Source organism: Balaenoptera musculus, chromosome 16 (genome assembly GCF_009873245.2).
Source record: "Balaenoptera musculus isolate JJ_BM4_2016_0621 chromosome 16, mBalMus1.pri.v3, whole genome shotgun sequence".
Lineage (NCBI taxonomy): Eukaryota > Metazoa > Chordata > Mammalia > Artiodactyla > Balaenopteridae > Balaenoptera > Balaenoptera musculus.
In genome coordinates, this window is record NC_045800.1 from 13,781,248 (window position 1) to 13,849,824 (window position 68,577).

At 41.8% G+C, this 68,577-nt stretch overlaps 1 protein-coding gene across 2 annotated transcripts; it reads left to right on the forward strand.

Moving 5' to 3' along the window:
- Positions 1-6,420: 6,420 nt before the first annotated feature.
- On the forward strand, positions 6,421-12,273 carry VAX1 (ventral anterior homeobox 1). 2 transcript variants are annotated; one of them, XM_036829549.1, is made up of 4 exons: positions 6,421-6,661; positions 7,825-8,012; positions 12,029-12,066; positions 12,204-12,273. In XM_036829549.1, the coding sequence occupies exons 1-4, from the start codon at positions 6,421-6,423 to the stop codon at positions 12,271-12,273; spliced, it is 537 nt and encodes a 178-aa protein (XP_036685444.1). The 2 variants fall into 2 exon arrangements, with proteins under 2 accessions (XP_036685444.1, XP_036685443.1); XM_036829548.1 differs by lacking the exons at positions 12,029-12,066; positions 12,204-12,273 and adding an exon at positions 9,894-10,460.
- The last annotated feature ends 56,304 nt before the right edge of the window (positions 12,274-68,577 follow it).

The following is a 68,577-nucleotide window of genomic DNA, read 5'->3' on the forward strand; positions in this document are numbered from 1 at the left end:
AGCCTACACTGTGTAATATCTGAAATAGAGAAATTACAAAAATAAACTTATGAATTATTCCTTAGAATTTGGTTATTCCTTAGGAGGCACAATATAGTTCATTGGTCAAGATCATGAATTTGGGTTTAGGATGGTCCTGGGTTTGAATGCAGGCTGTGGATTCCTAGCTGTGACGCCAAGGACTAGTTGCTTAACCTCTCTGAGCCTCAGTCTCTCATCCAAAATATGGGTGTTTCAGTTACCTATTGCTGCATAACAAACCCACCCAAAGCATAGTAGTTTAAAACAACAGCAACCATATATTTTTTCAAGATTCTGCTACTTGGACAGGGCTCTGCATGGATGGCTCATCCCTGCCTCACATGAAATTGTTGGGATCCCTTATAAGGTTACATTCAGCTGGAAGTTCAGCTGGGCTGCAGCATCCAAGATGGCCTCACACACATGACTGGAAGTTGGTGCTATCAGCTGGGGTAACTCAATTTTCCATATGGCCTCTCTTCCTCTAGTAGTCTAGATTGGCTTCTTTATTGCACAACAGCTGGGTTCCAAGAGAGCCAGAACATAATCTGTTAGGGCTGTTTATGACCTAGCCCCAGAACTGGCACAGTGTCACTTTCACCTCATTTGATTGATCAAAGCATGTCATGGGCCACATTTACTGAAGGGGAAATAGACTCTGTCTCTTGATGGGAGGAATGGCAAAGAATTTATGACCATTTTTAATCCAATACAATGGGTATACACAATTGTCCTTTTCTCAAAGGGTTGTTATGAGAATTAAATGAGATTATAGCAGTCAGTAAGTCCTTACTAAATACTAGTTTTCATTACTGTTTTATAGTATTGAATCAGTATGAAGCCAATTATCTTTGCCATTTACTATCTGGACCTTTCAGTTACTCTGTCTGGCTCTTGGTTCTTTTTGCTATCTCTGGTTCTATCTAACAAGTGCTAGGCCCATGGGGAATGTGCAAATAAAAACAGTAAGAGTAAATATTTATTCACAGTGTTGGCTATGGGACAAGCAATATTCTAAGCACTTTGCTTATGTTACAAACAACCTGGTAAGTACTAGGGCTAACCTTATTGTGCAGATAGGCTACTGAGTCACAGAGTAGCAAAGTAACCAGCCTAAAGCCACACACCTAGTAAGTAGTGAAGCTGAGATAGGAACATATGAATCAGACAGCCTGGCTGACCGCAGAGCCCTGTTTGTTTATTATACCACTCTAAGGCCCCTTCCAACTCAAAAATTGTATGTTGCTTCTACCTACAAAATGTATAAAGTAGTTGAAAGAACTTAGTTTCTTGTTACAAAATACAAAATTGAGAAATGGAGTCCAGTGGGATTATTTGCTGGCAATGTGGTCAGAATAATTCAGAATTTAGCTCTCTGCCCTTTGGCTAATACTCTAGCTAAAATGGGAAAGAAATATCTGGATGTAAGGCTGTATTTTTCACTTTGGATATTCAGCACCAGTTCTTAAGTCAATTGCTTCTCCAATGCCCTGACTACTTTCTGTGAAATGGGGATAATAACAATTGGATGATATTGAATTCATCACCACATGCAACTTTGATTGGGATGAAAGTCTCTGTATAAATACTAGGTGTTCTTGTTTTTAATTAGTCATTATTATCAGGTACTCTGATTCATTGTTACAGAAACTTAATTTCTGGTTTTATTATCTCCTCTGGTGCAGTTCTTTTAAAATGATGTCTCAGACATTAAGTTATGCTGTCCCCAAGCCACTCATAGTCTAAGAGGATCTCAGATTTTTCTGCCAGCTTGTTTTCCCTTCCTACATCTTTCTGAAATAAAAAATGAAGATGGAAAAAGGAAGCAATGTGTAGTACCTCTGATCCTACTTTCTGTTGCAGTGACAAGGTGGAGGCATGAAATATGAAAAGCACCCCCAAGGCTCAGATTATGATTTAGTTAATTTATATGGCATGGTTTCATCAGTTCCAGAGAGAACATTCATTTTGTTCAGGTTCTGGGAAAACTGGGTGGTGGTGGGAGTACAATTTTAAGTCAGGAGACCAGGATTGTAGCACAGATGCCCTCACTAACTAGTTGTCTAATCCTTAACAAGTCACTTGGTCTTTCCAGGCTCATTTTTCTCATCTGTCAAGTCAGATGAAGGTTATGGAATAGATGATCTCTAAAAATTCTTCCATCTCTACAGTTCTATTCTGGGTCTGTCTGCACCTGCAGACAGTGATGTGGGATCAGGAAGGGTACCAGGGAGGGAGGCACATTTAGTCAAGAGCATAAAACACTTTTACCTGGAGCAGCCCTGTGTCCTCATGTGTTGTGTAGACAGGCTTGTCTCAGATTATCCAAATAAATGACTGGATTCTCTCCTTTCGTTGCCAATGGACACACAGCTTTAGTTTTTTCCGGGAGCAGCAGCTGCTTTTCTGAAATTTCCATCCCAGGGCTTCCGTCTCCACTCTGTCCTCTCAGAAACCTGTCATGGTTTTTCTGGATGGATGCCCATAGAATTTTAATCCAGTCACAAAAAAGTGCTATGCATAACAAAAAGCAAAACCAGGTTATGGGTTGTCTGTTTCTTTACTGAATTTGTTTACTTCAAGGGCTTGGAACATAGAAGGGCATCATTCAACAGCACCATTTGTGCTGCCAGCCCAGAGCCATGGCCAGGACCAATGAGTTCCCTTAGTTAAGGATTTGTCCTTGAAGCCGTGGAGAGAAGGCCTATATGATTTAGTGGCCACCCTGGGTCCTGCCCCAGGTCCTGACACTTCCTGACTCTTGGTAACTGGCTGCTTAATTAAACTGGTTGTTTCTCCATAATGTCCCATTTTCTTCCCTTCCCCACTAAGTATTTGCATTTCCAGTAAGGGGCAGTGGGGGGGGGGAGGTGGAACTCCCTGTCCTCAGGAAGCTTAGCAACCTAAGCTCTCCCAACTTAAGCTAACTTTAAAAGGTGTAGTTCTCCAACTTTAATTTGTGGAAAATTCCCCTGGGGAGGCAGCCAGAAACGCACATTCCAGGACCCTGCTCGCAGACGTTCATTCAGTAGGTTTGGAGCCAATAAAACTGCATTTTATTCAGTCCAGGGCAGCTTGATGTAGGAGGGTGATAGACTACTAAGAAAGGCTCATGGCTAGAAATAAACAGCATTATCAGAAACAAGAATTTCATGTTTGCATTTGTATTTCTTGCTGTCTGGATAAAATTCATGAAAGTTGATATCTAATACTCAGGATTCCTGGCGTTAACATTAAGGTCCTTGCTCTGTATCTCTTTGACACACATCACCAACACTGGCAGATTCTGAAAACTTAAAACAGGCATATTAGTGCCTCCCTGACCGAGAGGTTAAAAAAACGAGTTTATGCACCCGGTAACTGACTGCTCAGTAAATAGTTGCCACTTATAACAAAATATGCCACTATTATCCCCTACAAGACGGGGGAGGGGCAAGAGTGTCCGAGGCCCAACTTCAAATCGGTATGTGGGATTTGGCCACAGTTGGGCGTATCCTCTGGTGCGGGGAAAACGTGGCCATGGATCTCCCGGGCCACCACCCCGGGACAGCCACCGGGGCGTCCTTACTACAGGCAGCAGTTCGTTGCTTGGCTGGTTCACCCTCCTAGGCCTAAAATAAGAGGCGGTGGGTTGGGCGTTTTTATTTTTAAAGACTTCCCTCTGGGCCTTTGACCCGGCACCGCAGGTATAAGCATGGATTTTGCGGGCCGTGGAGCTGGGTGCGGCCAGGGAGGATCCCTGCGATCTTGGACTCTCCGCGGCTGGGAGGTCTCCGGAGGGAATAAAGAGGCCCCCCCAATCCTCCTGGGGACCCGGAGCGGTTGGGGTGGCTGTCGGAGGGTTCGAGGGCCCACCCTCCAGGTGGCGGGGAAGGGTCGGTGGTCAGGGATTTGGGGCCTCACATCTCCCCGCCCGCGGAGGCCCCAGTAATTGACTCTGGTTGAGCGCTGCAGGTAAACAAGGGCCCCAACCACCGCCCAAATCCTCAACAGGAGGACCCGAATCCCAGGGACCAGCACTGGCAACGCGGTAACGGGAGACCCCGCGGCGGCGCCCCGCGTTGGCTCGGCCAGCGAGGAAGTGAAGCCCTCGGGGCCTCGGAGCGCCAACCTGGGCGTTTTTGAGCTTTGCGGCAAGTCTCTGGAGAGTTGGCTGGATTTTGTCCCAAGCCCACTCCACATCTTCAGGACAGGACGGCCGCAAGGACCCCTCCCCCTCTCCGCTCCCACCCATCCCTACCGGCCGGCCCCGGGAGAGCCTGGACTCAAAGGCACTTTCCACCCCAGGCCCAGTTGGCGTCGGATTTGGAGGGCCGCCGCCCGTGCGGAGGAGGACTGACGGACCACCGGTCCGCTGGGGACCCGGGAAGCCCGCCGCCCTGCGGAGAGTAGCTCGGGACAATCGCGTGCTCACTCACACACACACACACACACACATACACACACACGTACACACAACCCCCAACCAATGAAATAAAGTAAAAGCCCAAGGTCTGCCTCCGTGGACAGAGACGCCCCCCGGAACCGGACCGAGCGTGGGTTCTCCCCGGGGGCCAGAGGGGCTGGGGGAGGAAGGCGGAGGGGGAGAGAGAGAAGGAGCCGGCTGAGGGCCCCTCATCATCTCCGCCCCCGATGTTTGCTGGAGTCCGGCTGGGCGGCGGCGGCGGGAGGGAGCGGCGGGCAGAGCCCCTCGGATCCCACCGCACACACTCGCGCCCCTTCCCTTCCCCTCCCCTCCCCCCCTCCCACCGGCTCGCCGCGACCCCCGCCCCAGCCCCCTCCCCTTCCCCTTCCCCGCCCGCCTTCGCCCCCATTCTTGGAATTGTGTGGAAAAATTCTCAGCCAAACCTCCCACCTCTCCTCTCCCCCCACCCCCGCCCCACTCCCCACGCCCTTTAAAAAGCCCCCTTTCCTCCCCGGCCCCTGCACTCTTTGTGAATGAGGGCAGGGAACACGGCCCTTCCCCCGCCCAGGAGCCACGCCAGACCGCCGCACTCAGAGGACTGTTTGTTAATAGTCCAATTAGATAATTGCCATCTTTCACTCCTTTTGCTCCGCATTTCCCATAAAGGAATGAATGGGGAGAGCGGCGTGGAGAGGGCTTCTGCCCCGGCAAGGTGACGAGAAGGGCTGGAGCATGCTCCTTGCACAAGGCCATGCGCTTGAATTGAATCATTGTGGCCTAATCAATGCTCTTATTGGATTACTGGCTGTTGCTTTTCTCAAAGATATTGTAGCAGAGACAATGAAATAGCTAGGGGAAAACTTTTTTTTTTTTTTTTAAGCAGATCTCACAGTTGAGATTTTCTCGGCTCTCTCTCCCTCTCCCCCTCTCTCTCCTGCTGGACTCTCTGAGTACAAAGCTGCCCTTTGAATGGGCTGCCTCAGGGCTGCTGGAGGTGCAGGCATGAAAAAATCCAACTGGAACTAAATGAAGAGAGGTGGCAGTTTAAGATGGCTGTCAGCGTCGAGGTGTGTTAAGGAGTTGTTTGGGACGAAAGCTTGGCTTTTTAGAGGGTGGGGGAAGTACTTTTGGGGAAAACTTTTTCTCCCCCCCCCCTTTTTTTCCCCTCCTAGAGGCGACTGCTTTCTTCTGCCGCAGGGTGTGTAAGGGTTTTTGTTTTTTGTTTTTCCTCCCCCCCTCCACCCTCATTCAGCTCTATCTGTCGAGTGTGGAGAAAACCCCTCTAGCCAGTGTGTGAGCAGGAGGGTCAAAGGCAAAGGGAAAGTTAATAATGCCTGCTAACGGTACTAACAATTCAGGATGAATCTTGTCAAAAGTTTTTCTGGAAGTGTGGGTCTTTGATTGTGTGTTTCCTGAAAGCAAGACCAATCATTTCCGTTTATTCACTGGCTAAACCCCTACTTGATTGGGGACAAGGACAGAAACCATCCATTACGGTCTGATATATTATCCAAACAATTTAGTGTATTCATGAGGTAGCCGAAACGTGGAGGCTGCGAAATTACCCGTAATCAATTGCAACAGCGAGTGTGCGTCCCCCCGGGTGTCGGACAACTGCTACTCGCAGTCTCAGTAATAGGCGGGAGCCGCAGCAATTCGGAGTTGCGCTGCTCGCTACCTGATCGCCAGGCTGGGGACACTGGACGTGCTCAGAGGACGCGGGCGCTGACGAGGCGGCTTCGCCGCTGCTCCACCGGGATCCTCGACCAGACCCGCCGCCTCTCCGCGAGCGCGCCACTCGGCGGTCGCCGCTGACCTGCCCGCGGCCGCCGCAGCCGCCCCGCGGGGACATTCATTTTGCCGCTTGCCTCTCTCCGGACCGAGCGTAGGGGCTGCATTGTAGTGGTTTTATCCCCCGTCTGCTTTTTTTTTTTTCTCCTCCTCCCACCCCCCCTTTTTTTTTTCTTTTTTTTTTTGTTGCTCTTGCCTCTCCTATGTTCGGGAAACGAGACAAAATGGACGTTCGGTGCCACTCGGACGCAGAGGCTGCCCGGGTCTCGAAGAACGCGCACAAGGAGAGCCGGGAGAGCAAGGGCGCGGAGGGGAACCTCCCTGCCGCCTTCCTCAAGGAACCGCAGGGCGCCTTCTCTGCGTCGGGCGCCGCGGAAGATTGTAACAAAAGTAAATCCAATTCAACCGCGGATCCGGATTACTGCCGCCGGATCCTGGTCCGAGGTAGGAATGGGTCAGGGCTGCGGGGGGCGTTCTTTAGGGGCGACTCAGGGGCTCGAGCTGCGCGCCGCCACCGACCCCGGCAGGCCGGGTGGGTCTGCCGCCTGGGACTTAGGAGAAAGTTGCTGGCCCTCCCCGTCCCGGGTGCGGCCAGCCGCTGGGGATTCCCACCTGGGACGCGCGCTCTCCAGGAGCTTCGATCCCTTCAAGCCTCGAGAGGCGCCGCCGGCTTGGCTGCTGGGGGAGCCGAGGGACTGTGCGGGAGGGCCCAGGATCCAGGCTGCGGCCTCCGACCCGGGAAAGAAGCCGGAAACTCTGGAGGACCTGTTTGCGTCCTGCGGACCGGAGGACCTGCGGGGAGCCCGCTCGCGGGCTCCCGCACCCTGGCGAGTTGAGCGCATCCGAGGGGGGCGCGGGCGCTGGAGAACAGCCGCGAACCGTCGGCTACGGCCAGGCCAGTTGGCGCGCTGGGCCAAGGGGCTCGGCGCCGCGCTCGGGCCTGGCCGCCGCCGCTGGGAGAAGCAGCCAGGCTGGGTTGCCAGGCCGCGGATGCCGCTTTAGTGCTGGCCTCGACCCCGCTCTGCTGCGCGGCGTGCGGTCGGCTCCGGCGGTGGCGGTGGTGAGGCCCGGCCCCGGAGCGGCGCCGCCCCCGCCAACTGATCGCCAGGCCCTGCCGGCTCCGACTCGGTCCCTCCTCCTTCCGCCGCTGGGTTCGGGAGGGAAGGAGACCCCGGGATGGGGGTGGGAACGGCCGAAGTGTGGTCTGGTCAACACGCTCCAGAGCTGGGGCCGACAGGATCTGGGCTGCTCAGTGCGGGGACCCTCAAGCTACAGGGGACCCAGTCCACGCAGCCGAGGCCCCCAGGCCAAAAGGAACGTCAGCCGATTTGGAATTGATTTTTTTTTCTCCCCTGTCCGGAGGGCTCTACAAAGGCCAAGTCCGATTCTTCTTCCCATCAGCTGTGTGGAGTTAGTCCCCTCAACACCCCCCCCCTCCAAGCACATACAGCGTCCTTGCTCCCCGGCTGTGGCTGCAGGCCCACCAGCCCGACTTCCCACCTCCGGACTGCTGGCTGCTGATGACTGTGTCCCAGAAGCCAGCTCCGGCCAGGGGAGGTGGAGGAAGGCAGGAGGGTTCTTGTGCCTGATTATCTCCCCTTCCCCAGATGCCAAGGGGTCCATCCGAGAGATCATCCTGCCCAAGGGCCTGGACCTGGATCGGCCCAAGAGGACGCGCACTTCCTTCACCGCGGAGCAGCTCTACCGGCTGGAGATGGAATTCCAGCGCTGCCAGTACGTGGTGGGCCGGGAGAGAACCGAGCTTGCTCGGCAGCTCAACCTCTCCGAGACCCAGGTACTCAGCGGCCGGGCTGCACACAGCTCAGCATCAGCCTCCTTCCCCTTCACCCCCAGCCAGCTCTTCCTCACCACCTAGCTTGACTCTGGATAGAGCCTCCCAGGTGAGGCAGAGAAGATAAAGAGAATGGGGAAGAAAGGGCAAAGGCTTTCTCCCTTTCCTAAGCCATCCCTTTCTGCCTCCACCCCAGATCTTCCATGGTCCATGCTCTGCCCACCTTGGCCTAGCCCAGGAGGCCCCAAATCCTATCCTTTTGGATTTCTTTTTGGACCCTAGTCTTGAGAATTCCCTGCTTGTCTCTGCTCTTGGAGGAACCGATGTTTGCCCCTGTTTTGGCCACCCCATTTTGGCCAGATTTCCAGGCACACCCCCTCTGGAGACCCTAGCCTTACACAGCACCCAGGCCCATTCAGCAAGAATGGGGCTAGGGCCAAAGCCCTCTGTTCCAGAGCTGTGGGTGACAAGTAGGGATCAGAAAGGTGCATATTCCGGAGATCTGCCTTTGCAGACCAGGCTGCCCCGATGCTTAAGGCTTTCCCTGGTCTTGAGCTGGACTCAGCCCCATTCCCAGCCCTGAGCACCCACTGTGGGCACCTAGGAGACCCTGTCTTAAGTGCCAGTGATGTGTGAGGTATGGGATGGGAAGCAGATCTGGGGCCTTGGGAGCCAGCACTGACAATTGTGCTTGAGGTCTTCTCCTTTACATGAAATCCATATGATGCTACTGGGGCTGGCCGTGTGAACTCTGGGCTCAGGAGCACTTTAGGGCCTGAGAGCTTTGTGTTGTGGGGATCATTTAGGGCCTCCCCAGGGCATGGTACCAGCTTGACCTACGTAAGGCTTATTTCTTTCTGAGGACCAGTTCCTTGACCTGTGCCCAGCCCTGAAGTGGGTGGGGAGCATTTTAGGTATGGGATCTGGGCAGAAAGCTGAGAACCAAGGACAGAACATACTGGATGTTCAAGTTTGAGTTGGCATGGTAGCTTTTTCCCTACTCTCTCTGCCACCATCCCTCTTAGTTTACAAAATCTAGACAGAATAACCTTTCCCTAGAGCTGCAAAACTCCATTCTGGGCCACCAGCTAGGCCTGAAGAGGGGCAAAGGGAGAACAGGAAGTAAGAGGGGAGGTTGACGAGAGAATTTAGTCCACTCCAGCCTACTGACTTCCTCCCATGATTCCAAAGTTCATGATGGAGAGCAGCTGAGTTATAAATTAAAGTTATCACTCAGACCTTTCGATCCACCTGGTGGTGAGGAGGTGGAGGAAGCTTGGCCTATAAAGTTCATCCTGCACCAATTATTCAGTCTATAGCCATCTTCCCTGCTTTCTGCTAGTTGATAGTCAATCTGACCCTAACAAGCAAGAAATAGCCTCTTGTAGCCTTCAACAGGAGTAGTGCTCTGGGGCTAAATTCGAGCCAGTTGGGCCACACTCCTCCCCATTCACCCTCACTTCCCACTTCCCGAACTGCATCCTTTAGGCCTTGCACCTTCTCCTGGCAATGCGGGCTTTTACGCAGCACTGATCCATAGTCCCGCTACGGGTAGTGCGGCGGCCCAGTGAAATAACTTCTGGTCTTCCTTCCAGTTAGGGTCGTGGACATTTTTACTTCTTTGTTATTTGTAACCCGGGCTGGCCTAGGCCTGCTTCCATGACCCGGAAGCGCAGCGTATGGGAGCTGTGTCCCCCTCTTGGCGGCCCTGACTCCCCGCCCCGCAGCTCCCGGGCCCGACTTCTCCGGGCTGGGGCTGGGACTGGGGCTTTGGCTGGAGTTGGGGGAGGGCCCCCCGGAGCCCTCGCGCTCCGGGAGCCCGCTCCCCTTGACGCCTGTCTCCCTCTGCCCCTCTCTCCCACCCTCCCTGCGCCCGGCGCGCAGGTGAAGGTCTGGTTCCAGAACCGGCGCACGAAGCAGAAGAAGGACCAAGGCAAGGACTCGGAGCTGCGCTCGGTGGTGTCGGAGACGGCGGCCACGTGCAGCGTGCTGCGGCTGCTGGAGCAGGGCCGCCTGCTGTCGCCGCCCGGCCTGCCTGCTCTGCTGCCGCCATGCGCCACAGGCGCGCTCGGCTCGGCGCTACGCGGGCCCAGCCTGCCGGCCCTGGGCGCGGGCTCTGCCGCGGGCTCGGCAGCCGCCGCCGCCCCGGGTCCCGCAGGCGCCGCGTCCCCGCACCCGCCGGCCGTGGGAGGCGCTCAGGGCCCCGGGCCCACCGGGCCAGGGGGACTGCACGCGGGCGCACCGGCCGCCGGCCACGGCCTCTTCAGCCTGCCCGTGCCCTCGCTGCTCGGATCCGTCGCCAGCCGCCTTTCCACCGCCCCGTTGACAATGGCCGGTTCGCTGGCCGGGAATTTGCAAGAACTCTCCGCCCGATACCTGAGCTCCTCGGCCTTCGAGCCTTACTCCCGGACCAACAATAAAGAAGGGGCCGAGAAAAAAGCGCTGGACTGATCTTAAGTGTTTTCCTGTATTTATATTTATAGTATCTATCGTGGTGATATTTATGGACTCAAGCGCATTAGGCGCCCAGGGCTGCTGCGCTGGGCTCCCGGCTCCCAAGAGGCCTCTGACAGCTCTCCTTCCCCACCAGGCAGGCTCTGCTACCAATATTACCCCATTTGGGCTATTTTTTCCCCCCTACCGTTCCTCTGTGTCCTCCCACACCCACCCTTCGCCCCCAACTTCCTTCTGAATCCAGGAGAATCCAAAGAATTGGGGGAAAAGCCCGAGTTAGCCAACCTGATGCCCCAACCAGTGCCTGGCCCTGGAGGGTAAAGTCTGGTTCTAAGTCCAGAGCACAGGACATCTGCTCTAGATCGAGCCACTGCTGCCGTTGATTATTCTTATGGACATCTGAAAAAGGAAGCTGCGAGCAGACCCCAGTTGAAAAGGCTGACAGGTTTCGTTAGACCAAAAAGGAGGACGTTCCTTCCTCTCGCCAGAGAAACCAGGGCTTTCAGAAGCCCCTGGGCCCCACTTTGTGGACTTCTCGGGAGAGCCGGTGCACACGCAGCTTCCTGGCTGGACAAATCCTGCCGAATTTTCTCCCCTTTAAAGAAACTCCAGTCACAACCACCCCCGACCCCAGGAGACAATAAACCAAACATCGTGATGGGCAACGGCGGTAATAAATTTGATCTCATCGGCAATAAAAGGAGAGTAAGAACTACCACACAAAACCAAATGGAGTGGAACCAGTTTTTATATACTCATAACGATGGAGTTTAGAAGGCGTAAGAAAATACAGGATACAAAATGCGTCCCAGGGCAATACGGAATTAAAATTCTGGGTGTTATGACTTAAAACAGGAATTTAAAAAGGAAAAGCAAAAGAAAAGCCTATGCTGCTAACGAAAGAAAATTCAGAATCTTTTCCGAGGCTGCGCCGGGAGGTGGCCGACAGCTTCACGCTCCTCCAGGAGAGAGAGCTGTGCAGCTCGCGGCAGCTCCCGGACGCTGGCGCTTCTCCCCACCGTCTCCCTTGTTCCCGGACCCGTGGCTCCGGGCAGAGTTGCTAGGTTTGGAAACAGATCAGTGCCCATTGCCTCCTCTCGTCCTCTGCCCGGATTCACAAAACCCTCCCAGCACGCAGGAAACGTCCCGATTTCAGAGTTCTTTGCGGACGGGAGGCAGGGACGCAGCCGGGGACATCAGGGCGGCCCGGCCTCCTCTGTCGGTAGTCTCCATAGCCCGATCAGTTCCCTGCGTGGATATGAAAGGCATCCCTCTCCACCGCCTCCCCTAAAACACCCCCAGGGTTTCCACGGTCCCAAGTCAGAAACCCGGACCGCGACGCTGTCGCGGCCTCACGCCCTACCCGCACAGCCACGGCCACCCGCATTTTAACCAAAACCACAGACCCAGACGGCGAGGTGCCGCAGTGTCTAGAATGTATTCCTCCATCCGAAGCGAGCGCAGAGCATTTTAAAAATAGTAATTTTATTGTAAATTATTTACGTCGGAAGCTTTTTTCCCTTTTTTCTTTTCTTTCTCTCTCTCTCTCTTTTTTTTTTCCTTAGGCAAATAGTGAAGAAAATAATGAACGATTCAAACGCGGGTAGGTGTCACTGAATCCTGGCTACTAACTTTGTTCTGAATGTTTTGGATATTTGGATGTTTTGTATTTATGTGGTGAGAGTGAAATATATATATCTATGATGATAAATGAGGTGTATTTTTGTCTTGTATTTGAAGGATTAAAAAAACAAAAAAGAAGAAGAAAGAAGACCCAGCAAGTGATGAGTCTCCGGGTGGGGACTCCTGAGGCAGAGCGTGGCAGCCCCGGCAGTGCCGGGCCCTGCCACTGGTACCGAGAGTGCTTGGGTTGAGGTTTGGGGAGGGTTTCGGTCCGGGAGACAGAGGTGCCTGCCGACGATGTTTGTTCTGCTTCCTTTCACTCTCTGGCTCTCTGTCCCAGCGGTGTCGGACCATCAGGCCCTCCCTCCTAGATCTCCCACTTGGTGTTTCTCGGTTTATTTAGGAATTTGTCTCCGGAAACCCTAGAGCTCCTGCCTAATAACGCCCCCAGCTTCTAGAGTTTTCCAGCCGCAGTCTCCATGCCGGCAGTATTTTGGATTTGTGCAATCACAGGGCCCAGAACAGGGAAGATTTTCCTTTCTTCTGACTTATAATAAGTCTCTTCGCCGTCAAGGAGAAACTTTGAAGGAGCAAGAGAATAAAATAGCTATTAACTCCTGCAGGGACCTCTCCCCCCACCCCACCCCACCCCAGTACATACAACATACACAGTGGTGACGGATGTAGATTTTGCAAACAGAAATCTGGGGAAGCTAGGAGGGCCGGGGACAGTACTCCAGGGCATGCTCTTCTAAAGCTGAGCGGCGGGCGCGGCAGCTCCAGCCCCCTCTTCGTGGCGCCTGAGCCCCTGGGGGGCATGGAGGCTCACAGTTCTCTTGGGGACACCCGCACAGGCCAGGGCCCTCGGCCTCCCACGCGTGCACTGGGCCTAAGCCGCGAGCTTGAGGCATCCGAAATGAGGCGGCGGCACAGTGTGGGTGGCGGAGTTCCTGAGCTGAGTGAGTGTGCATTGGGCTCTACCGAGTTTAGGACCTTCGCCGTGGGCTCAGAGTTCTGAGAGATCAGAGCAGCCGCAAAGCCCAGACAGTTCACTTTTGTTTCTCAAAGTCTGTACACACCCCTCCCCCACCCCCTGGCCCCTTTCCCTCCTCTACTCGTTCCGTCTACCCTTTGCGTTCCCTCTAAGGACCCCTCTCCTCTGGTGGGGTCCCAGTCTCCACCCCCTTGTTTCTCCCCCTTGCCATCACTTCTCCACAGTCTGGCTCTCTCCCTTCTTCCTCTTTCTCCACTTGGAGACTTCCAGTGTCTCTCTCTTTCTGCCCGCTTTTGGATTCCTCTGTCTGCCCGGGTGGCCCCAAGGCCGATGCGTGGGTGGCTCTTGCTGCAGATTCATGGCTGGTGGCTGAGGCCAGCAAGGGGAGAGAAGGGAGTGAGAAGGTGGCATCATTTTATAGAACAAAGGAAAGCACAAAATCGCAGCTTCAGGGTCCCCAGGAAGCTCAGCCCCCTCCCCCAGGATCCTCAGCCTGGGGAGTCATCAAGCAGGCCCCTCAGCAGCCCCCCACCCCAACCCCGCCTTTCTCCTTTTTGCTTTCTTATCCCTAAAAGGAGAAAGAACAAGTTACCCCATCTCCTCTCTGCTCTCACCTCCCTTCCCCTCCCTGGCTTTGGGAGAGCTGCTGAGCTTTTCACCTGCCGCTCGGAGTGAAGTTCTTCTTCGACTCTTCTGCATAGAACAAGAATTACAATTTTAATTAAAAAACATTTATAGACAATTTATTTCATTTTAGTGCCCGTCCTGTTTCCTCTCCTTCCCCAAGGGCCTTCAGCAAGTTGCTTTGGTCCCTAGAGGCTTCTAGTGAGGCCTCTGGCCTCCAACTAGTGACTCACAGGCCAGGGGGGAGGCAGGTGACCTCTGTGAGAACAACTGGCCCCATCTGGGAGAAGGTGGAAGGGACTTCTGGGGTCATGGAGAACAGCTGGAGGTAGGGGTACTGAAGGGAATCTCATGCTCAGGCCTGCACAGAGCAATATCCAAGTTAGCTCAGAGCAGAGGAGAAAAAGAAAAAGCCTCTCACCAAACTCCTGTGAGTCTGGCGGTCAGCTGTGGCAAAGATGAGGGAAGTCACTCCGGGGCTGAACCGGACGTGTGCTCATATCCATGCTTGCAGTTGGCCTAACTCTGAGCCAGAATCTGTTCATAATAAGCAGCATTTAGCGGTCCTTTATACTTTACAGCCTTTTGCATACACCATCTCTATTACTCCTTACTTTCAGGAGGTCCAGCCTCATTTTAAAGAGCCACATACAGACTTGGAGCCCTCAAATAACTTGCCAAGGGCCAATAATCAGAGCCACAAGACTATAAGCTCCCCCTAGGGTCAGGGCCCTCCTCTTTCTTTTTCTTCCTCCTTCTCTCCCTCCCTCTCCTGTCTCTCCTTCTCTCACTCCCTTCTTTCTTCCCTTTCCCTTCCTTCCATCGTTCCTTCCTTCGTTCCTTCCTTTTGTGTTCAAAGTGTCTGGCTCACGGTTAATCGAACTCTTTAGCCTATTTGCTTCCACATCTGCCAACTCCTATTTCCAGGCCTCTTTCTACTACACCAGCTGCTGAGGATTTACTTGGTGCCTTCATCAAGAGGTCTGAATTTCTCCCTTCTTCCTGTTTTCTTTCCTGCCAGTACCCAACTCCTTCCCCCTACTTCCCTCTAGAATGACATCTTTAAACCTCCTTACCCTCTTTACCTTACACTTCCTAAAAAAAATTTTTTTAAATTGAGGAATAACATTCATATAGTAAATATGTATATGGTAAAGTACACAAAGCTTAAGTATACTGTCAATGAACTTTTACACACACACACACCCATACTTCTTGAATTGTTCCAGTGAAACTCTTTCAACTTCTCCCCTTGGGCCACGTCATGACACAATGGCTTTCTCCTGTTTGAAAAGAAGTGGTGTCGTATTGGTGTGATTTTTTTTTTCACAGAAAACCACTCCAGGAAGTCCTTCTAAGGCTTCTTGAAAGAATTAGAAATCATGTATCTTCCAATCTCCTGCAGTCCTGATTTTAAGTGACTTAAATCAAACACCTGATCAGAACTGTCTACTAAGTCAGGGTTTCTCAAGATGCAAATGAAAACCACCTGCTACAGATTCACTTGGGAACTAGTCGAAATGCAGATTCCTAAACCTCAGCCCCACCTGATGAATCAGAAACTCTGGGGGTGGGGTTCAGGAGTGTGCATTATTAACAAGTTTCCCAAGTGATTCTTATCCACACTAACATTTGAGAACTACTGTACTAAATGGCAAACTCCCAAGACCCTGCAACCTCCAGCATCTGGCCTGGGTCCTGGCGTTTGGTAGGAATACAATGCATGTTTGTTAAACAAATTAATCCACATTTTCTGACACAAGTTTCTTGGGTCACATAATACTATTGTAATTTAACACTATTTCTATATTGGGAAATCCTTACATATCAGAGTCTTTTTACTTTAGTAGGTTTCACTTTGATGAAGCAGGAGAGGAAGATGGATAGATTTTGGTGGTTTCTCAGGTCTAAGGGAAGGTCTTTTATCAACCTAACTGGGACCATCTTGCTGGACCAGCTGCTCCCCTTTAGACCTGGGAGTTTGGGGGGGGCAGGAGGAGAGTCCTCCATATTCACTGAAAGACACTCAGGTGCACTCTTTTCTTGGTGGCAACTGAAGGTGTCTGTTGGAGAGACATAAGAGCTGTGGGAGGAGCAAGGCCACCAGGCCCAGAGGAACTGGCATGGAATGGACATGGAAGCTGAAAATTACTTTCATATTCTCTGGTTTATTTAGTTGATATGAAACTTATTTTCTGTCTAGAAGCATATTTGCCTATCTTCTTACCCTGAAAACAGAAAACGTATGTTGTGCTTTATGTGGTAGTGTTGTATCCATTCCTAGAGATAACAGCAGCTCACACACACACGTTCCCCAGTATCTCACAAGGCCCAGGATGATGGTTTGCTCCACTAAGAAAAAGTAATTCATCTTAGAGGTTACTAGTTAACGGGCTCTCCAGTCACAGTGACATGGGTTCAAATCCTAGATCCACCACTTAATAGCTGTGTAATCTTGGACAATTACCCAGCTGCCTGCTTTAAGCCTGTTTCTACATGTGTCAAATGAAGATAATAATGGTAGCTACCTCATAGAATTTTCATGAGTAGTTAATTAGATAAGGCATTAAAGCATCTGGTACAACCTAGTATCAACATTCAAATATTAGCTATTTATTATAAGACTGTGTCAATGTGGTAGCTGATGGTCTGAGACTCTCTCAGGGCCTTAGTTTTCCCATCTGTAGAGTGAGGGGGTTGGCCTTAAGTCCTCACTTAGGGAAGGACTTGGAATTGTGGTTGAGCCAGTCATAATGGAATTTACTCTCCCTGCCTTTAGAATGGATACCACAGCCATCAGTAAGAACAGCACTTTTACTAAAAATGATAAATTATTATTTAAATGACTTGGCGGACGGCCTTCAGCTGTCAGTTGTCAGACAGCCCTCAGTTGTCAGTCTTTTTTGGGAGTTGCCTCAGTTGAAGAGAACTACCTTGTCTGAGGTCATCCCTAATTTCCCAGGGTGGCTTCCAATGACGGGGAGACCTGGGGATAAGCCTGATCCTCTGCACTCCAACTTTGGATAGTTTTGAAGGGCCATCCCATCTTCCCATCTTCCCAACTCCCTGAAGTTCTATTTATCCTGTTTCCCCATGGCTTTTCTCTATCATTGCAGGTCTGTATTTTGTTCCTTTCTTTCTCTTTATTTATTTTTTTAATTAAAAAGATTTTAATACAATTTTATTTTCCATTTACAGTTATTATGAAATATTGACTATATTCCCTGTGTTGTACACCACATCCTTGAGCCTATCTTACACCCAGTAGTTTGTACCCCGCCATATTCCCCCCCACCCCCTGCCCACAACCACTAGTTTGTCCTCTATATCTGTGAGTTGCAGGTCTGTATTTTGAAAGCTCTTTTGGCAGTTGGGGGAGACCCCAGGGGAGGTGGTGTGGGAAGAGGAGCACACAGATTCTGAGGCAGAGGTCAGTCGGTGAGTTCACAGCAAAAGGGACAAGAGGATGACGGTGGTGGTGGTGTCAGCTGGTGCAGTAGCAAAAGAAATGGAGAAGAGAGGATGGGTTCAAGGTATTTTCTGAGGTAAAATCACCAGATCTTAGTAATCAAATGGAAGTGACGGGAACTATTCAAATTTGAAACTATTTTCCTTGAGTCAGGAAGGGAATGAGATGAGGAACTTGAACCCAAGAAGGGGCTGGGGCAGAGCTGGCCTCAAGGCTGAGGTGGCAGCTCCGAGTTCCGGGGGAGGCTTTGGACCGGAAGGCCTGAGGGCCGGAGGGCGGGAAAATCACGGAGCATGCGCCCTCCGCGCGAGTCTGCGTAAGAACTAGGCGCCGCTCTTCCGCGGCAGGAGGGCGTGAAGGACTTCCCGCGTCCCTGGGCTTCTTGTCTCTCCTCCAAGACCTCACGTCTCACTCCTCACCCCTTGCTGCTCTTGCCAGTCGACGAGCCTAGGACGCACTCGCGTGCGGTGCCAGCTGCCAGGAAAGTGGAGAGTTGGACCTGGTTTGAAGCTTTGGCTCCAGGCCTTGACCTCAGCTGAGCCTGACCGTGGCGCCCTGTTGCTCAGCATGGGCAGAAATAATGAATGGAAACGCCCTCCTCGGAGGTCGGGCTCTGAACAGGTCAGCAGTGACCAGGTCTGTGGAGCAGCAGGAACTGGCATGAGGAGGTGCGGCCGCCACCCCTGGAGCCCCCGCCTCCACCCAGCTGCTCAGCTCGTGGGAAAGGAGAGGGAGGTAGGCCAGACGCCATCTTTCTTTCCATCCTCCAGACCAACGCTCTGGGTTCTGAGCAGCAACACAGGCTGGGCCCGAGTCGTGGGCCCACTCCCTCTTGGAAGGAGAGAAGCAGGAACGAGGAGTTTGCTAAAGATGCCTAACGGTGAGTGTCTGGGTTTTGCTTTGTTTTCCTTTTTTCTCATTTGTTAGTAAGACTGCCATCGGTTAAATAGGTGGTCAGTAGGGAAGTTCATCTAGCCCATTTGACTTAGGGTCAGACTTTGTCCATTCCAGGGAAGAGCTAAATGCAAGTTTAATGTTTCCATCCCAGATGTCAGTTGATGCTATGGAGAGCAAGCCCAGAGGGGGGAGGAATGGGAGGGGAGAGGGAATAAAATGAAATGGAGTGAAAGGAGGTGGGGCGGGAGCACGCCTTGAGTAGAGGTGAAAGATGAGGCTAGAAAAGTAGCCTGATTAAGAAAGGTCTTGAATACCAAGCTAAATATCTTCATTCTATAGGCAAACGGGAGGTTTTTGGTAGGGCAGCAATGGGAGGAAAGTTGAGTTCCTGGATCATGCAGTTGCAGACAGAGGAGAAATGTTAGTGAATCTTGAAGTTAGGTAGTGAGAGCTGAAATTAGGCTACAGGTGTTGATAATGGAAGGTAGGTAGGCGTTAATGTTCTTGATCTCATCAGTGATGGAGGCTAGGGGTAAGTTAATGCACTGACACCAGCACTCCTTTCTAAACAAAAGCATTATTTCATTTTTAGATTCTTTTCCTGATCTTCCTATGAACATCTCTGTTCAGAGACAAGAGGGAGGGTGGCAAGGGGGACTTCCCTGGAGGTCCAGTGGTTAAGACTCTGTGCTTCCAATGCAGGGGCCACGGGTTCGATCCCTGGTTGGGGAACTAAGATCCCACATGCCGTGCAGCATGGCCAATAAATAAATAATAAAAAATAAAATGACAGGTATGGTTGACTGCAAAATGAACATACCCCCCCCAAAAAAGGAAAAAACAAACAAACCAAGAAAAAAAAAAAGGAAGGTGGCAAATAAGTTTCAACTCTGGTTCTAACTCTGATTGATTGATGGTGGCTGCCTGCCATACTAAGTTGCAGAGGATTCTAAGGCCTCATCAAAACTCAGTTGGAAAAGTGTGCCAATCCTTAGTGATGTCTGCTATAGCCATAGGAGATGTTTTTGTAATTTTGAGACAAATACAAGTGACTCTGTGGTCAGGCTGCTTCTCTAGGTTCTGAGTAAGGAGTTGGGTCCAGTTTTGGCTCAGTAGGTTTTCTTAGCCTGGAAGGTCATGGCAGAGTGGGGAGCTGATTCCAAGTAACTCAGGGCAAGGTCCTGCAGCAGGTATCCCAGTCATCACATAGACCCCCCACAATCTGGCCATAGTAAGAAAACTTGGGCTTTGAATTCCATCTCCGTCTTTCATTTAGCCATGTGAACTTAGACAAATTACTCAACCCCTTTCAATCAGAATACTCATCTATAAAATAGAAATATATTACTTTTTCAACCTAGATGTAAAGTGTTTAACATAGTGCCCAACTATGAACTCAACAAATATTAATTAGCCTCTTTCCATTTTGAACAAAACCTTGTCTTTAGGTCCTAATAAGCATCAACTTCTGACTAGATTTTCACCTGGGCAAAATTATATAACTAATTTTTGTGAAAATTCACTGAGATGTTGGATGTGGAGTACGTGACATAGAGTAGGAGAATCCTCTTTGCAGGTTGGTAGAACAGAGGACACACTTTCAACAGTTTGGTGTCTCCAGAGCATTTTTTTAATGTATTTTTACAAACACGTATGCACACATACACACACACTCACTCATACATTTTGTTAAGATTCTTGTTTTCCCTTGACATAAATAGGTTCATATTATACAGACTGTTTTGTGACTTTCTTTTCATTTAACAGTATATCTTTGAGATCCTGTTATGTCACTGCTTATAGGCCTATTTTATTAACCTCTCTAAATTTTATAGTGTGGATGTATCATAGTTTGCTTAGCCATTCACTTATTGATGGAAATTTGTATTCCTCCTTTTTTTTTTTTTGCCTTTACAAATATATTTCTGAGAACATTCTTGTGTCTCTGCACCTATACTGGTATTTCTGAAAGTAGAATTATTGGGTCAAACAATATGTATTTTAATAAGTTTAATGATACTGCCCAAAGGTTAAGCGAATTTATATTCCCACTCACAGTTTTTGAAAGTTAGTCTGGGTAATTTAATGTCTGCTACTGGATATGATCCGTCTGAGACTCTTCTGTGTGCTAACTTCTCAAGTAATTGGTGTTGAAACTGCATACAACATAAATTCCCTGAAGGTACTGCAAAAACATAGTTTGTTTCTTCTCTTTTCTGGATTGATTATTAATCTTATAGATCATTTAGGATCTCTTTTAAAACTAAACAGATTTATATTTATTTTCAAAGTGATAAAAAGTTAAAATGTCAAGGCTTTTTGTAAAAGAACAGTCCGCTGCCCTCATTCTCAAGCTGTAACCACCTTAAATTTTTTTGAATGTTTTCTTTTACTTCTTAATTCCTCCCCTTCATCTCCTTTATATGTCCATAGTTCCTCTCCTCCAATACTCACAGTTTAGTTTAACTTTTTGCGGGGGCTAGACCAACATTTAGTATTTACATTATTATGGCAATATAAACCCTATTCATAGTGGAGCTGTTTATATATTATGAATCCATTTTTTTGGGTACAACTTTTGTTTTCTCTGGAGGTAATTGTTTTTTAAACATTTTTTGTTTAATTGGTTCTCTGTGTACTAGTCACGAATTCAAAGTCTGCCATGAGTGTAAATCTTCCAGTTAGCTCATATGCATCAAATATTCTCCCAGTTCCTTATTTTTGGAGACATCTGTCTTGGTGTTTCTGTCCAGCTCTAATGGGGACTGCTGGCTCTCTAAGCTGGTGACACAGCTGTTTTCCTAGCATTTTTCTTTGCTATTATCCTGGGAATCATTCTCTTTTCCTGGGTTGGAAGCTCTGTTTCCTGGATTCTGCTGCTTCTTTGATGATTTACGCCCTTGTTTTGGTAGAGCACTTCCTTCAGTGGCTCCTTGAGACATGGCACATGGACGTAATTTTTTGTTGTTGAGAGTTTACATGTCTGAAAGTGGCCCTATTCTACCTTTACACTTACATGATTATTTACTTGAATATAGAATTCTAGGTTGGAACTGCCTTTTCTCAGAATTTTGAAGACATTGCTTTATTGCCTTCTAAGCTCCAGTGTTGCTGTTAAATCTAATGCTCTTCTGACTTGTAATTTTTTTTTTTAAATGTGATTGTTATTTCTCTCTGGAAGTTTTTAGGATCTCTTCTTTATCCTGGTATTCTGAACTTTCAGAAAAGTGTGCTTGAAGTAGGTCTTTTTATAGCCATTGTGCTGGTACTCAGTGGGCCTTTCATATCCTTCACTGGGAAATTATCTTGAATTATTTCTTTGATAATTTCTTTCCCTCCTTTTCCTCTGGCCATTTTCCTGGAATTCTTATTATTTGGATATTGGATCTCCTGGACTGATCTTGTAATTTTCTTATCTTTTCTTTCCTATTTTCTGTCACTTGGCGTTTTGGATGAGTTAATATGTTATAAAGTGCTTGGGACAGTGCCTGGCCAACTTTATCTTCTAATATAAGAGTAGAAGATTTCATTCTGCTAAGATTTTCATTTTGGCTATTGCATTTTTAATATCCAAGAACTGTGTTCGATTTTCTAAATCTGAGCTATACAGTATGGCATCCACTAGTCACATGTGGCTACTTAAATTAAAATTAAGTATAATTAAAATTCAGTTCCTTAGTTTTATTAGCTACATTTTGAGTGATCTATGGCCACATGTAGCTGGTACATACCATATTGGACAGTGCAAATGTGGAATATTTCATCACAGAAAGTTCTATTGGACAGTGTTGCTCTAAATTTTAAAAAAATGTAATATCCTGTTATTGTTTCAAGAATACACTCTCTTTTATCTCTCTGAGAATATTAATGATAATTTGTTTGAAGTTTCTTCTATCTCTTTTATTCTGTTAGATTGCTCATACTTAATATTAGGACACTAAAAACCTGATTGGAAGCTTTCTGTGCATGGCTGGGACTTGTTGATATTGAGATTTACCACATGGTGATCTGGAGGGGATATTTTGTTAGGGACCACTGAATATCAGTATCTTTAGGTCCTTTCTTTTTTTAAAAAAAATTAATTAATTAATTTAATTTTGGCTGTGTTGGGTCTTCGTTTCTGTGCGAAGGCTTTCTCTAGTTGCAGCAAGTGGGGGCCACTCTTCATTGCCGTGCACGGGCCTCTCACTAAAGTGGCCTCTCTTGTTGCGGAGCACAGGCTCCAGACGCGCAGGCTCAGTAGTTGTGGCTCACGGGCCTAGTTGCTCCGCGGCATGTGGGATCTTCCCAGACCAGGGCTCGAACCCGTGTCCCCTGCATTGGCAGGCAGATTCTCAACCACTGCGCCACCAGGGAAGCCCAGGTCCTTTCTTTTATGTCAGATTTTTCAGAGAAGAATTTTCCAATCTCCTAACTAGAGAGTATAGGCATAGATAGCTGTCAAGATTTTTGGCAGTTAAGTGTGGAAAGAGGAGTGGAAATCTTACTGACCAGGATGCAGACTTTCACTTATTCCTTTTGGCCTTTAGTTGTGCCGTGTGTCTTCCAATTCATAGTCCTTCTGGTACAGTACATCGGGGAAAAAAGAAAAGCTGAGGTAGCAGAGGGGTGGTCTCCTGTCTCCTCAGGGTAGTGGATGGGATTGGACTGGGAGTCCAATTGTTTCTTTTGTATATTAATCTCTTTTTCTCTCTCTTTATTATTATTATTATTTTAAATTGAGATTAGTTGATTTACAGTATTATATTAGTTGCAGGTATACAACATAATGATTCAAAATTTTATAGATTATATACTCCATTTAAAGTTATTATAAAATAGTGATTATATTCCCTGTGCTGTACATTATATCCTTGTAGCTTATTTATTTTATACATAGAAGTTTGTACCTCTTGTATATATATTTATCTTGTATCCTGTAACCTTGATGAACTCATTTATTAGTTCTAATCGTTTTTTTTTTGTGGATTGGAAAGTCATTTCTTAGTTTTTTAAGATGAGTCTTGGCACCTTGTGAAAAACAGCGTAGTTGAGATTTATTGAAGAATGAAATGAGCTTTCTTTCTTTCTCTATAGTGTAGAGATAACTGTTTCCAAGAGGAGCAATAACTACTGAATTTTAATATGAAATGCTCTGTTCTTCTTGTTGTTTAGTTAAAGCTGCTGTCCTACCTTCTCCAAGACCATGGAAACCTCAGCCAGAGACAGGTAGCTCATAGCTCTGTGGTTTCAATATTGTGATTGTGATCCAGGAGCCAATCTCCTGGATCAGCCAGCTGTTTCTCAGAAGGGAGAAATGTTGGATGACTAGAATGAGAAAAAGCAGCACAGAACTCGGTGAAAATGGGACCATAGTAAGTGTTACAGTATACCTTCTAAATTTCTTAGGAAAGGATATTCACTTCTCTTCATTATTTCCAGTCTAGTCTAGGCAACCATCATCTCAGTGCCTAGATTACTGTAAAAGTCTCCTAACTTATCTCTAGTTTTCCTTCCCTACACCGTATTCTCCATATTGCAGTCACAATGATGTTTCTCAAATGCAGATCTAAAGCTTAGCAGTTCTTTTAAGTCAGTGCTCTGGTGGTACCTTTGAAACAGCAGTCAGACAGGAAGAATTAGGTAGAGATAATTTGGCATGCAGGAAGATGCTGACTGGCCCTAAGCTCAGAGGTCATTTATGTAGTTATTGGGGGTTACAGGGTGCTAGTCACTCACTACTCTGCCCTTCTTGTTGGACTCAACTGAAAACAAGGCACCAAACAGGGTTCCAAATTTAAGTGGCAGCAAGTGACTCTCAAGGTCTTCTCCTGTTTCGTACCTGGAATTGAATTTCTCTGTCTAGGCAGTGGCAGAGAAGGAGAGAAGAAGGTGGAGAGGGATAGTACCCCTGCTCTTTAAGGCATCCACATAGTGGTTCCATGAATATTAGTGCTCACCACTCAGATTAACTTCTTACTTTTTTCTTGAGTTGTAAGAGTTAAAGGAACAGTTACCTTTCCTAACACTTCCTCAGTGGGTAGAAGCATTGGCTGAACTGTCTATTTTTTAAAAATGTAATAAAGTGCTTTAATTATTATTGTTCTTAAATTTAAAAATATCCAAAAGATTGAGAGTTCTCATTGTTCTTTTGAGTTTGTTTTAACTGTTTGGATTGCTATTCCTAGGTCTGATACATGGTATACACTTCAACATTTGTTGACTGATTGACTGACTGGAATCTCAAAGTTAGTTCATTAAGACAGAATATTTGAGTCCCTTTGATTTCATAAGTCATCTCATGAAAATCTACCTTTTAAAAAACATTTTCTTGCATGTTTTATTGTTCTCACTTTCTCTATATACTTCACTATCCTTTTGCCCTTCTCCGAACCATTTGAGAATATGTTGCAAACATCATGACGCTTCTTCCCTATACACCTCAGAATGTATCTCCTAAGGACATTCTTCTACACAACTATAATACCATTAACGCATCTAAGAAAATTAATAATATTTTTGTAATATTACCTGAATCCACTGTGTATTAAAATTTCCCCAATTTGTCCCAACAATGTCTTATGTATATTTTTAAATCCAGGATCAAATCTGGGTTACTGCATTGTATTTGGTTATTATATCACTTTTGTTTCTTTTAATCTAGAACAGTTGTCTGATTTCTTTTTTCCCCCCATGATACTGACTTTTGGGAAGTCTAGGCCAGCTGCCTTATAGAATGAAATGCATTGTGGATTTTTCAAATTGTACCACGCACATCACGACAGTAACTATCAATGGAGATGATTCTGAAAATGTTAAGGCCTGAGCCAAAGCTGTGAGATAGAGAATTTGTGGATGTAATTTCCTTACCAAAGAATGACCTACTGAAGAGACTTGATGTTGTGGTAGCTGATGAACATCTGACAGTGGACGGCAGAATCTATTCCTATGCTCCAGCGCTGAAACATGCAAACATGAAGCCATTTGAAATGCCCTTCCTGAAGTATTAAGGCCAAGGGACAGTCGCCATGTTTTTGTTTCCTCATGGTGTCATTTAACTTATTGCTCAATCCCCCATATTTCCTGTGAGCTGGAAATTAGACATATTTGGCTAGAGTACTTCTTAGGTGATGTTTTGTTGCAATTGCCTTCTTACGTGGTCTGAGGAGGAGAATGGTTCCCTTTTATAATCTTTACACAACTATTGAGCTCCCAGTAGGTAGCATGTAGGTATTATGTTAGATAAAATGGGAAATATAAAGAAACATTGTCTAATGTGGTACCTGGTATATGATAGATGCTCTATAAATATTTATTGACTGCTGAAAGATATAAAAAAGATAATTGGCATTGTAAACCAATGAATGGTGAGGGTTAAATGGAGCTGTAATTTAATTTTATTTAACAAATATTAAAAATTTGTTGAGCAGAGCTGTTTCTATATGCTCTGACCTAGGTAGTGATAGGTACTGGAAATACATTGATGATCTAAACAATTCCAGTGTCTGCCTTTGAGAAGTAAACGCCCCAGCATTCAGAAGTTGGAGAATAAATTTAGGTGGGAAGAAAGAATTGTATAAGTACCCAACAGTGTAAGTTGGAGTTAGATTCTGGAAGACTTTGAAGGAAGGGCAAATAATTCAAACCATCAGAGAAGACACTAGCTTGCCAATACACAGTTTTGGAGGGGTAACTGGCTTTGGGCAATGTTGCTTTATAACTTACATGGGCCTTAGTTTCCTCATTTGTAAAATGAGCAAAATAAAAATAGCTCTTATAGCTCATATCTATTTAGCACTTGCCATGCGGCTGACACCGTTCTAAATTTTATATATAAATTATCTAACTATATCTATCTATCATCTTCTTTGATCTTCATATCTCTATAAAGCCATTTCCTTTTTCTTTCTTTTTCTTTTTCTTTCCTTTTTTTTTTCCCATACCCTGAGAAGTTTACCAGAGAGTCACTGGTAAAGAGTGCTTGTAAGGGAGAGTCACTTCCTGTGGATCTTAAGGAAGTCCATTAATGATTCCCTACCACCACCCACAGGAATCTCCAATGACATTCAACACAGCAATTTTAACTTTGTCCTTTCAGGCTCAAATGTGACATTTGGCCAAGATTGTAAGATCTTCCTAAGAGAGTGTGATTGAGAAATCAAAATGTTACCCTCGGTCATTTTCTTATACTTCACACTAGTGATTCTTATATCTTTTGCTTCAGGAACCTTTCACACTCTTAAAAAATATTGAGTACTCCAAAGAGATTTTAGTTACATGGATTATATCTATTGATAGTTACCTTACTAGAAATGAAAAGGCAGACATTTCAAAAATATATTTATTAGTTCATTTAAAAATGATAAACCTATTACATGTTAAAATAAATCACAATTTTATAAAAAGTAACTATATTATCCCAAACAAACAAAAATTAGTAATGGCATTTTAAAAATGTGTTTGCAAATCATGGTCATGTCTGGCTTTATAGATGACAATTGGATTCTTATGTCTGCTCCTGCCTTCAATTTGTTGCGGTATTCTATAAACCATTTTCTATAACTATCTCCATTCTACATGAGAAAGTGAAGGACACAGAGGTTAAATGATTTGTCCAAGATTATGTAGCCAGTAAGTGGTGGAATCAGAGTCAAGCTCAAGCAACCTTTAGAGATTATACTCGTAACCTTCTATATACTAAATTGCCTGTAGGCCTGTTCAGAGGATTAAATGAAATAATGTATTCACTTAATCAGTGGTTGCCATATAGTAAGAGCTCAATAAAGTGAGCTGCCATTATTATTTCACTTGAGGAAATTAGTGAAATGCTTAAAAACATGGCAGATTATTAAAAGTTTGTGAGCTGTGAGGCATGTCACAATAAGTGTTCATTTTTGGAAGATTAATGTGACAGTGCTAAGTAGGGTGAGATATAGAAGGAGAGACTGGACACAAAGAGATGTTTGGAGACTTGAAATAGTCCAGTTGAGTGTGAGGAAAGATCTCCCATCTCCAGAACAGCTTGACAGAGAAGGGAATTTTAAGATAGTATTGACAGTCAAACAACATTTATGGAACACCTGAAGTGCACAGATAACTGCTGGTTATTGTGGGAAAGAAAGAAAACTAACATTCTCTGAGCACCCATGACAGGTGCCATTACCTTGTTTTTTTTTTTTTAAGCACCTTGTATGGACAGACACTTGTCTGTAATTATTTCTCAGTCTCACAGCAATATTTCAAGGTAGGTGTCACTGGTGACATTTTTCTGGATGAAGCCCAAAGGTAAGAGACTTATACATGGAAAGAGGGGGAGGGAAAGGATGAGGGATGGGGGTTGGATATCTCCAGGGTTCAATCTCAGACCTAGCTGACTTCAAAGTCCATACTGGACTAAGAATATTAGTTTGAACTTCAGGAATTCCATGAATTTTCCATGGAATTGTAGGCATAGTTTTGTGGGGAGATGATCATTTAGCAGATTTCTCAAAGGAATCTATGACCCCAAAAGAGAAGAACAATTGTCTTAGATTGTCAAAGTTGGAAGGATATTTAGAAATTAAAATCCCACTGCCTTCATTTCAAAGTTGCGCCAACACACAGAAAGGGGAAAGGATTCGTTATAGAGTGACTCAACTGGCAGAGCCAGTACTAGAACCCAGTCCCCTTGTCCCCCAGGCCACTGCATCTCCATTTCTGATACCTCATATGAAGGCAGCAGAAGCCTTGCACAGCTTGGAAGAATTGTAATGCACTGGACAGATCTCCTTTTAGACTGTCTTGGCAAGAAGTCAGTTAGGCACCTCTGGAGGGAGGTGTGTTAACTCTTCAAGGACCAGGCTCTAAATTAGTACTATTTTGTAAATTGCCACTTTATAGGGTACTATTAGTAAGTGACTGCTCTAAAGCGAGCTCTGGAGTGTAGAAGAGCAACCCACCTCTCCAAGAGCCTGCTTCTTGCCTAGTGTATAGTTTCCTCCCCAGGTGGAGGAAATCCTGCCTGGGCTGTGGCAAATCAAGTCGTCTTTGAGGAGGATGTAGTAGAAGGGGGAAAAGGCAGGACAAGCTGCTTTTCGTACCAGCAGAGTTTGTCTGCATGCAGGAGCAGTTTTAACATAAGGAAATTTGAGTGGTGTTCGTATCTCCTCCATGTTCTGTCTCCTGCTGGCAGCCCTGCTTTCTTCGGAGCCCGCAACCACAGTCCCTTTTCCATTTCCTGACGACACTTTTAAGGCTCATGTTATTCTACCCATCACCTAGCTCAGTGTCTGGCACTTAGAAAATTTGAGTATTTGTGGACTAAATAAATGAGATTCTACTTGTGCTTGAATCTTGATTCTACCATGTATGAGCTGTGCTATTTTTAATTAACTTCTCTGAGCCAGTGATGCCTGTGGTTACCTGGTAAAGTAGAAAACAGAAGGAAGTCTCAATGGTGGTCAAGACTGGCCCTCTTGGGACCTGGGGGAAAGGATTAGCAGGCGCCTAACCCTCTTGGGGGATTCAGAGGCAGATTGGCAGTGTTGTCGCAGACTGCTTCAGGTGTTGGTCGGAGTCCCTGAGACCCAGTCCTGACTCAAAGCCCTGACCTTGCTTTTGTGAACCTCAGGCTCATTCCTCATTCTTGGCCTGCCTCAGTAGCACTGGAGAACTCTGACATTTTCTGTCCTTTGACATGGTGGCCCATCAGCTTTTCCCTCCCTAGGGCAAAACCAAATTTGTGCCAGCATCATTCAAGATGGGTGGTATTTGGAGGAGAGTCCTGCCCAAGAGAATTAGGAATGGAACGTTTAGAGTTTCTTAAAGAATGCCCCCTTCCACTTCAGACAAGTTTCTGTTAGTTCGCTTTGTCCAGAAAATGACTATTGTTCTAAATAAAGCCTCTGTAGTTTCAGACCTAATCATGATAAATCTACCAGGAATTAATGCCTGTCTGACATTAGACCAATTGCCTAGAAATCATGACACTTATAAGAAATAGTCATCTCTTTATTTGAATGAAAACAAAGCATTCCAGGGCAGATTTTAAAATATATTATTTTAATTTTTAGAGGAAAAGAATTCTTCAAAGAGAATTGTCAATGATCAAAACTGGTTGATAAATCACATACGTAACTATGTAATTAAACTTCTCCATTTTCAGAGACCTGCAATTAGAGTTCTTCGTGTAGTTACCCATAATGATTCCTTCTTGCTAATATGCTAAGGAAGAAGGGAGTCAGGAAGATAAATTTTAATTTGAACTTCTCCCTAATTTGGATCAAGAGGCGGTGGAAGTATGCCTAGGCTGGGAGGCAGGAGAACTGGGTTCTAGTTCCGGTTCTGTTTCTCATTAACTGGGGGGCTTTAGCCAGATCATCAAGCCTATCTGAGCCTTTGTTGCCTCAGCTATAAAACAGTAATAATACCTACTTCAGAGTATTGTTATGAAACCTTAATGAAAGTATGGGTTTGGTAATGCTTTGTAAATTTTAAAGCACTGTAAGGTCCTGATACATTTTAGTATTGTGCTTTCTTTTCTTATCATAGCAGGCCAGGCCCTCTGTGGTGGGAGGAAAAGGCTCTAATGTACAATATCAGCCTTTGTGTAGTGTGCAAAGACAGACATTAATGAAGGGCTAGGGTGCTTTGTTGAATGTGTCTCTGATTGACTGGTGGCCCTGCTTCTGATGATCAGGAATTTATTATTAAGAAAATTGCTATGTGCTTGGGGAGCTGGGACTTGGTTTGTGCCTTCCCCACTGCAGAGGGTCACCACAGATGCCTCAGGTGCCCTTGCATTGACTTTGCTGGATTCACATTTAAAGAGAAACCTTTCATTTGGACCAGATGGAGGTCATGGGGGATTGTGACAAGTACATTGAAAATTTTCAGGGTTCAGGTCTGCCTTTCTCTTTCTTTCTTTCTTTCTTTCTTTCTTTCTTTCTTTCTTTTTCTTTCTTTCTTTCTATCTATTTTTATTGAAGTATAGTTGATTTACAATATTAATTTCTGCTATATAGCAAAGTGATTCAGTTATACATATATATACATTCTTTTTAAAATATTCTTTCCATTATGGTTTATCATAAGATATTAATATAGCTCCCTGTGCTATACAGTAGGACCATGTTGTTTATCCATTCTGTATATAATAGCTTACATCTGCTAATCCCAACCTCCCTCTCCATCTCTCCCCCAACCCCCTCCCCCTTGGCAACCACAAGTCTGTTCTCTGTCCGTGAGTCTGTTTCCGTTTCGTAGATAAGGGTTCAATTCTAAGTCTCAGTGTGCGGCCTTAGGATGTGAATTGGGGTTTGAGTTCAGACAGAGTATCAGAGCTATAAAGTACCCAGATGATCTAATCCACTGGTCCTCAAAGTGTGGTTGAGTTGTAGCTTCAGCATTACCAGGGAACTTGTTGGAAATGCATATTCTTAGGTCTCATCCCAAACCTGCTGAATCAGAACTCCTGGGGCTGCGGGTTAGTAATCTGTGTTTTAGCAAGCCCTCCAGGTGATTTTGATGCTCTCAAGTTTGAGAACCACTGCTCTAATCTAGACCCATTTTGTAAATGCTTGTAAAATGCTGAACCTGGTGCCTAGGACATAGTAAACAGTGCATAAATAATAGCTGTTGCTACTTTGCTATTCATATCTGAGAGCTGGGACTACAAAAAAAAAATCAGACTTCCTGCCTGATTTTTCCATGACCCCATGTTTTTGCAGTGGTCCTTACAAATCCAAGTTGCATAGTAGTGATCACCTCTTCGATTGGGGCAGCAATGTGTGAGAGCAGTGGCTAGGATTGTTTTTGAAGTGGGGATGGTTTACATGGACCATTGGAAGTGGTGGTGGAGACTCAAGGTAGTTCTTAGGGATCAAATGGAATTGAACAGCACTGATGCCTCCAGTTCCACATCTTATGTCATACTGAGACAATACTGTTCTCCAAGGGATGTGAGAGGTGTTCCAGAAAAGAGAAATTAGTTGTGATCATTAATATTAGTTATTTTGACCTTAACTATCATCAGAATCCTGTATAAACTCAGGTAGACTCTACTTCTGATTCAGTTTTTCCATCTGTAAAGTGAAAATAATGTAATTTCCCTGTTGATTAATTGACAGAGACAGGATAATTATAGGAGCATGTTTATAAAGTAAGAGCCTCAGAAGAAAGATTCTTTTCTCTATTAAAATTTAGCTTCATTAATTTTGTGATTATAAATGTAATACATGTTAATGCTTTTGGAAATTTTGGAAAAGTATAAAAAAGAAAAATTAAAAAAATCGCCCATACTCCCATCACTCAGGGAAAATTACTGTTAATGTTTTGGTTGATTTCCTTCTGATCTGAAATTTTAACAAAAACACTATGAAATAGATATTTTCTATTGAGGGACACTTGCATGGATTGTGTGTTTACGGTGTTGTGCTAATTGCTGAAGATATTTAAAATCAGTTAACCCAAGGCATTGTGCTAATTGCTGAAGATATTTTAAATCAGTTAACCCTTACAACAACCCTCTAAGGAAAGGGTTCTCAACCTTGACTACACCTTAGAGTCATCTGGAGCAGTGGTTGGGGGTGGTCTTTAGAAATAGGAGACCCATGCCTCAGACTAATTATATCAGAATCTCTGGGAATGGGAGCAAGACATCAGTATTTGTAAAAGGCTGTCCGGATGATTACAATGTACAGGAGAGCTTGTAATAACACATATTGCTGGGCCCAGCACCAGAGTATAGAGTTCTCATTCTCTAGGTCTTTCAGTGTGGTCTGAGGTTTTATATTTCTTTCAAGTTCCTAGGTGGTGATGATGCCTCTGGTCCAGGGACCACTTTGAGAATCTCTGAGGGAGATGGCACACACACACACAGGTGAGAAAAATGAGGCTCGTATTAAATAATTTGCCCAAGGTATTAATATACTACAGTGAAAAATTTGTAGAGCCAGAATATGAACCCATGTCTATACAAAGTCAAGCTTTTCTCACCTCTGTACTTCCCTCACCCTATTAGTGTCACTTTTCTAACATCCACTAATTTAATAGATTTGTATCCATGGTAATATATAATTCTTTAACCTCTTGACTCATGGCCACCCCCCCGCCCCAAATTGTAAGTAAGGGAGTAGTAGAAGTGAGGTTTGAAAGGTAGCTGGGAACTTTTCTTTGGTTTTGAATGTCACTCTAGGGAGCCTAAATTGTATCCTATAGCAGCTGATTTTTCTGTTTCTACCCCCAGCTGTCTTCCTGCTTGTTGATCTTAAAGGTTTGTGCCTGGGAAGATTGCACAAGGTGTAGAGTCCTAGGGATGGCTCTGTTTCTGCTGTCCCTCAGTGGTTCTGGTCTCAATGTAGGACATCATTAGAACTGTTTTGTTATTTAATTTAGTTGATCTGGTGTTTTAAAACCATGATCATTTTATGGTCATAAGCCCAAGGCAAAAAAACCTGAAAATCAATCCCATGTGTGGTGGTTCTCACCTTGTTTTAAAAATATACTATAATCGTGGTGGCTTCATCATTGGACTAAGTTCGACTAAGGTCCTGTGGTTATGAGAAATGGGACTAGGAATCAAAAGACCGAGATTCTAGTCCTGGCTCTGCCAAATACTAGCCACGTGACTGTGGGCAAATCATTTGACCTTTCTGGACCTTGGTTACTTCACCTATAAATAAGAGTAAGAATTCCTAATCTACTTACCTAATAGGATTTTCACCAGATTAGTTTTATGGTTTTGGAGATCCCTTTGGTTCAGGTGGTCCAGGACAGATTTCTGGGCGGGGGATGTGGATCTGGGATGTGAGGGAGGATTTGTTGTGAGGAGCGTTGTGCATTTCAGGTAAGGTGTGATGTGATGTGTGGTGATCAAAGTGGTGGTGGGGCTCGAAGAGTGCATGTTGAAGGGAGGGAGGATCAGCCTAGTCGGAATCTAATCCAACTCATGTAATTCCTAGGAATAATCAGACATATCAGACTTTTACTGTGGAAGCTATTAATGCTAAATAATTTGGAGGCTATTCAAGACGAATACTTGTAATGGTAATAGTAACAAATGAATGGTGAATTAATACTACCAGATGCAGGGCTGAGACTTTAGTAAACTCCACAATTGCCTTATTTACTTTTCTCAATAACCTTATGAGGTAGGTGTTATTATTCACATTTTGTAGATGAGGAAACTGAGGCTTGGTGTGGTTACACAGCTAGTCAGAACCAGAAGTCAAACCCAGGCTTATCTGGCACCAAACCCACCATCTTTACTATTATTTTGTGCCTCCTTGTTTGCTCTTTAAGAGTTTCCTGTATTTGTGTCTGGTCCTGAGGTTGTGTTGGAGATTATTTTACTTGGCCTTCAAGGCCCAGTTCAAATACCACCTCTTTCATAACATTTCCCTTTCATCCCCATTAAGATTTGTTTCCTTCCTCAGCATTTTAAACTTGTGCTTCCACAGTAATACTCCTCACCTTCTGCTTTGTGTCTTAATGATTTGGGTACAAGAGTGTCTTCCCCCATTAAGCTGTTGCTCAGCAATATATCTAGCTAAGAATTATTTTTCAGCATGGTTTGCTGATAATTGCATTCTAGGGCAGAAACAGTAGCTCTAAAACCCATAACCAGTAAGGGAAAACTCATGTGAAAAACTGTGTGGCATATTAAGTTCTGTTTCCATCAGGTCAAATATGAAAAAGGCAAGAAACTGAAATAAAGGCCTCAGTTTTTACAGCCATTCTAGCGAAATGGACCTGAAGAAGAAGTTGACAGTAAATTCTGTGGAGTGAAGCTTCATCTGGTTCTGGTTTGCAGAGCACCCGTCTCTTTGCCTTTTAATCATATAATAGAAATGACTGAAAGAGTAAAGGTGCCGGGCTAATAGTTATGCTGAGTCCATTCTTCCCGCTGACGCTTAAGGGATTTATGTAGGTAAGTCCCATTAATGTTAATGGAAGTTACATGTGTAATTCCCCTTTTTCATCACTGAGAGAATAGAGCTTTATATTCCTTGGGTAATTATGGTACCGGCACTGTTAGTGTTTTTCAGTTAACTTTTTCACCTGCCTTTCCTGCTTGGACTGTTAAGAAAGGAACTGAATTCTTCTGTTCAGAAAGGAAAATTGCCGAAATATCTGAGAGGTGAAACAAATGTAACTAGATCCACTTGTTTGAGAGGAAAAAAAAGCAAGAAAACACTAGGACAGGAAGCTGGAGGGTGAGCTCCTGCTAATTTTCAGATCCCAGGAAGCATGTCGTGGTTTGGATTTTCTAACAATGCAAGGCTTTTCACTGGCAGCCCATTTCCTCAGGTATTTGAAGTGAGAGGAAAATGAGTCCCTGAACATTTGGACTGAATTAATTTTAGCGTGTAAGATTTGAGTAGCAATGCCTAAGTCTTTGTAGAGCCTAATAAAGAATTAATCTTGATCTCTGCCTGAGACTCAAAGTATTTGAAATACCTTGGTATCTGAGATTTGATTCACAGGAATCTGAAAGGACAGCTGTATTACTGTCCTGTTTGAAATGTAAGCCCCTTGGGTGTTCCTCTGTCACACTAGGTGCTCTGATTAGAGCAGACAGCAGGTCATCCTATTCCTTAGGACACAGCAGTGTCTGTGCCTTAGCTGGAGGTGGGAAAGTCAGCTTCCTAGTCTTGCTTTGTAGATGGGTCATTTTTCAGAAAATGTTTTCACTGTGAAAAGGGGCAAAAGTTTAACTTTCTTGTTGGCTTTACTTCTACCATTTAAAAATAGTTGTTTTTTTATAATTGGGAGGAGAAGAAAGGTATACTTTAACGCATAGACACTTTCAGGTTTTGTGGCAACCCTCCGTTCTCCTGTTGGAAGGCACTTTTGTAGTCCTCTAATTCAGCCAAATGGTCCAAAAGCATTTAGTGATGGGGAGCTTACTCTAGTACTTAGTATAGTATACCGGTTAGGAAGTGACTCGAATCAGCCGGTCAGGATCAGGTGGTTCTCTTTTTGGGCAGCTTTGTGTTAGAAAGTTCTGCCTCGTGGCAAGATAAAAACGTGTCTTCCATTAGTTTTCTTTTACCCATTGGCCCTGCTCTATCCTCTTGGGACCACAGAGAATAAGTTAGCTCTCTCGGCCACTTGAAATTTCTTCACTTGTTTCTCAGAATTAAAAATTGAGACATTTTATTGGCCTGCCTTTTTCATCCTAGGTGCAATCATATGTTGGTTTTTTTAGGCCAGCGTTCTGGCTCTTCATTCTATAGCTGTTCTCTTATTCCTTGGGCACCTGAACTATATTTCTCCAATTTAGCTAATTTCCTGAGACTTACAACAGAAGAGCTTTTGTTTATCACCTTGTCCTTTAAGTCTTCACACCCAGACTACTGGTCCATGTAGCTGCTATCCCTGAAGCTCCTTCCAGATTAACTAATCAAAGCTTGGAAAAGACCCAGATACAATGTTATGTGAGCTGCTTTCTCCAGAATAGCCCAATATAGTGAAAATAAAATTAACTGAAAATTAGGAGACCTGGATTTTAGCCGGTTCTCAGTCATGGAGGTTTCCTATTTCAACTCTTTCCCATCTAGTCATTTAATCATTATGCAAATACCAAAGTGATCTTAAAATATAAATTAGATTATGTCATTTAAAATCCTTCAGTGGTTTCTTAACTCACTTAGGTCTTAGTCTAAAATCCAAAGTTTTTACTGAGACCCACAAGGTCCTCCATGATGGGACTCCATCCTGACTACCTACCCCACTCCCCACCTCATTTTTACCTTTTTCTATATTGTTCACTATGCTTCAGGCACGCTAGCTGCTTCAAAAGATCTGTCCCACCTCAAAATCTTTGATAAGCTGTTTCTGCTTACTCAAATACTTATTCCCTCCATTTTTGCCTAGCTCTTTTTCTTTGTATTTATTTATTTCGTTTTATTTTTTATTTTTTTGGCTGTGCCGCACGGCATGCAGGATTAGTTCCCTGACCAGGGATCGAACGTGTGCCCCCTGCAGTGGAAGCTCAGAGTCCTAACCACTGGATCGCCAGGAAATTCCCTGCCTAGCTAACTCAATCTCTAGATTTCAGCTCAGATATCATTTCTTCAAGAAGCTCTTCCCTGACCTGGAAGAAATGCCCTAGCTAAATGAATGGCAGCCATTGAGCCCCATGCCCTGGAGATAAGCATAATCGAATCCTCCAGCCTGTGCCTCAGAGCTGTGCCCGGCTCTTCTTGTGTCTCTTTCCACTGATACGTATTACATACAGATCTTATTTTATGCAGGCTGGGTATATAGGGATGCGTGTTAATAGCATGGTACTTGGCTCTTAAAAACTTAAAAAAAAATGTAGTTCACTCAACTTGAAGTGATCTCACTCAATAAAGGAAAGGAAACATACGTTAATTGGTTACCTACTTCGGGTTTTGGCAAACATTTTCTGTAAAGGGCCAGAGAGTAAATATTTTAGGCTTTGTGGGCCATACAGTCTCTATTGAACTCAACTCTGCTGTTATAGCCTGAAAGCAATAGTACCTTAATGAATGAGTGTGGCAGTGTTCCAATAAAACTTTAGTGACAAAACAGGTGGTCGTAAACTGCCAGTCATTGTTTCCCAGACCCTGACTTAATGTGTGCCAGATGCTTTACATGTATTTACTGTTTATGACAATCTGATAGGCAGTTATTTATCCATTTTACAGGCTCATAGAGGTGAACTAACTTGTCTAGAGCCCCCCAGCTTAGTATAAGAAAGAATTAAAATTCTAACCTGGGCTTCAAAGATAAGAGAAAGGAAATGGCCAATAACGTTTAATTCAACAAATATTTATTGAGCACCTACCATATGATTATGCCAGTGCTAGACATTTGAAAAGACTAGCATCTTTATATTTCACTTCTCTCTGATTACCTAGTAAGATTTTAAAATAATTTGGAGAGGCATATAGTGTCGTGGTGGGGTGAAAAAAAAGTGATTTTTGGAATCAGACATGACTCAAATTTTAACCCCACTTTTTAACAACCCTGAATTTGGATAAGTTATTTAAGTTCTGGCCTAAATATCCTGAGACCAAAAACAAATGAAGTGATATTGGTAGATGGTAGCCCTCCATTAAATAATTTTTAAATGAGATTTTATATTGGAAGGGACATTGTACTTTTTATTTATACTATTTGGATTTTTCTGTATGAGGTGCTGTTAAGGTCTTTATAGATTTTAGGACTTTCAAAAATTGGGATATAAAGGAGGCAGCCACTCTTATGTCTCGTTCAGGGCTGGTCTGTCGCTAAGAAGTTGGCTTGTGTGATGGAACATTAATTGACTATCTCCACCAGGAGGAAGAAGTGTTTGGAGGGGATTCAGGGAGCATAGATACTGAGTTTGAAAGTGAATAACTTTTCAAGTCCTGCATTCTTTCTTTTTTATTTGCTAAGTGACAAAGGAATCGCTTGAGAGAGTGTCTTGTAAGGTCCACATCATGATCATGTTTGATACTTATATTCAGAGTGGATTTTGGCATGGTCAGTGGTTATTACTATTGGTGAACATTTAAAAAAGATGTAGTGGGATGAGTGTAGTGGTTTGTGGGGAAGATGTTTACGACCACAATAGGGCTGCTGTTTTTGTCTTTAATATCTGATTATATTATACAAACTCCATCTTGATGATTGGAATCTCTTATTCCACAGGCTAGATCATCTCAAATTTCAGACTTAAAAGCACACCTGAATGCCTTCTTCTGCTCCTAGAATGACCATTCACTGCCAGAAAAGCTTTCCATTCCCTTTCTGTGACTCTTCAGTAGTTTTGAGGACATTCTACTCCATTTTAAATGATGCACCTTGCAGATGGTCTCACTAGAGGCAGCCCTCTGACTCTCTTGCCCTTACCTGTATCTGATGTGCTAATGGGGAAAAAAAACAAAAAACAACAACCTTCAGGAATCAGTGTGGGATATTAAAATATAAACTAGGTCATGTTTGAATATTTGGCATTTGGTGCCATTTTAGTAATCCATAACCTTCATATCTTTCTGCTTTTATCAGGTGAAAGGCAGACTCCTTTGACCCATGAAGTTGATCTGTGAACTCTGTCAAAAAATTCAAAACCCCACAGGTGTAGATCAGGCATCCATTAGCATAATTTGCCACCCAGGGTATAAATGTATACTCTTTAAACTGGTACATAATATAGATAGTATTTTATAGTGTGTTAAGAAAAGATTGTTTATTTGACCTGTACTAGAGTGAATTAAAAGTTTACCGTAAGAATTACTGCTCTTCTTCTCTTCACGTTTTCTTCTAGAAACTGTGAGTTATAATACAAATTTAGTCATTGAGATAGATACTATACTTCAACCAAATAAGACCATATATTCTAGCAGAATCTTTGGGTGGGTTGAACAGAGTGGGAATCTGACTTTCAGAAGCATGTCAGTTTGGTAAAATAAGATAGAAAAAATAAGTGTCTCAACTAGTCAAGTTCAGTCTTTGAATTTCAGAGAACGAGTTTATAAGCTGAACAAGTTTATAATTTGAGAATCTGAATTTCCTTTTGCCCCTGCTCTGGGTCTTCCTTCTGTGTGTGTGTGTGTGTGTGTGTGTGTGTGTGTGTGTGTGTGTAGATTGGGTGTTTGCAGGACTTACTTCACTGTTATTAAAGCTTTTTAAGATTTCTCTAGGATCGCCATGATGATGTTCCTGTTTTTTAATTCCTGAAATTAAAATGTGTTGGAATGCTTGGCTGCCTTTCACTCCCTCCTCAATGGACCCTTTAGTTTTTCACACCAAGGTGTCCTTCTTCAGGGTGCCAGGTCAGGCTACCAAAACAGCTTCTAGGAGGGGATTAGGACCAATTAACATCTTTGTACACAAAAGCCACTGGCAGCTGAACAGGCAGCCTGGTGGCAGCTCCAGAGCTGCATTTTAAGTAGGGGCCTTCTGTACTTGAGTTCAAGTGGGAAGAGGTGGAGAAAGTTTTTATTTATAATCGAAAATGCTGTTTTTGGATAAAGTCTAATGAAAAGAAAAGCAGTGTTCAGAAGTATCTAACAAATACCGTTTGAATGTTGGTCTGTATTGTATGTGATTCTATCAAGGATTCTCTCACAATATAGCCTATTTCTTGGCACATATTGAGATGAAGTGATGTTTCTTCACATAACAATTTTGTCCTTACATTTCTCTTGTTCTCTGTTTTTAAAAAAGTTCAGCTGGATCCCTAGGCACAAAAAGGAGCTGCTCCAATGGCTATATGGTCTTAAAAGCCAGTAGCCTTTTCATAAGAAATCTATCGTATGGATACCTGTACTACAAAATCTTTGTTTAGGGTAAAATAAAGTGGAGAGAGCCATTGTGCAAAGTTTGTTTGTTTCTTAACCCTTCGATTTGAGAGGCGTCCAGTTAGTATTGTTTTTATTTTAATCACAATAACCGAATTGTTACACTTTTTATTTTTTACCCTAAAAACTTTTTTTTGAGGTAGTATGTATTTTTGAGTTCAGAAATATTGGAATCGATAAAGATATTAGAGATTTTATGACCCAACTAATTGGGAAGCATCTTAAATAGAGATCCGGTTGGAATCTATTAAGAATAATGTTGTTAAAGATGTAATGGAACCAGTTTCTACACCTGGATGATGAGAGTTTTCAAATATATTTTAAAGATCAAGGGCAAAGGAGGAGTGTTTTCAAACCATTTAATATTGCACTTTCTAGCTTCCTCAACTGCCAAGGCACGTAGTTTTCTCTGTGATTGAAAATGCTAGAAAATAAAATGCTGCTTTCAGAACCTACAGTGGGAATCCGTGGGAAAAAATAGAGACCTGAAAAAGAAATTAATATGTGGTAGGTCAAAAGAATGATGGTGATCACACATTTACTGAATCAGGGTGGAATGTATAAGGAAAAACGTGGCAACCTATTTCCTGCTCTGTGATATATTTTCGTTTTATGGAAGGAAACGATGAAGAAAATAGTATGCATTTCTTTTTCAACGGCTTGAATGGAAAATGTTTTTTAAAAAGTCAGCCTCTTGGTCCCTAATCTAAATTATGGTCATTTTCAGTTTCCTGGGTTTTATACATAACTCTAGATTCTTCTTAGTGTGATATTTTCGAAGCAAACCTTAATACAGTCTCAATGTGTGGCTTCCCCCCTGGGTTTTAGTTTCAGATACTGTATTGTGAGTCTTCAGACATGTTGAGTCCCCCTAATGTTAAATGGTAATTGCCAGAAGTATAGGTGGGGATAGAAACATTGTTATATTTTGTTCATTTTTCACACTTCAGCAGCTATCCCTTTTTCTCTCTTGCTGTATGCTTATTAGGGTATGAAATGCAGGTGTGTGGGAAATGGCTAGCGGACATTGACAGGTTATTTTGTTGGTCACTGCCTAATTAGTAGCATAGTGGATGCACCCTGCTAGGCTTTAGTGTGGGGCAGCAGAGCTGGTCTGTTCTAATTTCCTCACGGCTTTGATATTCGCCAAAAGATTGACGGTTTACACAAAAAGCCAAGGCCCGAAGGAGGCCTGTGGAAACAATGAGCCTTCTTGCTTGTAGACACCACAGATGTGAGAGAAAGCTGGCTAAAAACAATTGGCTGACACTGTCTAATTGTCTCCGATGTCAGCGTCATTAATGTTTTCCCATGTAAAACGGAGAAGGCCAAGGTTGTATCCTCCCTTTATTTTGAGTCACATGATTATGTAACTTATCGAGATTCAGATTAAGTGTTAATTGTACTTGCGCAATAAAGAAACTGAAGCTACCTTGGGTTTAATGAATATGTGCTTAATTAATTTTGACAGCTTTTATCTTTATTACCTTTGGAATAATCCTTACCAGAATTAATAACATTTTTCGGCAATTAAAGTCACAGCTCATTTAATGAGAATATATATTTACATTTCTTTTTTGAGTTCAAACCAGGGAAACAATTATGAACGTTTGCTTATCTTCTAAGAAGTTTCTTATGTGTATGTTAAGCAACAATTAGAACAAGCACTTTAGGGTGACAGCAGAGCTTTTCAAATTAGACAACTGACCCAAGTGTTCTAAAGGAACACATAGTAATAACCAAGAAGCACAAAATTACAAGGTTACCCATGTGAAACTCCGAACCTATTTTTATCTATGAAATGGTTTTAAAGATTTTTTCCTGAGGAGGGGAAAACTGGGAAAGGTGAAACCCTAGGAAGAACTGACAAATTGGACTGAAATTAAGTTTTTTTTTTTTTTTTTTTACAAGGTAAGACCTGTAGTTTCTTACAGTAGTGATGATACATCAATCCAAACTGAAGTATACTACTTGGCCTTGTAATCAGCAAATATCATCATACCGTTTGCACTGTGCAGCAACATCTATGACACCAAAATAAATCAAGGCAGATACTGTAGCTTCTGCTCCTTTTGATATTTTCTAGGTCTTTTCTGGGCAGTACTGTTTTTTTGGTTTTTTTGTTTTTTCCATCTGAGCGGTGTAATGCCTCAGAGTAGTGGTGGTGGAACAGAGTTGTGCCCTGGAGAAGAGATACTCTGTGATTTGTTTATTGTCAGGGAAGCTCAGTTATCTTGAGTTCCACATTGAGTTAAATTGTATCAAACTTGGTTCCCCAAAATAATCTCTTTGAAAAGTTAGCCTTCCCCCAAACCATTTTTCCAGGAAAAACCCGTGGTTCCCTCTTCTCCTTTTTTTTTTTTTAAACCTTAGACTAATAAGCCTTTTTTAAAAAAAATTAATTTAATTTATTTTTGGCTGCGTTGGGTCTCCTTTGCTGTGTGTGGTTTTTTCTCTGGTTGCGGCGAGCGGGGGCCACTCTTCGCTGCGGTGCGCGGGCTTCTCATTGCAGTGGCTTCTCTTGTCGTGGAGCACGGGCTCTAGGCGCACAGGCTCAGTAGTTGCAGCACGCGGGCCTAGCTGCTCCGTGGCATGTGGGATCCTCGCGGACCAGGGCGCGAACCCATGTCCCCTGCATTGGCAGGTGGATTCTTAACCACTGCGCCACCAGGGAAGCCCTCCTCTTTTCCTTTTATTACCAAGTTACTTGAGTACACAAATGACCTTGACAGGAAGCATTAGTTTTTGAACTTGGAGTCATGCATAGAAGCCAAGTTACCTGGCTTTCTGTGTGCCTTCTTCACAATAAGACCTGCAAAGTACAATTTACACGGTAGATGCCCAATGTGTGGGGGACCCAATACAGTGTCCACAGTGGTTTCCTAGGGCGTGCATTACAGCACAGTTTATGACCAAAGAAAGCCTAGTGTCATGGAAGTGTATAGCCTTTGGGGTCAGGTAGATCTGAGTTTAAATCTGGCCTGCTACTTACCAGCTGTGAGACTTTGGGTATGACCTTTCTGAGCTTCAGTTTCCTCATATTTAAAAGATGTAATAATGCCTTGCAGGGTTGGTGTGAGGTGTAAAGATGATGATTGTGAAGTGCTCAGCACAGGATCACCTATGGTAGCTGTAGTACTACTACATTATTACTACCCTAGCACTTCTGCCCTCTAGGGCTTCTCTGCCCTGTGCTCTGCTCCCTCCATTTTCTAATTGTGTGCACCTGAGTTTGTTATCTCACCTGCCTAAAATTAGCTCCTATCTGTAATATGGGGATGATAAAAGTATATACCTCCTGTGTTGTTGTGAGGAGTAAGTGAACTGAGGGTGGTAATGTTAATAATAATAGACATGAAGACAACTACTGACATTTATTGAAGCAGGACTCAGTGCTGGGCACTGTGCTAAGTTTTTTTTCTTTTTTTTAAAATGCACATTGTCTCATTTAATGCTCATTGCACAGAATTTGGAACATAATAAGTGCTTTATAAATATTAGCTGCTATTGTTGTGTTTATTGCGAAGCCCTCAGAGTTGAAGAATTTCAGCTCTGCCAGTTTCTTCACATATCATTGTTCAGGGCCCCTGGTGAAACAGTTCCTCAATCAGGCATTTCTTATCTATGAAGTTAAAGTACTACATGTGAACCCATCCCCTTTTCTTTTAAACCCTTTAGCCTCAGTTCCTCCCTTATCTCCCCCTCACTTAAAAAAATTATCTTCTCTGAAGACAGCAGCAGTGTGAAATAAGTCCAGGCTTCTCCGGAAAATGGTATTTGCTCATTTTGCTCATTTATTCCAGTATGTAAGCTGTCTGCATGCAGCTTTTCTCTCAATGACCTAAACCAGCTGGGTACTGTTGCCTCATGATCGGCAGAGCCTTATGCATCAGGTGCAGCCAGATGGGCCTAGAAAATACCCTCTTCTTCCCCTTTGTTTTTATTTGCTTAATTTGCCTTGAAAGGGAGTAAAGTTTCACGATGTTTAAATACTGTGCCTTTATTTCTGTGTATTGGTTTATTTATTTATCATTTAAGTTATTTATCATTTATCATTGGCTTCAAATCAGTTCAGCAAACATTTCCTAAACATCAGTTATTTGCAAGCTACTGTGTTGCAGGAATGGAATACAGATCTGAATATGGGAAGTGCTGTGCACTCTAGTGGTTACATGTACCACTAGGCTTTGGTATCATATCTAAGTTAAATCTTTTATCTATTCCTTATTAGCTTAGAGAAGATACCTGCTCTAAGACTTTTTCCTCATATGCAAAAAAGGGGTTGAGAATATCCATGTCATAGGATTGTTTTTAGGATTAAATGAGATAATGTATGGAAAGCAGTCATCGCTCAGTAAATGGTAGTCATAAATAAGGCACAGTCTCTTCCCTAACTGGAGGAAACGGACACAGAAAAGCAGTAATTTCCATGGAATATGGGAGATGTAGTAGGCTCATTCTGTCAGGGAGGAAGAAGCCAGCTTGGGGAAGAAGGTGGCTTATGGAAGCCTTCCTGGAGAGGATGGGAGTTGAGTTTAGTTTTGAGGGTTGGGACAGAGTCTCTGGTAAAGTAGGGCAAGGGGCGGTGTTTTCCTGGTGGAAGGGACAGCATGAGCAAAGGCACAGTGAAGGAAACATGGTATGTGCCAGAAACTGCAAGAAATCCAGTGTTATTAGGAACCTCAGGTCCTTGGGTTGGACTTCCCTGTAGGAGGGGCTGCTTTGATGTGGGCTGGCCCTGTTTAGCCTTTCCTTGTTTAACTCCCCTCAGGCTGCCTTAGCAGGCTCCAACTCCCTTTAGAAGGTGATGATGTGGTCTAAAGAATGCCAGCTCTTATTTAATTTGTTTAACTTCTGTTCTGAAAGGAAAGGTTATTTATGGGGAAAGGGCATGTCTATCATTGAAGAAAAAGTCAAACATGGACTTCCAGAGCTTTCCTTACCAACCATGTGACCTTATACTATTATTTAACCTGTGTCTCAGATTCTTCATCTCTACAAGTAAAAATTGTATAAAAATAGTATTTACCTCATCTGGGGTATTTCAGGATTAAATGGTATAGTAATGCATGTAAATTACTTGGAACAGTCCCTGGAACAAAGAAAAAGCTCAATAAATGTTAATACTGATATGTTAACTACTCCCAGAGTATTTCCATTCAGAAAAAGGCAGCATTTAACTGAGGGAAATGGTGGAATTTTTCAGCATAATGTCATTTGCTTGGAAACAGAGGTCAGTGAGAGAATTAGAAAAAGGTGATCCAGTTCTCTCAATCTTATCTTCTAGAGGAAAATTTAGTGCTGCTGCACATACTGTAGTTTCAAAGGGAAGCACAGATCCTAAATAGTAATTCTGAATCACCCAGTGCTGTTCTCTCACAGAATCAGAAGCTTTTAAAGCAGAAGTCCTGAGAACAAACTCACCCCAGTGGGTAGAACCTTTTCCTCCTTCTTCCTCCTCTCCTCCCTCTCCTCCCCCTTGCTCTACTGGCTCCCTCTTTTTCTCTTCCTTCCTCCCCCCTTTCTTACTGTCTCTCTTAATTTCTTCCTCCCTCCCTCCTCCTTCTCCTCCCCTTTACCCTTCCTTCTTCTTTTTTTTTTTTAATTTAATTAATTTATTTGTTTATGGCTGTGTTGGGTCTTCGTTTCTGTGCGAGGGCTCTCTCTAGTTGTGGCAAGCCGGGGCCACTCTTCATCGCGGTGCGCGGGCCTCTCACTATCGCGGCCTCTCTTGTTGCGGAGCACAGGCTCCAGACGCGCAGGCTCAGTAATTGTGGCTCACGGGCCCAGTTGCTCCGCGGCATGTGGGATCTTCCCAGACCAGGGCTCGAACCCGTGTCCCATGCATTGGCAGGCAGATTCTCAACCATTGCACCACCAGGGAAGCCCTACCCTTCCTTCTTTACAAATTAGGTTTGCGTGGCTTGGAGAACAATGTGGGTTAGATTTCAAGCCCATGACTAGGTGCCCTTGTGCAGGACAACTTGTACAGCCATATGAGTCGGCCCTCATCCCCTTCTGAATTCTCCTATCTGAGCCCACTTAATGGTGATTGTTTTGTTTTAATTGTGGTAAAATACACAGAACATAAAAACGTATCATTTTAACCATTTTTAAGTGTACAACTCAGTAGTATTAAGGATATTCGTATTGTTGTGCTGCCAATCTCCAGAAATTTTTCATCTTGCAAAACTGAAACTCTATACCCGTTAAATAACTCCCCATTGCCCCCTCCTCCCAGTCACTGGTAACTACCATTCCATTTTCTGTCTCAATGAATTTGACCATTGTAGGTACTGCATATAAGAGGAATCATACAGTATTTGTCCTTTTGTGACTGGCTTATTTCACTTAGCACAGTGTCTCAAATTTCAAACATATTGTAGCATGTGTCAGAATTTCCTTCCTTTTTAGGACTGAATAATATTCCACTGTATCTGTATACCACATTTTGTTTATCCATTCATCCTTTGGTAGATATTTGGATTGCTACTACCTTTTGGCTATTGTGAATAATGCTACTATGAGCACGAGTGTATAGATATCCCTTTGAGACACTGCTCTGGATTCTTTTGGGTATATACCCAGAATTGGAATTGCTGGATCATATGGTAATTCTATTTTTAATTTTTTTGTGGAACTGCCATATTGTTTCCTCAGTGGCTATACCAATTACATTTCCATTAACAGTGCACAGGGGTTGCAATTTCTCTTCATTCTTGCCCATACTTGTTTTCTGTTTTTTTGGTGGTAACCATCCTAATGAGAGAGGTGGTATCTCATTGTAGTTTTGATTTGCATTTCCCTAATGATTAGTGATATTGAGCATCTTTTCATGTGCTTATTGGCCATTTGCATATCTTCTTTGGAGAAATGCGTATTCAGATCTTTTGGCCATTTTTGAATTGGGTTGTTTGTTTTGTTGTTGTTGTTGTTGAGTTTTAGATGTTCTCTATATATTCTGGATATTAATCTCCTATATCAGATTTGCACATACTTTCTCCCATTCTGTGGCTTGCCTTTTACACTGTTGATACCATCTTTTGTTATGCAAAAGTTTAAAATTTTCATGAAGTCCAATTTGTCTATTTTTTCTTTTTTTACCTATGCCTTTGATGTCATATCTATTGCCAAATCCAGTGTTGTAAGGTTTTTGTCATTTTTTCTTCTAAGAGTTTTATAGTTTCAGGCCTTACATTTAGGTCTCTGATCCTTTTTTTTTTTTTTTGGCCGCACGGCAAGTGGGATCTTAGTTCCCTGACCAGAGATTGAACACGCACCCCTTGCAGTGGAAGCACAGAGTCTTAACCACTGGACCGCCAGGGAAGTCCCTAGGTCTCTGATCCATTTTGAGTTGATTTTTGTATATGGTGTTAGTTAAGAGTCCAATTTCATTCTTTTGCATGCGGGTATCCAATTTTCCCAGCACCATTTGTTGAAAAGACTGTCCTTTCCTCATTGAACGGTCTTTGGCACCCTTGTCAAAAATCGTTTGACCATGTATGCAAGAGTTTACTTCTGAGCTTTCTGTTCTGTTCCATTGTTCTATATGTCTGTCTTTATGCCAGTACCACACTCTTTTGATTATTGTAGATTTGTGGTAAATTTTGAAATCAGGAAGTGTGAATCCTCCAGTTTTGTTCTTTTTCAAGATTGTTCTGGCTTTTTGGGGTCCCTTGAGATTCTTGATAGGACTGCATTGAATCTGTAGATCGCTTTGGGTAGTACTAACATTTTAACAGTATTAAGTCTTCCAATCCATGATAATGGGATTTGTTTCCATTTATATGTCTTTTTAAATTTCTTTCAGCAATGTTTTGTAGTTTTCATTATCACTTTCTAGGTTAAATCAATTCCTAAGTACTTTATTATTTTTGATACTATTGTAAATGGAATTGTTTTTGTAATTTCCTTTTCAGATTATTCGTTGTTAGTGTATAGAAATGCAACTGATTTTTGTGTATTTACTTTGTATTTTGCTACTTTCTGAATTTATTTATTATAGTCATCCCTCTGTATCCTTGGGGGATTCGTTCCAGGAGTACCCATAACAAATCCAGGGATGCTCAAATCCTTTATATAAAAAAGCATTAGTACAATAAATACAGTTGGCTCTCGACAGGTTTCCCATCTGTAGGTTTAAACAAGTGTAGATAGAATCTGGACTCATGGTTGGGTGAAATCTGTGGATGTAAAACCTGCAGGTACAGAGGGCCAACTGTAGTTTTAACCATTTATTGTGGAATCTTCAAGGTTTTCTGCATATAAGATCATATTATTTCCAAACAGTGATAATTTTACTTCTTCATTTCCAATTTGGATGCCTTTTATTTCTTTTTCTTTCCTAATTGCTTTGGCTAGAACTTGTTGTACTATTTTGACTAGAATTGGTGAAAGTGGGCATCCTTGCCTTGTTGCTGATCTTAGAGGAAAAACTTTCAGTCTTCCACCATGGGTTTTTCATATATGGCTTTTGTATTGTTGAGGTCATTTCCTTCTATTCCTAGTTTTCTAAGTATTTTTCTCATGAAAGAGTGTTGAATTTTGTCAATGCTTTTTCTGCACCAGTTGAGATGATCATGTGGGTTGGTTTGTTTGCTTCTTCATTCTGTTAATGTGGTGTATAATATTGACTGGTGTTTGTATGTTGAACCATCCCTGCGTGGCAAGAACAAATCCCACTTGGTCACGGTCTCTGTGCCGAGGATCAGACGGTATGCAAGCTGCTCCTGGTGCATGGCTACCTGCCATGTAGGGGTGGGAGATGGGTAGCTGCTACTGTGCTAAGAGCTGAAATTGACTAAAATCACCTCAATTCACAGTCCAGTCCTTCTGCTGGAAGTTGCAAACCTTCAATAGACTCCAGAGTTCCAAAATAGTTATATCAGACAGATTCTGCCAGTGCAATTGTTGTCTAGGTGGGGAGACAGATTCCTGGTGCTTTCTACTCCTCCATCTTCCTCAGGTCCTCCTCATTTTCTTAATAGTGTCATTCAAAGAAGAACCTTTTTAATTTTGATGAAGTTCAATTTATCAATCTTTTCTTTTATGGCTTGCCCTTTATGTGTTCTGTCTAAAATTTTTGCATATCACAAGATCACAAAGATTTTGTGTTTTCTTTTAGAAGGTTTATAAGTTTAGTTCTTACATTTACATCTGTTATCCATTTTGAGTTAATTTTGTTTTATGGTATGAAGTAAGGGTTGAGAGGTTCTTTTTTTTTGCATATGATTATCCAATTGTTCTACGACTGTTTCTTGAAAAGACTGTCTGTTACTCATCGAATTACCTTTGCACCTTTGTTGAAAATCAATTGATGTATATATGGTCTTTTTCTAGACTCTCTTCTATTCCATCAGTCTATATCTGTCTATCTTTAAATCAATACCACAGTGCTTTGATTGCTGTAGCTTTGTATTGTCTTGAAGTCAGGTAGTGTAAGTCTTCCCACTTTGTTATTTTTCAAAATTGTATTGGCTATTCTAGGTCCTTTGCATTTCCATGTAAATTCTTGGACTCTGAGCTCTTTGGATACAGGAAGTATGTCCATATCTTTTAGTGTCACCCCACAGTACCTGCTAAGGTACTTTTCTATATTTGTTGATTGATCAGTTAGTTAATAAGAACTGATGGAATCAGTAGGATTAACTCATTGAACCCTAGAATCTTAGAGCTAGAAGAGGACTTATAGGGACACTAAGATGAAGATGAAGCCCAACCATCTCATCTTTGACCCACCTATTCCTAAATTAGGCACTGGCCTTACCTGGGTTGGTAGGTCTGTGGAGCTCTATTTATGTGCCAGATATAAGATTTCATTTTGCCTTTACAACCAGGACTTATCAATAATGTGTTGGGTCACAGGGATACATAGAGGAATGGGACATGGTACTTACATGTGAGGTGTTCATGGTCTGTTGGGACCTACTTTTGTATGCCCCACTGAAAGTGCCCCCAGACAAGGTCCCTGATGTGTGTGTGGTCCAGGAAATATGCCTAAAAGTAGACTTTAGGCATCTATGTTTTAGTAGCAGAACTAAGGCAAGTCAGCGCCTGAGTGAATTTGATCAAAGACTATCTTCAGAGGCACAGGCAGCAACGCCAATGACAAAATTCTTGCAAAGTAAACAGCCTATACATTACAGATGCTACCATCCGCACACCTGTATTAGAGGACTTGCTGAGTACAGACATTTTGACTTCTTAATGGATGACCATGAAATTGACAAATTAGGAGGGGGGAAGAAAATTGCATCTTTGAAAGCTTATGGTTCATCATTCTACTGAAATAACTCAGCTTCTTCCCTTTAAGCTATAATTTCAGTTTCTTTTTCTAATGGACACATTGATTTTTTGTGCTTATTTCTAACCTTATGGCCTACTGAAAATTTCCTTCAAAGGAAATATAGAAGTTAGGAGGTGTAATTTGAAAAAATAGCTTTTAGGTGAAGTAACTCTATCAATATTAAGATGTAGTCAATGCTTTATAGTGGAACATTTCTAGACTTTAATTACCTGTAAATAAATGCTACCATTTTGCTATGATAAAGGAAATCTTTCATTCCTTTTAAGTACTTTTGTCCATAATCGTTAAACAAAAGCAAAAGTTGATTTCATTGGAAAGCATTAAAATGTTTCCTTTATCAAACAAAATGTTTTTCTAAAATTTTGTATTTAGACTTTAAATAAACAAAATTAGATTAATAATATAATGATTTCTATGAAGTTAGCTCGAGAACTAGAAATTAGTAGTAAAACCACTGTCTATGTGTTCTTCCTTATTCCATTTTTCTGTTATTAGTAGTAATTACCATTGTCTATGTGTTCTTCCTTATTCCATTTTTCTGCCTCTTTTTCAGAGGTAACCACTTTCCTAAATTTTGTGTTTATCATTACCTTGCTTTTAAGTTGTGAAATATGAAATATATATTTGTCTAAGCAATAAATATATATTTGCCTAAACAATATATTGTTTAGTTTTGCATGTATTTGAACTTTATAAAATGATACATCATATCTTCTGGAATTTGCTTTTTTTCCACTCCATAGTTATGATTTTCATTTATTTTTATTGCCATGTAATATTCTATTGTGTGACTGTGTCACATTTTAACATTTTATCTGTTATCCTGTCGATTGTCATTTATGTTGTTCCCAGATTTTTGCTATTATGAATACTGATGCTATGAATATTCTTGAACATGTCTCCTGATGTGCATGTACAGTACTTTCTTTCAGCTGTACATGTAGGAGTAAAATTGTTGAATTATAAGGTATGTCAGTGTTCAGCTTTGCAAGTTACTGTCAATTTATTTTCCAAAGTGATATGGCAACTTAGAATTATATACCCACATATAGGTGATTCCATTGTCCATCTATTGTCAATTCTGCTATAACACAACACTTGTGTTCTAAAAGTCACCATGCTATGCATAATCACCTAATAAAAACCACAGGGCTTATGGGAAAAATGGAGTTAGGGGAAAAATGCTCAAAAGTTTTGTCAGTGGCACGTAAAAACAGTAGCACAGTTTCATACATCTTAAATACTTGAGAAATATATAAATATTATAATAAATATAGCACTTTACCTTGAAAAAGACTTGATGTTTCCTTGTGCAAGTGGGTTTCTGGAAGGGCTGCAGCTTGTGAGTTACTGTGTAGTGATGAAGGAAGGTTATCTGAAATTGGATGGAACATTGTAGCACCAAATGTGGATGGGTATGGCTCATAATACTGGTGAACTGAGGTATTGATAGATATTAGAGATGTGTGTGTAATGTATATTCCTGTGTGGCTTGGTTCAGCTGGATACAGTTTTCTGCATTTGTCAGGATGAAATTGTGCATAATCAAATGCAAAATTCATGTTATGCTCAAATTGTTCATTAATATATTAATTTAATTGGAACAGATTCACATTTTCATGACAAATGTTATAGCAGATCTGACTGTACTCCAACATTTGGTACTGTCAGTTTTTTATTTCTGCTAACCAAAAAAGTATAAAATTATTACTCATGTGGTCTTTACTCTCATTTCTCTGATTCTAGTAAGATTGAGCATCTCTCTCCTTTTTTCATTGGCCAAATGTGTTTATTTTTCAGTACCTGCGTATTCTTATCCTTTGCCTATTTTTCATGTGGGTTTTTTGTCTTTGTGTTTTCTGTAGGAGACTCTTTATATACTCATTTAAGAAGTCCTCTCCTAAAAGGTCACCATTACCCTGATACAAAAGCCAGATAAGAACACTACAAGAAAAGAAAACTACAGGCCAATATCTCTGATGATTATAGATGCACAATTTCTCAACAAAATACTAGCAAACCAAGTTCAGCAGCACATTAAAAGGATCATACAACATGAACAAGTGGGGTTTTATCCTTGGCATGCAAGGATGGTTCAACATATGCAAGTCAATAAACTTGATAATCACATTAATAGAATGAAGGATAAAAATTATGTGATCTTCTTGATAGATGCAGAAAAAACAACACCCTTTCATGATAAAAACTCTCAACAAATTGGGTATAGAAGGAGCATACCTCAATATAATAAAGGCCATATATGACAAACGCACGGGTAACATCATACTTAATGGTGAAAGGTTGAAAGCTTCTCCTCTAAGTTCAGGAACAGGACAAAGGTACCCACTCTCACCACTCCTATTCAACATAGTACTGTAAGTCCTAGCCAGAGCAATGAGGCAAGAAAAAGAAATAAAAGCCATTCAAATCAGAAAGGAAGAAGTAAGTTGTTTTTGTTTGCAGATGACATAATCTTATATATAGAAAACCCTAAAGACTCCACCAAAAACTATGAGAACTAATTAATGAATTCACTAAAGTTGCAGGATACAAAATAAACATACGAAAATTAAACATATTTGTCTACACTAATGACAAACTATCTGAAAAGGAAATAAAAGAATCCTATTTATAATAGCATGAAAAACAATAAAATAGTTAGGAATAAATTTAACCAAGGAGATGAAAGATCTGTATGTTGAAAACTATCAGACACTGATGAAAGAAATTGAAGAGAACACAGCTAAATGGAGAGATATCACATGTTCATGGATAGGAAGAATTAATATTGTTAAAACATCAATACTACCAAAGTGATCTATAGATTTGATACAACCCCTATCAAAATTTCAATAGCATTTTTCACAGAAATAGAAAAAAATCCTAAAATTCGTATGGAGCCACAAAAACCCCAAATAGCCAAAGTAATCTTGAGAAAAAAGAACAAAGCTGGAGGCATCATACTTCCTGATTTCAAACCATATTACAAAGCTATAGTAATCAAAACAGTATGGTATTGGTATCGGCTTAAAAACAGACACATAGACCACTGAAACAGAGTCCAGAAATAAACTCACACATATACAGTCAACTAATATTTGACAAGGGAACCAGGAATACTCTATGGGGGAAGGATAGTCTCTTCATTAAATGATGCTGGGAAAAGTGGATATTTACTTGCAAAAGAATGTAATTGGACCCCTGTCTTACACTGTTCACAAATACTAACTCAAAATGGCTTAAAGGCTTAAATATAAGACCTAAATTGTAAAACTTCTAGATGAAAACATGGGGAAAAGTTTCTGCACATTGGCCTTGGCAGTGACTTTTTGGATATGACACCAAAAGCACGAGCAACAAAAACAAAAATACAGCTACATCAAATTTAAAAGCTTTTGTGCAGCAAATGAAATCATCAACAAAATGAAAAAGCAACCTATGGAATGGAAGAAAATATTTGCAAGTCATATATCTGATAAGGGATTAATATCTAAAAATTATAAGGAACTCATACAACTTAATAGCAAAACCCCCAAATAATCCAGTTAGAAAATGGACAAAGACATTTTTCCAAAGAAGAAATCCAAATGATCAACAAGTACATGCAAAGGTGCTCAACATCATTAATAATCAGGGAAATGAAAATCAAAACCACTATATATCACTTCACACCTTTTAGAATGGCTACTCTGAAAAAGATGAGATAACAAGTGCTGATAAGGATGTGAATAAAATGGAACCCTTGTGCACTGTTGGTGAAAATGTAATTTGGTACAGCCGCTATAGTATGGAGGTTATTCAAAAAATTAAAAATAGAGCTACCATATGATCCATTAATCTCACTTCTTGGTATACATCTGAAGGAAATGAAATCAGTATCTTGAAGAGATATCTGAACTCTCATGTTCATTGCAGCATTACTCATAAAAACCAAAACATGGAAGCAACCTAAGTGTCCATAAATAGATGAGTGGATAAAGAAAATGTGATACACACACATGCACACACACACACAGGGGAATATTATTCAGTCACAAAAAAGAAGGAAGTCCTGTCGTTTGCAACAACATGAATAAACCTTGAGGGCATTATGCTAAGTGAGATAAATCAGACAGAGAAAGACAAATGCTGCCTGATCTCACGTATATGTGAAATCTAAAAAAGTCAGACTCATAGAAACAGAGTAAATTGGTCATTGCCAGGAGCTGGGAGAGTAAGGGAAATAGGGAGATGTTGGTCAATGGGTATAAACTTTCAGTTATAAGATGGATGAGTTCTGGGGATATAATGTACAGCATGGTGACTGTAGTTAACAATATTGTGTACTTGAAAGTTTCTTTAAGAGTAGATCTTATGTTCTTACCCCTCCCCCCACAAAAAAGTTTTGAAGTATTACTTGCCATTAAAACCTTAATCCATTTTTAGTTGATTCCTATGTATGATATGATATGAGATAGATATCCATTTTTTTTATTATGTGTAGAACCAACTCCATTTATCAAATAGTCCTTTTTCTAGTGATCTGCCGTAACATCATTGTCATGTATCAAATTTAAATAAAAGTCCCTGTGTTGGGGCTTTGTGTTCTCTATAATAGTCTGTCTAACCCTGATCCAATACCACAGCATCTTAATTATTAAAACTTACTTTTTAAAAAAGTTTTCTTACCTGGTAGGACAGCTCCCTTCTCCTTATGCTTCTTTTTTGTGTGTTGTGGTTAAAAAAATATGTAACCTAAAATCTACCATTTGAACTAGTTTTAAGTGTACAGTTTGGTGGCATTAAGTACATTTCTACTGTATAACTATCACCAATATCCATTTCCAGAACTACTTCATCATTCTAAATAGAAACTCTGTATCCATTAAGTAATAATTCTCTATTCCCCACTCCATCCAGCCCCTGGTAATCTCTAATCTACTCCTGTCTCTATGAATTTGCCTACTCTAGATATTTCATGTAAGTAGAATCATACAATATTTGTCCCTTTGTGTCTAGCTTATTTGTTTCGTATAATGTTTTCAAGTTTCATCCATGTTGCAGCATGTATTAAAACTTCATTCCTTTTTTTTTTTAACGTCTTATGGAGTATAGTTGCTTTACAATGGTGTGTTAGTTTCTGCTTTATAACATAGATCCCCATATCCCCTCCCTCTTGCATTTCCCTCCCACCCTCCCTATCCCACCCCTCTAGGTAGTCACAAGGCACCGAGCTGATCTCCCTAAAACTTCATTCCTTTTTAAGGCTGAATAATATTCCATGTATGTTCACACCACATTTTGTTTATCCATTCATCTGTTGATGGACACTTGGGTTGTTTCTGCCTTTAAACTGTTGTGAATAATGCTACCATGAATATTGGTAGTATCTTTTTAAAGTCCCTATTTTCAATTCTTTTGAGTTATATACCTAGGAGTAGAATTGCAAAGTCATATGGTAATTCTGTATACAACATTTGAGGAATTGTTGAACTGTTTTCTACAGGGGTTGCACCATTTTATATTCCCACCAGTAATGCACAAGGGTCGATTGCCAAAAGAAGTGTAATTGATATGCTAGGAGAAGAGAGAAAATGGAACCATATAAAATACTCAAAATCAGAGAAGACAAAAAAGAGTGGGGCAAAAAAGAACAAAGGGACAAATAGAAAACAGTTACAAATATGGTAGATACTAATCCAAGTGTATAATAATCAGTTTAAGTGTGAATTATCTAAATATACCAATTAAAAGAGAATCTCAGAGTAGATTTTTAAAAAAGACCCAACTTTATGTTATCTATAAGAAATCCACTTTAAATATAAAGACACAGATAGATTTAAAGTGAAAGAATGTAGAAAGATGTATCATGCTATCACTTACCAAAAGAAAGGTGGAGTAGCTATATTAATTTCAGACAAACTTCCTTTGTTGAGGAAGAACCTCAACCTTGCCTCAACTCTGTAGTGCCAAAAATAGATGACCAGATTCAATGGATTCTGGAAAGACAATTCATTACAGCAGAGCAAACAACAGGATTATGAGCATGATAGCATAAGTTTCTCTGCCCCCGAGTCTTCTGGTGGATCCAGATGGCGGCTATACACACAGTGAATTGTGCTGCAGTTGAAGAACTGAAGGCCAAAGGCTCAGCATCTTTTTTTTTTTTTTAATTATTTATTTATTTATTTATTTATTTATTTATTTAATTTATTTATTTATGGCTGTGTTGGGTCTTCATTTCTGTGCGAGGGCTTTCTCTAGTGCGGCAAGTGGGGACCACTCTTCATCGCGGTGCGCAGGCCTCTCACTATCGCGGCCTCTCTTGTTGCGGAGCACAGGCTCCAGACGCGCAGGCTCAGTAATTGTGGCTCACGGGCCCAGTTGCTCTGCGGCATGTGGGATCTTCCCAGACCAGGGCTCGAACCCGTGTCCCCTGCATTGGCAGGCAGATTCTCAACCACTGTGCCACCAGGGAAGCCCCTCAGCATCTTTTGCAGTAAGCAATAAGCAAGCCAGTCCCCTTCTTCCAGAAAGTGATCAGTTGCATGTTAATCATGCTGTGGTCATGTGACCTACTTAATTGCCTGTGACTGGCTACAGAAAGAGCTCGGGACCAGATGATGGCTAGACATTGCAGTTTGGCACACACAGCAAGGATGTGCAGATATGTTCAGGACCCGTGGCAGGTTGCTTCTCCCAACATTTTGTTTGTCTGGAAATATACATATTTCAACTTTGTTTTTGAAGAGTATTTTTAGTGGGTATAGAATTCTAGGATGGCAGTTATTTCTTTCAGCACTTTAAAAATGTTATTTCATAGTCTTCTGACTTCCATAGCTTTTGTTGAGAATCCATCAGTCCTTCAATAGTTGCTCTCTGCTGAGGCAAAGCCTCTTGCCCTGTGGATTCACAGCTTCTTTCCATGAACCTAGATACGGTAGATACCTCATGGGGGAAAAGGCTGCAGAACATCAGTTGACTTCTCCACAGTTCTCTCCTCTCTGGAATCTTAGTAGCTTGGTCCTAGTTTCTATCCTCTGCCCTTTCTAACCTAGGGATTGTAATGGCTTCCCACTCTTGCTAGTCCCAGGATGATTCTTTGTACCATACTGGTTCCCTGAACTCTGCCTAAACTTTGTAAACAGTCCTTCATTAAACTTTCTTCAGTTTCTCTTTTTAGGTGTGACATCTGTTTCCTGCTGGGCTACATATACAACAGGTTTCTAATGTGGGATTTCTGATGTCTTTTAATATACTAATGTGTCTAATGAGTTTTCCAGAAAGGTCTTAAAATACGTTACCTTTTTGAGTGTTTCAGAACTGTGTTTCTCAGAGCCTTATCTTTAGAAATACTGTTACATGAACGTGGACCTAATGCTAAAGGGCTGAGGTTTCTTGAAATCTACAAACAGGTCAACAGAAGGCTCCCAACCTGCCTAATGAGGGACCTGATGTCTCAGTCTTTATCCCTCTTCTCAGCTTTTCCTCAGAGACTTGCTACTTTAGTTAAGATTTCAAAGTACAAATCTATCACTTTGGTAAATTACAGAATCTTTCTGAGCTTGTTTCCTCATCTGTAAAATGGATATATACTTATCTATCTTATCAATCTTTTAGCTAGATTAAAGGAAATAATGCATTTCATTCATGGGGCATACTCAATAAGTATTAGTGTTCTCCCCCTTCCTGCAGTATCCCCTCCTAATGAAAACCAACTGAAGTCATTTAAGGAAGATGTAGTATAGATTCCTTTCTGACTCCTCAAGTAGAACTTCAGTGGAAATATGAAATTGACTGTAAAATTGTTGACCCATATCTTTTAATGCTCAATTCTATGTTAAAGAATTTTCTCTTGAAACTCTGGCTTTTGGTTTATTTTATGAATTGTACTTCTTCCATACACAACTTGAATACATTAACTTTTAGTTAGTTAAAAATAAACTATAGCATCAATATTATTTTAATGTAGTTTTTTTGAAGTATTTTAAGTTTAGGGAGAAGGTGATTTGGACTTTTATTCTTTTGCAATTTGTTCTTTTCTTCTTTTGGGCATGCAGAGTTAGTGATCTAATAAATACAGTTGATGATTCCTCCAAAGTGGAGCCTTGTCCACCTCAATCATAATTTTAAAGATTTCCATGATTGCTCCATAGTGCCTGATCGCTCCAAATATCTAGTTATCCTTTCTCCCAAAGTCAAACTTGCCAGTGAAAAGCCTGTTTTCCTTAAGTACCCAGATAGAGTTGTTCTTCACACACATAGCACCGACAAGATCAGAAATTACATGACATTCTGAGTCTGTCCACTTTAGCGCCATTGTCTTCTGTCAGATGCATACTCTTTAGAATCTAATTTCCTTTAATATCTCTTTCTGATCAGCCATTGGGGAAAAGCTGACATCCATCCCCACTTTCTGAAAATCCTTTTGAAACTCATGACTCTTTTGCCGATTAGGGAAACTTATTCCTAGAGGTGAGGCATTTTATCTTTGTAACTGCATTACTTCTCGAACTTCTGTAAAGGCTTTTGTGCTGGAGGAGCTTGAAATCTAATATGAAAAAATGAGAGGTACTGAGGTGTAAGTGTACCAACAAAAGCCCTTTAACTTTTCTTTCATATGACCCAGTAAGCTTAGTAATTTGTCACCTTACATGAAATTATGGTTTGCATATATTTATTTCTGCACAGTTTTTTGGGGCAAGCTTGAGAATTTCTGTTCCAGTATATTTAATTTGTGTTGGTATTATCAGATCGTGGGTTTGGGATTGGAGTAGGTAGGTGAGCGAATTTTTGGAGGAGGAGTGACAGTCTTCCCAATAAACTCCTAGGAAAAAGAGAAGAAGTTGAAGCAAAGCACTTGGGCCTTAGATCAGCAATGTAAGGATACAAATCAATTCACTTCTTTCTATCCCTGCTGTCACTCTCCTAAGTTAGACAGCCATCACTTCCCCTTGTAACTGGTTTCTCTACCTTCAGTCTTGGTCCGTTTAATCTGTTTTCAAGATACCCAAAGTTATCTTCCTAAAGTACAAATCATCCTGTTAGTCTCTTGCTTAAAATCCTTCAATGTCTCTCCATTGCTCTCAGAAAAAAGTCTTAAGTTTTTAAACATGACTTACACAGTCTTAATCGTCCGGCTCCCTGTCCATCTGATCTCCAGTTACTCCCCCCTTACAAGATTGTTCTAGTAATACTGATTATTATTACTCTTGCTGTAATTGTTGTTTGTCATGTGCTTCCAACTCTTCTCTGACCCATTCTTTTCTTTTCTAACCAATATTCTTTCTTTAGGTCCCAGCTGAGCCATTACTGCCTGTGTCTTCCCTGACCATCCCCCTCCAAGTGGAGTTTAGGTTCCCTTTTAATGTGCCTCCCCTAGAGCCTTCCCATCACAATGCGTATCACAGTGTGTGATGATTGCATCTAATTATTAGCTTGCATCTCCCACTAGATTGGAAATTCCATGAGGGATCAAGCCATGCTTGTCTTGGTCACTTTTGCATCCTCAATGGTTAGCAGAATGCCTAGCACGACGAAGGTGCCCAGAATTTATTTGATAAATAATTGAGCAAATGAAGGAGCTGTAATTTATGTGACAGGCTGACCTAGAGCCTTTACCATCTCAAATGCACAAGTTATGCTGTGATTTGTACTGGGATCACTGTAGGACCCAGGAAATGGAATTCAGGGCAGGAATGGACAGCTCTGACTCATCAAACCTGAAACCCGGGGAGCCTCTATATGGCTTGTGAAGTAGTGACTCTCAGGATGCAGAGTATCTACAACAAAACAATGCAGATTTCTGAATATTATGTTGAAACTCTGAGGCAAGGAGATCCTAGAACATTTTACCAATCAGGAAAAAGGTAAGTGAAAAATAATAGAACAGTTTCCATTTCTACTAATTTAAGATGTATAAAATTCAGTTAATTATGCCTATATTGTTTTATTTTAGAAAATACAAAAGATCTTTTTCTTCATAAGACCTTATTTTTTTCAACCCCAAACGCCCTGGAGGTGTTGAGGAATTGAACCCATGGAAGACTTTTGTATTTCCTCATTTCTCCCTTTGAGAGCCTTAGCTTTGACCAGGATGATTCCAGGCTGTAGCAATGCTTTCTGCCCATCCTCCCTGCAGACACGGGAGGGCAGTGCAAAAGCAGGTTTATGTTTTCCTGGACTTCTTTATTTCTCCCAAGGTGTCGTAAAAAGTTCTATTCCTGTCTTGCCAACTACTGCACTTCCTGTTCCTATTCTCAGTTCCCTATTCTTCTAAACATCCCTGGTAGAAATGGTACAAATGACTGAGACTGGAATCCTCATAGTTCCCCCAAGCAACACAAAAATAAGTTTACACATAGCAGAATTGTACAAGAGGAACAAAGATTTGTGGTGGTATCACTGAAATAACAGTAATTCTTAATTTTTTGGAAGTTGTGTTTCATTTGAGAACCTGATGAATGTTATAGATCCTTTTCCCAGAAATACACACATACACACTTACAATTGTACATACAAGTTCAGAGGGTTCATGAACTATAAGTTAAGGGCCTCTGCTAGAATACGTTTACGGAAGAACTCTCCTAAGTTATAAAATTTAGGTACTGGAGGGTGAGGAGTATTAGAGATTCTCACGCCTATGAATTTGTTATTAAAAATGAAACGTTTCCAAAACATGCAGCCAATGAGAGTTTGATTATATGCTTTGATATGTACTTTATTAATTTATGATACTGTGTCAGCACAAAGTCTATTAGGGATTGCCAAGGAGGATCATCTGGTGTTTGCTGAGAGTGGTTTGAGACCATTAGCTTTTTAATGAAAGTACACGGATGTACAATTAGAAAAATGAGAATTAGCTGAAGTTAGCTAAAGGGGGAAAACTATGTGCTTTAAACTAATATTTTCAAAATGCCAGGACTTAAAAAAAAAAACCCAAACCACTGCCCCCTCCCCCACCTTGTGCTGCCTCCGCCCTTTCCCCTCTCCAAAAATTCTGATACATTCAGCAATGGCTGGAGGGGTCCTGGGCTATGGGCAGCTAGAGTTCTACTTACAGGAAGCTCAGGAGAGGAACAGTGTCTAGGGGGCACTAATGCTATCCCAAGGGTCATGACCAGGTGCAAAAGCTACCCCTTAAACTGGCAGGGGTCGAGTGGATCTCTGGTGCTCATCTGAAGGAGACAGGATTAAGGGACACAGATTGGGACCTGAGAGGGGTTAGTGAGTTGTCTTCTGACCAGTGACTCTCAGGGTCCATGTCAGGGAGGTGAAATTTAAAGCAAGTTCAGAGAAGTTGCAGGACTACTGAGAACTTGGCATTACCCTTATCTTGGTGTTAGTAGGTTCCAGATGTTAGGGTAATCAATGAAATGTAAAAGTCGAGCTGCTTTTCTTCTCCTTGCCTGCAAATTTTCTTCTCTCCTCCAATTTGCGTGACATATTGGAAATACATTTTAATATGGTAGTTAAATGGCTCAGCCATTTACCAGCTATGTGACCATTGCAAGTTATCTAGCTGCTCAGCTTCTCATCTATAAAATGGAGACAATAATAGTACATACTTCATGGGGTTACTGTGAAAATTAAATGAAATAATGGATGTAAGGAATTTAGTATAGCACTTGTTGCCTAGTGAGCAGCTAATAAATGTTCACCATTTTTGTAGTTGTTTGGGCATCTACACTTCCCTACTAGGCTGACTATGAACTTCCAAAAGTCAGGATTTGTCCTGATGTATCCTACTTTTACTATAGAACTTACGTAAAATAGGCTTTTAGAAAGATTTTTTTGAATGAATGAATGGAGGAATGAATGAGAGAATGAATGAAGTTGGTTGCAAAATAGGTGTTTTGAATTAACTTGGACAGATGTCTTCAGGCTTTCTATATGTACACTAGATCCTGTGACTGGACTGTTCCTTCCCTTGTCTTTGCATGGCTGCTGACCATTTCTCATCTTTTAGCTGTCACCTTGGTGTAACCTCTTTAGAAAGACCTTTTATAATGACCTCTATCCAAATGAGCTTCCTTGTCCCTGGACCCACTGGTTACATTTCCTACCACTACCCTTTGTTTATAGCATTTATATTTTATAATTTATACTATAAAGTACATAATTATATAGTTATTCAGTTTTTAAATTTGTTTTTTGTCTCTTTTCCACTACACAATAAACTCTATGACAACGGAGAACTATTTTCTTCATTAATCCATGGAGGGACAACATTGTCTAATGGGCAGAACTAGGATTTGAACCCATGCAGTCTGACTCCAGGGCCTGTCTGCTTTCAAATCCTGGCTTTGTCATGTATTAGCTATGTGACCTAAGACAAGTTGTTTAACCTCTGATCTTAGTTTTCTCATCTTCAAATTGGGGATAATAATTATACCTTCCTCATTGATACTGCCCTTTAGACCCAGGCAACTAAGGCTCCTGCCCTGGACCCTGTGCTTTAGAAGACCCTGCTCTAACTCTCTTCTGGCTATGTCTCACCCCATGGGCAAGCAGTTCCATTCCTGTATCTGCCTCTTCTAGGCCATACTTCTGATACTTGAGATCCCAGGACTCCCTACCCAAATAGCTCTGAGCAAGCTTCCAGAGCTAGCTGGGCTTTTCCCCAGGTCCATCCTCCCAAAGCTAGTCTGTGTCTCTGGTGTGTATACCCAGAGACCTTATGGTAGGTAACTAAGGATCTGCTGTGTGTAGAGTGGGAAGGTGGACACAGCTTGGATGTTTGGGTCAAGGTGTCTACACCAATTGATGCAAGGCTCCTTGTGTGATGAAAGATATGCTGTAGGTGGGGAGAGAAGGGAGATAGGCTAGAGTCCTCTATTTTACCCTTGCTTCTAACCTGGCAAATGTTAGAGGACAGGCCAGTACCTCCTGTGAGGATTAAATGAGACATTACATGTAAAGCCTTTAGAAAATGCCTAATATACCATAAAGTGCTCAATAAATATTAGCTATTATTATTATATCTCCGTTGGCTTAGCACAGGGCCTAGTGTGTAATAGGTATTTAATAAGTTATTTTTTGAATGAATGAATAGATGAATGATTGAACTATTAACAACTCGTTAATTGGGGTACTCTTGGTTCTCTTGTTAGGTAAAATCAGCTGTGTATTTGAACTAAAGCTTTCTTCATTTATTGTAGTCATGATTAGTTGAAAGTAAGAAATCCTGGCTTGATATTCATAGTTAACTATTAATTGCAAGCTTCTTATCAGGAAAAAGATCTTAGGTGTTAATTTCACAGAATGATAGTTCTCAGGAAGGGCCTGCATCTTATTTAAGCTAACAAATTATTATCTTTCACAAGAAAAACAGGAGGGATTTGAATTTATGTACTATTAGATGTTCCCTGTTAGCTCAAATACATTTGCAATGACATGTACAACAGTAGGATTGACAAGAGGTTTCTAGACCTCAGCACCACTCCAGTGGTTTTCTGGCAGCATGGAGGACCTCAGCATAAAAAAGAAAGGATCTGATGCTCAATTTCAGTAAATCTGGGGTAGTGAGCTGAGAGCCAAGGGGGGAACTTCACTTCCACACCAAACTCTTGCATCCACTCAGGGTGCTGCAGCTAGTGGGACCTGATGTCAAGGACTTGAGCTGCCCATTCCTTCCCCCAAAGAGAATCTGTCTCTCATTTGCTTGCCAGAATATGGAGACTTCCTTTTCACTATTAGAGATAGCTTTGAAAGTATAAACGCCTCTTGGAAAAGGGGACTTAAAACTCATGATAAAAAATTAAATGACTGAAATTAGTTAAATTTTGGCAGTAATTTTGCTGGGGATACAGAAGGTGAGGGAAAAAAAAGTAAAGAAGAGAAAGGCATATGGAGGAGGAGAAAAGCGTATAGCAAGAGTCAATAGGGAGCTCAGAGAAAATCTCCAATCGCTGCAGTTTTAAACCAGAATCTGAAGTTTTGAAATTCCTTAGTTCTAGCAATAGGCTTTGATTTAAACAAGAAAAAAAAAAAAAAAACAAGACAGAATAGACACACAAAATGTACTTCACGTATCCATTTAGTGGTGGTTTGCAGCCATTTAACTAACACGCGTGGTATTGACTTCAGGGTCCATTATGGGCATCAATTCAGCAGCCTGTGTGTTTTTTTTTTTTTTTTTTTTAACAATTTGATTTTCAAGACTTTCCCATAGCTTTTAGTACTGTTTTTTGGACTCATCTTCATTAAGGATTTTAAAAGCAAAGGTCTTTGCTTACACTGAAAGTGCTACTTTTCCTAGCATCATAGTTCCTTGCTAATGGGTTTCTGAATACCATTTTCATTATTTAATTTTTATAGAACTCTACTTCCTTTATTATTATGTTTGCCTTTGTAATATGTACAATCTGTTGGCTACATATTGCTAGGCTTTAAATATTTTTCCTGTTTAGCATTAATAGAAAATGGTTGCTGATTCATTTGCTTTGCAGAATAAATCACTAACCTCGTCCATGCCCAACAGAAAAATGGCATGTATTATTTCCTGATTATCCTCACTAGGTGTTTCGCTCTGATCTCTCTCTTTTCCTCTATACTGGTGAAGATACAATGTTCTTTGCTTATGGAGAGGAAACAAGCAGAATGGTAAGGCTGCTTACACTTCACAAATTTGATAATAATCATTTACCTACTTCATAATAGTAATGTATGTAACACCTGACAGTTTACTGAAGACCTTCACTTATATTATCTTGTTTGAATCCTAAAGGGTTGTCCTATTTATTATCCCATTTTACAAATGTGACCTATACCAGGTCATGATTAGTAAGTGACTGAGGCCACCCCTTCTTTCCTTAATCAGGCTCAAGTCTTTTCCATCTTAAGACCCAAAATCCCTTTCTCAGTCCCAAAGGTCTGACCCTACAACTACCTAGCTACAACCCTTTTTTTTCCCCCTTCAGAGCTCAGCTGCTTGAGAGTGATCTGTACCCCTTTTCCCATTTCCTCATGTCCCATTCATTCTTCAGCTCACTGAAATCCAACATTGGTGTCCACCACTGTACTGGACTGACTTGGTAAAGGGCATTGCAACCTTCTGGTTGCTAAGTGCACGAGTACTTTCCAGTCTTCCTTTTACTTGAGTCCTCTGTGCTATTTGACACTATTGGTTATTCCTGCCTTCTCACAACTCTTCCCTTGGCTTCGGGGACATCACCATCTTTGGATTTTCTCCTGCCTCTCTATCAGTCTTCAGGTCTCTTCAGCAACTCCTTTTTCTGTGCTTTTTCCTTAAATAATGAGATGCCTCAGAATTCCAGCTTCCACACACCCCACTGTCCTTTTTCTTCCCTTTCCTTCTCATCCTGGAGCAATTTTATCCATTTCTTACTGTTTCCACTGTAGGTAGATGACTTTTTTTTTTAACTATTACAGATGTTTTCAAACATAAACAAAAGTACAAAAGTAGAGATAATAGTTTAATTAATGCCCATAGACCCATTACTCAGCTGCAACAATTACTGACATTTTGTACATCTTATCATTTCACTTGTAAGTACTTCAAATCCATTTCATAAAGGCTTTTAAAAATCATAACCACCATGCCATTTTATACCTAAACAGAATTAACAGTAATAACTTCATATCATCTATTACTTCCTAAATTTCTATGATTGTCTCAGAGATATCTTTTTATAGTTGCTTTGTTTGACTCCAGATTCAAATGAGTTGATGGCTCTTAAATGAGTCCCCGTTTCTAATCCTGCCCGTCAGGCCTCTCTCTTGGGCTGTAAACCCAGGTGTCTAGCTGACCTTTGATACTTTTATTTGGAGACCTCAGAGGTATTTCAGACTCTTTATGTCTCTAACTTCCTGTGTCCCTAAGAGCTGATCCTCATCTTGTGTGTTACTTGTCCACCCAGTTGTTCATGCCAGAAACCTGGGGTTCATCTCATTGACTTGCTATATCCAATATGTTACCAAATACTGCCAATTCTATCCCCTAAATATCTTTTCAGTCCATCTTTCCATCCTCCCTGCTGTCTTGGTTTAGGCCATCATTTTCCCCCAGATTTCAGCAACAGCCTCCCAAATATTCCCCTATTTCTAGTCCTGCCTCCAAATATTCTTTCCATTATAGCCAGGGACCTTTCTAAAGTGTAAATCTGGTCATATCACTCCTCTACTTAATCTCTTAAGTAGCTCCCCATTGTTTTCAGGATAAATTTTAAAGTACAAGGCTTTCCAAACTCAGTGCTTGCTAACATCTCCAGCTCCATTTCCCCCTTTCTCTCCTGAGGCTGTAACTCTAGCCATACATTCCTGTGTTACTCTATGCCCTTTCTCACCTTGGGCCTATGCATATGCTCTTTCTACCTGTGATGCTCTTTTATTTTCCTCTTTCAACCCTTTCCTCATTGATTTAAGTCCTTGTCTTTACATCTTTGCTTAAACAACACTTTTGGGAAGTCTTCCCTCATGCCCCAAGCCTGAGTGAGTGCCTGCTCTCAGGATGCCTGGAGTACTCAGGGGTACTCAGTTCTAGCTCCTTTTGTAACATTTATTCCACAGGTTTCTAAATGCTTATTTGATATCTTATTTGTGGTTATGGTCTCTGTCAAGCATAGTGTCTGTTATCAGGCAAATGCTCAAATATTAGTTGAATGAATGAAGCAATGGTTCTTCTAAGTCCCAAGTTCTTTCTAGTATACCACTAACTTCTTAGTGTTGTAGATAATTGTCTGATAGCCATTGCTCTAGCTTCTAGGCCTTAGAAAATTCAGTTGAATTTTCAGAAAATAGTTGAAACATGGAAAAATCGTAGTGTAGGGTAAAGTTTGTAAGCTTGTTCCTGTCTTAGGGCTGACTACTCACTTGCCTTGGAATATTTTCACCTAGTTGATTCCTTGTTGTTTAGACTTAACTGTAAATATCACCCCTCAGAAGGGCATTTCCTGACCACACTGACTAATATAATCACGTGGTTACTATCACATGTCCTAGTTTTAATTCTCTGCATAGCTCTTATTGCTGTTTCTTTATTGTTCTTTTGTGTCTCTCTCTCCCCAAAGGTGACAAGGGACCTTGTCTATCCTGTTCATTGCTGCAGAGTAGGTACTCTCTCAATATATGTTGAATTAATGGAAAAATTAATGAATGAATGACTGCTATAGAAGTTGAGGTGATACACTTTCAGGACTGATAAGGGAAAATGACAAGCTTATTTCCTAAGGGATAAACTTTTTCATAAGTAAACAGATCCTTTGTGGGTCCTGTTACTAGTTAGACATGAGATCTTGTGTTCAACCTTTTCCCGTGCCATTCCTAATTTTCCTTTTCTTAAGGGTATGTGGAAAGCTTTTTGATGGATGCTCTCCATTGGACCACTCTGTACAGTAGCCGAGACATGGAAACCACCAGTGTCCATCAACAGACGATTGGTTTAAGAAGATGTGGCGCACACACACACACACACACACACACACACACACACACACACAATGGAATATTACTCAGCCATAAAAAAGTATGAAATGTTGCCATTCGCAGCAACATGGATGACCTAGAGAATATCATATTCAGTGAAGTAAGCAGACAGAGAAAGACAAATGTTATATGATGTCACTTATATGTGGAATCTAAAAAATGATACAAATGAATCTATATACAAAACAGAAACAGACTGATAGACATAGAAAACAAGCTCAAACTTATGGGTACCAAAGGGGAAAGGAAGTGGGAGCGGGATAAATTAGGAGTATGGGATTAACATCTGTTAATATACATAAAATAGATAAGCAAGAAGGATTTACTAAATAGCACAGGGAACTATATTCAGTATCTTATAATAACCTATAATGGAAAAGAATCTGAAAAAGTATATATATTCAGTTCCATATATATATGGAACTGAATCAGTATGTTGTACACCTGAAACTAACACAATATTGTAAATCAACTGTACTTCAATGAAAATAAATAAATGTGCCAGCACCATTTGTTGAAAAAGTCTATCCTTTCTTCTCCACATTGCCTTTGTCAAAAATCAGTTGTCTGTATGTGTGTGGATTTATTTCTATTCTGCTCTGTTGGTTAATTTGTCTAACTTTATGCCAATATCACACTGATTTAATTACTGTAGCTTTGTAAGTCTTGAAAAAAAGGTAGTGTTGGCCCTCCAACTTTCTTTTGACGATTCTAGATCTTTTTCATTTCCATGTGAATTTTAGAATCAGCTTGTCAACTTCTGTAATGATTTTAACTGAGATTACGTTGAACTTATGTAGATCAGTTTGGGGAGAATTGACATCTTAACAATATTGGGTTTGACATCTTAACAATATTGGCATCTTAACAATATTGAACAAAATATACCTCTCCATTTATTTAGTTCTTCTTTAATTTCTCTTAGCAGTATTTAGTAGTTTTCAGTTTACAGGTCTTTCTCATCTTTTGCCAGATTTATCCCTAAATATTTCATATTTTTTGATGTTATTGTAAATGGTATACTTAAAATTTCAATTTCTGATGATTCTTTGCTAGTATATAGAAATACAGTTGATTTTTGTATATTGACCTTTGCTAAACTTTTGCACCCTTGCTAAACTATTTCTAGTAGATGTTTTATAGATTCTATCAGATATTCCAAGTTGTGGTTTAAAGTATTGAATGAATCAGAAATACTTTGTTGCACTCAGAGAAACTTGGCCAGAAGGGTTTTGAGTTATTAAATTTGTTCCTCTAAGTGAATGGAAGCAGTTGAGGCAATAATAGATTCTTGCTGTTCTAATTGAACCTTAGGAGGAAATAAGACAACAAAATATATATATCTGATAAAATATATATAGTAAAATATACTTATATCTGATTTAGATATAAGTACTCTAGGAGAGCGGACCCTGGAGACGTGCTCTCTTGTAAAGATCCTTTCTGTTAGGAAAAGGCCTAATTGTGGGACTAACCGCAGGGCTGCTGTGGGTGCCATTACAGGC

Excerpts from the sequence above, each read along its gene's own strand:
- VAX1 (XM_036829548.1), top strand. The coding sequence starts at position 6,421 with ATGTTCGGGAAACGAGACAAAATGGACGTTCGGTGCCACTCGGACGCA. Across the intron at positions 6,662-7,824 it reads CCGCCGGATCCTGGTCCGAG|ATGCCAAGGGGTCCATCCGA; the intron begins GTAGGAATGGGT and ends CCCCTTCCCCAG. Across the intron at positions 8,013-9,893 it reads TCAACCTCTCCGAGACCCAG|GTGAAGGTCTGGTTCCAGAA; the intron begins GTACTCAGCGGC and ends CCCGGCGCGCAG.